Genomic DNA, 72,089 nt, shown 5'->3' on the forward strand with positions numbered 1-72,089 from the left:
CTAAAATGTCTTTAGTGAGCTATAACTTGATTAGCAAACAGATACCTTGGTCTTTTCAAGTGATCTTAGCAAAAAAAAATAAGTGACAGAAAAGGAAAGCATAAATCCAGTTACATCAGAAAACACTGCAAATATATGACATACAAAATGTAATTGGTGAATTATGGATAAAATATAAGTTTTGTGAAATTTTTCCATATCCACAAACAGAAGTAAACACAGGAATTTTTAAATGTCTTTTTGGACTAACACTTTAATTTTGGAGGATGTGAGCTTTACAAGTTATTCCCAAATATTAAAAGAATCATAATGATTTCATACATTTTAGCTATTTTTTTAATTCTGTGATTTTACATTAACACCAAAAATAAGCATTAATACTTAGTGAAGAGTGACAATGCATTAGGAATAGTATAAGCCCTTTACATTTTGCATGTGTTATGTAATTGAATCTTATACTAACCTTATGAGACTGTTACTAATGCCTTCATTTCGCAAATGAGAACAATTATTTTCAGTCATGAAAATGATAGATAAGATTTCTATTGAAAATTTTTCTGGCTGGCACAGTGGCTCCCACCTGTAACCCCAGCACTTTGGGAGGCTTAGGTGGGTGGATCAGGAAGTCAGGAGCTGGAGACCAGCCTGGCTAACATAGTGAAACCCAGTCTCTACTAAAAATACAAAATTAGCATGGCAGGGGGCGCCTGTAATCCCAGCTACTCAGGAGGATGAGGCAGGAAAATTGCTTGAACCTGGATGGTGGAGGTTGCAATGAGCCATTGTACTCTAGTCTGGGCAACAGAGTGAGACTCGATCTCAAAAAAAAAAACAATTCTAAGGGTGTATTTAAAAGACCAATTTTTATTTATTTTTGAGATTAATAAAATATCTAATTATTATATAATATGCCATATATGATTTGAAAATTATATATTAATAGAAGTGGTTTTTCATTACACAATCCTAAAACATTTAGCAGTTTTAAAAAATTTAACTATAAAATGTTTATCTCAAAGTTTTTCATATTTTCCAGTGCTACTTCTTATGTTTAATGATGATTACCAGGGATTTTGTTCATCACTCACAAATACTGATTTTTAGCTTTCTACAGTTCTATAGGTTTCTATAATCCTGAGCACAAAAATTGTATACAGTTTGATGTAGTGGGAAAGTGGAATGTCCTCGATACACAAATACCTTATTTATCCACATATTTTGAGGAAATTATATTCTATTTCTAGGGTAGTTTTATGCAAAAATATGCAAAATCACATACATAAACACACACTCTAAACCCCCATAGCGGGAAAGTCAGTAAAATGTAGTTATTCACGTTTATTATCCAAAAAGGGCTGTACAAAAAAGTTAGTTTGTAAAAATTAGATTAGCATATTTTTCTTTTAGTTAAACAATTTTAGTCATAGGCAAGAAAAAGAAAAAATTAAAGTTTTCAGAATGAGTTATAAAGGATGAATGCATAGTACAGTATTCAAGATATTACTCTATGATGCACCACCCAGAACACCCTTCAGAAATTAAGAACTTATTTTCCAAGTGCTGGAAGTGCTGTTACCTTTGAGGCTTGCCTCAACTCAGCGCCACCTTACAGGAGGTCAAATTCTCATAGCAGGGCAGCTGCAAGCAATGCCTGCCAATGTGGGGGTATCAAAGGCAACCCCCTTCTTTACAGGGGAAAACTCTGAATGAATATCCTAGCCTCAACCTCCATTGAGATCTCATCAAACTTCAGCTTCTCCCTTGAACCAGTCTTGCTTCTGTCACTTCCCTTCCATAGGTGTTGCTCTGTAACGCTTCCTCGTTGACCTCTTGCACGTTAATCTCAGCCTCAGAGTCAGCTTTCTGGGGAACACAGTCTGGGAAAATACTCCTAGTTTTGTTTTGTTTTACTTGAGTAACTTCACCATCAAAAGCATTCCAGGGACAGCAATGATAATAACCAATGTAAGGGAACAATTAAATCAACAAGAAGATTCAGAATTAAGTGGCCAGCTTTGTATGTCAGTCTGACAGGGCAAGCTGCCAAGAAGGTACAGCCCATTCGGTGCTGCTCTGAAGAAAGTGAAATGGTAAAATAGGCCAGAACACCAGGAGAATTTTAAGGCTCTATCTCTTATAAAAAGGCTTGGCCTGTTTTGAAAATAGTTATAATTCATTTTTATAATGTGTATTTGAATAGTGAAAATAATCTGACAAATTTAGCATCTGTTAAAGTGAGAATCAAATTATTCCCTACCAATACATGATTTTTTTTTGGTAAAATACTCCAATGTATATTTTAAAATTCTAATTTTGAAGAAAAATTGCCAAAATGTTACAAATGTAATTGCCACTGTAAATGGAACTAATCCAATACAACACAAGACTAATGGTTTTGACTAAAATTAAATTTATCTTAGAATCAAACATCAAAATAAAACTTTAATAAGCGTAATTTCTTACTAATCTGAAGATGTCAGGTTTTTTTTTAATGTAAATCTACAAATTTTAAGAGACATATCGTCCCCGTCAGGTTGAAGTAGGAAGATTTGGGTGTCATTCCAGCTAATTTAGTGCAGGCTCATGTGGCATCTTAGTAATTCAAATAATAAATCCTTCTTATATAATTAAGATTGCAACTCTAGTTTCAAAATTTGAAAAAAAAAAAAAAAAGCCATGTAAACCTTATTGCTCTATTGAAAATGGCTGGACCCAGTTGCCTCATAGAACCAGTGTTTCTGAAACATTGCTTTTAAGTAAAAGTACACATAAAATATATTACAGGGTATTAAATTGAATTACTTTGGCTTCATGTTTTGCTTATAAAGCAAAATTTCTTACCCTGCCTTCTCATAACGTGTACTTAAGGAACAAAACTTTTCACAATGATTCTCTATGTTTTGAAATCAAAGATGAGTTGTTTTTAAAATTTATTTAATAAATATTTCTTAAGGTTTTCGTAATGTCTCACCACAGAACAGAGTTGATAATAATTTTCCCAAGGAATGTGCTCAAGAACTGACTCTTTCGCTCTTATTTAATCCCAATCAATCTTTACATTTTCCATGCTTTGTTTCATGCAGCCATAAATCCTCTGCATGCAGGCCAGTACACCAACAAATCAGTTTAAGGAGTTTGGCCCAATTTTTTAATGGGTCTTTAGGGAAAATTCTCTAGGTCCTTACGAAATCACATAAGACACTGAAGAATTTTGGGAATACAATTTTAAAGTAACCACACAGTTAAGAAAAGACAACAAAAATTATTTTTTATAAATTTTGAATGAAAACTTGTAATTGGCTTTAGAAATACATTTTGATTAATATTTTAGCTAATGACAAAGGTAGCAGTTATAAATTTTTCTTAAAAATATGCAATGCTACCAAATATCACACTGTTCTCCATAAAATGTTTTGTTGAAAGAAACAAAATACACCATCTTTTTTTTAAGCTACTTGCTGCTAACCATTGTGAAAAAGAAAGGGAAAAAAAATCAGCCCTATACTGGGAAATAAATCTGATACTCACAAGTAAGCATCAATGTTATTACATATTTATCTGGTGCTTGCAGCTAAATGATGTTGTACTCCCGTTAGACAAATAATCTCACAAAACACCTACTTCATACAAGGTCACTGAGCAACCCATAAAATGGTAAACATTTCTCTCACACATTTACCCATTACATCTTTACATTTAGTCTATCTTTTCTGTAGCTGAAATCTATCCATACATCCAATAACAAGCTTGCCTCTGATTGCTGATAATACCCAATCTATAGCAAATCTACCCTTACTCATTGTTCCCTTTGTGAACGTTTTGCCTCCCTGCAACCAGGATAAACCCAACTCATTAAACTAAAAGTGTGGTCCTCGCAGTTTTTGGCTGAAAGGAACTGGCAGTGGCAAGATATATAAGATATTCATAGATCATTAGTGTTTGTTTTAAAGGAAGGGTCTTATAAGCAACTTACAAATGGTCCTATCTTCAAATTAATTTTTAAACACCTCTGTCGAATAAGCATAAAGTGTTTTCTAATTTTCAAAATTAGGAAATGATTTTATTTGTAAAAGCTAATGAAGCTGTGCTCTAATGTGTAGACTTTCTTGCTTAAAGATAAACAATGGTTTATTAATTGTAATGCATTACATCTTGTTTGAAGACATTTATTAAAGCTTTCCCAATTTCTTTTCTGTAGTCTCAATAAAAGTAATTTTTAAAGTTTTTCTTTGAATCATCTTTTTAATTTTTGTGCCCATTAACCAATACTTTTAACATTTTAATGGATCTCTTTTGGCAAATTTTAGTTACCCAAGAGGTATTAATTATATCAGGACCCTTTGAACTGACCACAAATGTTAAAGGGATTATCTCACCATAATGTCTTCCAGTTCCATCCATTATGTTACAAATGACAGAATTTCATTTTCCTAGTGACAATAATATTCCACTGTATATTTTGCCACATAAGTCAGACACAGAAAGACAAATCATGCATGTTCTCATTCATATATGGCAGCTAAAAAGGTTGATCCCTTCAAGATAGAGAGTAGAATGATGGTCACCAGAGGATGGAAAAAGTAGTAGGAAGAGGGGATAAAGAAAGGTTGCTTAATGGCTACAAAAATACGGTTAGAAGGAATAAGATCTAGTGTTCAATAGTACAATAAGATGACTATAGTTCATAATAATTTTGTGTAATTTAAAACAAATAGAAAAGTATAATTGGAATGGCCTTAATACAAAAAAATAATAAACATTTAAGGAGATTAATATTTCAGTAATTCTAATTTGATCATTATATAGCATATGCTTGTATGGAAATGTAACCCACATGTACCCACAAGTACCCTATAAATATGTATAGCTATTATGTATCCATAAAAATTAAAAATAGAAAGTTTAAAAATGTAGGAAAATCAAATTTTAATTATATTTATCTTGTTTTTTCATTTTTAATATACTTAATGCTTAGATCTGTATTTATATTAATACAATACTGTTAAGAATAGAGGGCAATATTCGGTTTTTAAATACATGAATTTATCAAATGTACAAATAGATTTAGTTACTTGAATACAGAGAAATCAAACTTTTTCATTATTTCTTATACATAAAATTAATTCTCAATCCCTGCCCCTGTTGCCAAAGTTGGTTTGTAGAAGGTTTCCTGAGGAAGTTTTGTTGATGACAAACTAACTGATAGTCTTAAGCCGTGATCAAACTCTTTATGTTTATGCTGTCCTTGGGAGAAGGAGATGATTACTTATGATCTATATTAATGTGACCTTGGAGTTTCCACCCAAAAAATATCCAAATCAACTTTTAAGAGCAGAGATAAGTGACTCTTTATTTATTATCTTCCTGCCATATGTTGTAGTCTCACCATTAAGAGACTTCAAGAAGCTACGAAGACTTTACAGTTTTCACTTTGGTAACCTACCATAAATGAAAAATCTAAAATTATAGCACTATTTATAATACGATACAAAAATTTAGAACAAAAAGGCAATTTATTACTATAGAGTAACAATTAAGGAAAGATTGAGTGTTTTACAATTTTAGGTATGAAGAGTTAACAAGGTTTCCTACAATCATAAGTACATTAAACCAAAGAATATGAATAGAAAAAAATGGAAGAAAATGCAGAAACATATTTACAATTACTTTTTTTTGGTACACCAAGTGTTCATCATATTTTCTTAATAGTTTTATTTATCTTGTAAACCACCTATATCCTTTTTACTTTTACAAGTTATATGATTTTAAAATAAAGCATTTATTTTAATTTCAAAATATGACTATACGTGTTTTTGTGCATACAGAATGCAAAGTAGTCAAAATTAATTATCATTTTTTAAATTTTTAAACAACTTTAAAGTACATAAACCTGGTTATATAACCTAGAAATATCTTTACTTAAAATGCAGTTCCAAATATGATTAATTTACAGCTGAACAATGGTTCACATACATGGGAAACTGGAATAAAACATGTATGCGCAAATAGACGTTACTATGTCTGCCTTTGGTCTTATTTCTTTTTTTTTTTTTTGAGATGAAGTCTCTGTCGCCCAAGCTGGAGTGCAGTGACATGATCTTGCCTCACTGCAACCTCTACTTCACTGCAACCTCTAACTCCTGCCTCAGTCTCCCAAGTAGCTGGGACTACAGGTGCGTGCCACCACACCCAGCTAATTTTTTGTGTTTTTAGTAGAGACAGGGTCTCCCCATGTTAGCCAAGATGGCCTTGATCTCCTGACTTCAGGATCTGCCTGCCTCAGCTTCCCAAAATGGTGGGATGGTCCTATTTCTATGTATGCTATTCTAAAGTATATGTTATTTATAAATTATTTTCATTTTTCTTAACAAATCATTGTTAAAGTTTTAAAAGAAGATTATAACACATAGGGATGCTATATGAAAGAACAGTAACTGACTGGCTTAATTTAGAAAAAAAAAAAATTCAAACGATCTTGGATATGTGATAGAATAAATATTGCCTAGTCAATGGGTTCAAACATTGCCCAAGTCTTTTCTTTAAGCTTCTAAGACTTCATTTTGACTAAGTAACAGGAAGTAATGCCAGAATCACATCACAGGAGCCATTGCATGAGAACACTGCCACTGTTACTACCACTGGGGTTATGATGTCACCACCAGGACTTTGATCCCTCCTTGCTGGAAGTTCCAAGACTAGTCCAGGCCCTTTCAGCTTGCAAAGGCCAGCTACTGGAGACTTACACCTTACTTGGTTTATCTTCAGACATCTGAGTGTTCAGATGCTTTCTAGCTACAAAAGTGAAAGGTGCACTGCAATGTTATATTTTTGTACTATCAAAACTGCTTTAGCATCTACATCTTAGTTGAGTGAGCAGCATATTCCTAGTCACTCACAGTAAAAACCTGGAATTCAGCCTTAAATATTTACTCCTTGCCCTGCTTATTCACTGTATTACCAAGTTTTATCAGTTTAAAATATTTCAACATCAATGTCCTACTTTTATTCTAATGATCTCTGCCTTAATAAATGGCTTTCTTAATATTACCAGAACTGCTGGAGTCATATTGTTTATTTCTTTTTATGGGAGATGTTAAAAATATGTATCAGCCTCAAACTGTGATTCAACTAACAATATATCTTTGAAATATATACACGTATATTAGAAAATTAAAGAAATAGAAGGAAAATGTGATAAATGATTCGTCAAATCAGCTTTAGAAATTGACAGACAGGGGTGAAAACAATAAATAATAATATAGAAGAGGTAAATACGTTTATCAACAAGCTTGATTTAAAAGATATTTTATCCATTTTCTTTTGCTACTCTAATATGTTATCACAAACCTAGTGGTGGAATCAATATAAATTTATTATTATAATAGCTTTATTGGTCAGGAGTTTGACACATGTCTCACCAAGCTAAAATCAAGGAGTCAGTGAGGCTGCCTTTCTTTCTTCAGGCTCCAAGGACAAATCTTTTTTTCTTGCTTTTCTCACCTGCTAGAGAAAACTCACAACCCTAGGCTCATGGGTCCTGTGTTCCATCTTCAAGGCTGGCAAAATAAAATCTTTTTCAAACTGTTCTCATTTGTCACATTTCTCTCACTTAACAAAGCTGGGACCATTTCATGGTCCTTAACCTTAATCATTTTTGCATAACTGCTTTTATCGTGTAAAGTAACATATTCATGGGTTCCAAAAATTAGGACACGGACATCATTTAAGGGCTATTATTCTACCTGGAACAAAAATAATTGATCTGTAAACCTCCAAAAGAAAGGATGTCCATTGTTCTCAAACCTATGCTTGAAACTCTCCAAAAATGAACATAAAGGCAATATTGACAACCAAAAATTCAGAAATAATGTAGGTCATTTTGCCTGACTACAATTAAAAATATAGATATTATAAAAATAGCTAAAATGTGTAAAGATCAGTAAATTTATAAGCCTGATAATAAAATGAAATTCATGTGGAATAAAAGGAAAATTAAATGACAACCTACCATAAATACATAATGTTAAGAGCATAGTGCATCAAAAGCTTGGAGGTGGAGCTAAAGTGATCCTCAAAGGAATCATAGATAACGGTTAGGCTCACTATCATCAAATGAGAAGATCAAAAATAAACAAGATTATTCTTTGGAAGATCTAAACAGAGGACAAAAAAGTCACACAAATAAAAATACAGATACAAGTCTAAGAGGAAAACTAAATAACTAATAAAGGCAATGATTTATGGCAAGATTCAAGTAGACAATACTTTCATATTTATGACTCAGAAAGAGAGAGTGAAAGAGAGAGGGATTCTGACTGCCTATTTTCTTTCTGACCTAATTTCTCAGAGACCGTCCCCTAACATACTACCACCGCCCCCAAAACACTGTTTCTTTGTTGTTCCTGAAAAATGACAGATATGTTCTGTCTCAGGAAATTATACCTACTTTTACACTGTGCCTGGAATTCTTTCACCATGTACATATCCTCAATATAATCTTTTGTTCTTTCTTTCCATTATGCTCTCTACTGATGGCATTATTTAACATTGAAACCATCTCTCCTAACCCTATTTAATTATTTTCTTTCCTTTTTGAAAGTTTTCTTCTGTAACTACTATCATCATCAGAGATACTATAATCTATAGTCCACAGAACTCAGTAAGGTTAGGAATTTAGTTTTGTTTGTTCCTTGTAACTAAATGACAGAAAAGTGAATGTTTAATACAAGATATGTGGCTGTAAATAAATACAGGAATTGATGAAAGTAAAGGGATAAACATGAAAAACAACTGTAGACATATAGAAAATAAAACTAACAAAAAATACAACTTTCTGGAAATAGGATTCCAAATCTATATGAAATCTGATTATTTGGGAAAATTTAGACATTGTATTTTTAACATGTATAGAATAACAGCAAATAATCTTTATATTCAGTAGATGCAAGAAAAAGAATTCATCTTAATATTTTAAGTACAGGCATAGACTTTAATTTTTGAAATAAAAATATATCTTTAATTGTATATTATTCTTTCTGAGTATCCTTTGCTTAAGGAGGTTGCTTGGAACTTGATTTGGGCCATAAGGATTAAAATGATAAGAGTGAGGACAAAGTATTAAGATACGATATATAGATAAATTCATTTATTGTGACTTTTCTTGTTTTCTGCACATAATACACAAATTTAAATTATGAGAATAAAGTACTTGTGTAAGGCATTAAGTTTGAGTTTATAATAATCAAGGAAATAACAATTATATACGAAAACAAAGTAGTTTTATTATGTAGAGTCCCATTTTATAGTCGTTCTTACTTGTGGAATTGCTCTCTATACCCATATTTATTATTACATAGAATAATCATTGCTTTTTTATTAACCATATGTACTAGCCCATTCTCACACTGCTATGGAGAAACACACAAGAGTGGGTAATTTATTTAAAAAAGAGATTTATGCAGGATGGGTGTGGTGGCTCACATCTCTAAATCCCAGACTTTGGGAGATGGAGGTGGGTGGGTCACCTGAGGTCAGGAGTTTGAGACCAGCTTGGCCAAGATGGTGAAACCCCGTCTCTACTAAAAATACAAAAATACACAGTGGCTCATGCCTGTAATCTCAATACTTTGGGAGGCCAAGGCAGGTGGATCACCTGAGGTCAGCAGTTTGAGACCAACCTGACTGACATGGTAAAACCTGTCTCTAATCAAAATACAAAAAAAATAATAGCCAGGTGTGGTGGCACATGCCTGTAATCCCAACTATTTGGAAGGCTGAGGTAGGAGAATCACTTGAACCTAGGAGATGGAGGTTGCAGTGAGCCAAGATGTCACCATTGCACAACAGCCTTCACAACAAGAGCAAAAATTGAAAGAAAGAGAGAAAGAGAAGGAAGAAGGAAGGAAGGAAGGAAGGAAGGAAGGAAGGAAGGAAGGAAGGAAAGAAGGAAGGAGGGTGGGAGGGTGGGAGGGAGGGATGGAAGAGGGAAGGAAGGAACAAAGGAAGGAAGGAAAAAGGTTTAGTTGACTCACAATTCTGCATGGCTGGGGAGGCCTCAGGAAATTTATATTCATTGTGGCACCTCTTTACAGTGTGGCAGGAGAGAAAATGAGTGCCAGAAGGGAAAATGCCATACACTTATAAAACCATTTGATCTCCTGAGACTTACTCATTATCAGGAGAACAGTAGGGGGGAAACCACCCTCATGATTCAGTTACCACCACCTGGTCCCACCCTTGACATGTAGGGATAATTACAATTCAAGGTGAGATTTGGGTGGGGACAGAGTGCCAAACCATATCACCAGCTATCCCTCTTTTTCTAACAGAATCCAGGTTTTCTTTTTGATAACCAGCCTTCCTCCAATTTTATCATATATTTTTATGGTCTTCAACCCACAGCAAGTTCCACTGATAGATCCTCAGTGTCATCTAATCAACATAATCCTGTCACATTGCTGAAGATTTGTTGTGATATGAGGAGTAGCCTCAATAAATAAGACCAAACTCAGGGGATTATTTGATTGTGGTCAGGGTTCACGTTCTCTATCTTCACTGTGAATTAGAGCATTTGTAGCCCTGGTTGCTAGTGGCTGCCATTCAGTAAGCTAAGTAAAAATCCCTGAGGCCTAAACCAGGTAAGAAAGAGCATTGCTGAGAGAGTCAGAGAAAAACTGAGCTAGAGTCCTGATTGGACCATGCCTGCCATCAGAATTATCTCTTTATCTCTAGCTTTTTAGTTACATAAATTCAGAAATCTTTCCATTGTTGAAGTGGTTTTTATTTATAAAGACATAAGAGTGTGTGTGTGTAAGTGTGTGTTGTGTTGTATTGTGTAAGATTTGGATTTTAAGAAAACGCTTTTTTTGATTTTGTCATTTTTTAACTGAGATTCTAATTGCTATATATAAAGTTCTTCCCGCTAGCACCGCCTAAAACTGTTCTTTGTATCCAATTAAATATCTCAGCAGTTTTGCTTCCCTAACTGTAGTTTTGTCCCCTGAACCTTAAAATAAATTTTAATATGAACATGTAGACACTTCTTCAGTGCATTATTGCAGATTGAAATAATTGGCTCTGTAATTATATTGTTTCTCTTTAGAAAAATAGAATCAGAGCACTAATACTGCAATTTGTACATTGATCCCTTTATATCATTCTGTCAGACTTCTGGCCTTCAAAGATTTCCTGAATATATTATAATATAGCATAATTCATTCATTTTGCCATCCACACCATTTGTGAGAATGATCTCATTAATTACTTTCAATTTCAACCATTATGCCCTAATCTGAAACTATGTCCTTTTCTTCAATATTTTTGTCATGATATTTTAAACTCTTTCTTCAGGAAAAAATAATAATCCCAGCCCTTTGTGAAGACATGATAAATTATTTCCATGAAGGCTCATTTACAAAAAACAACAAAGAGTTCTTACAAGAAACAAGGGAACAATCAATTCAGATGAAAAAGATGTGACCTATGCCTACCCAAACCCAAATGAACCTTTTCCATGGTTCAAAAATTTGGTTAGCTTATTTCTGTTTGTTTTCTTTTTCATTTTCATGCTTCTATGCATTTCCAGCTGGACTGACTCTGGAAGGAGCAATATATTACAAGAAAGCTTGTTCTTGTATTTCTAATCTGATTTCAACCTTTCATGAGAAAGGATAGGATAATCACAAGAACGCTGAATTTCTTATCTGAACCTCATCTCTCAACCTTAAAAGACTTACCCATCACTAGTTCTTAATTTCCAGTGTTCCCTTCTGGGCTAGAATATTTGTTATGATTAATGTATCTCTGATCTTTCTCTGCGTCTCTGTCTCATTCTTTTTCTTCCCCTGTCTTCCAAAGATAACATCTTTCCGGTGTTTCTCTCACATTTACTTGTTTATTTTCAGCTCTTTCATCTCTTAAAAGGTTAACTTTGGAATCATGGCTAGAGATTCCTAGTGGACTGGAAAGTCCACGAGAAAAATATGTTAGAGATTGTGAGTTAACTTTATAATCTTTTCTCTATTAAAAACAATAGTTCCAACATTGAGTTACTTGTCTGGATTGTACAATTAAGGTAATATTAAACATATAATATTTGTCACTATCAGGCAATTATTGATTGTATAACGGATATAATTTTTAAATTCATTCTCATATACATATTCTTAAATGCAATAATTAAAAGCATTACTTGCAAAATGCACTATTTTATTAGAGCAAGAAATTGAAGCCGTTATTGACTTTATTTCAGTATCTTGATCTGTGAACATAGTAACAAGAGAGAATAAAGCCAGGAACACTGAAGTATTATGAGCTTAATTTACCATTTTGCCAAGAAGTCTGAGATTGGGAGAAAGGCCTACATGGAAGTTAGATTAAATTGAGAGCCAGCAAAAAGTATATTGGAGAAATAAAAATAATAGCCTTGCTACCTAAGAAAAAGTGCAAACGAGAGTGGACAAAGAACACAGAGGAATAGAAATAAGGAACAGATGAAAACATATTATTTTAAGGCACAACCCATAATTCTTTGGCTAAAAAGAGTTCCATAAGCTAGTCAATATGAACCAAATCCCTTCTTAGTAACAGTAGTAATGTTACTTTTTAAACATCTGCTAATTATTTTTTAAAACTAAACTACATATTTGAAAAGAATAAGCAAATGAAGTATTTTTTAAAAACACTTCAATATAATTTTGATGCATACAGTCATAGCAAGCTAGTTTTGTCATAAAATCTTTAATTAGAGGAAAAGTGGGAAAATCAGTGAACGAATAAAGAACTTCTGATTATACTCCACAACACTTTTATTCTCCACAGCTTTGCTTTTCTCATGACATGATGGCATATAACACTTAATTGAAGGAGTTCTATTCTAGATCATTTATTACCAGAGATATTTTATAAGGCATAACAAAACCTGTGAAACTATTATATAGGCTTTTTATTTAATCCAATCACAATTGTTGTTTCTGCTACAGATGCTGTATCTAGAGCATTTCTGAACAGCCAGCTGCGGGAGTGGCTCAGTTTATGGAAAAAGAAATCAGATATTGATAGAGATTGAAATCTGTAGTTCTCATTAACCACCTAGCTCAGAGCAAGTAAATTAAGTCCGAAGCTTTAGGAGTTAGTTAGTTAGTTACTATTTTTCTTTTTATTCTGATTTTCTGATAAGGATAAAAATAAACAAAATATCTCTTTCATATAATTATTATAAAAAATAAGTCTAATAGAGGTGGAAAACTATAGAAGAGAAATACTATAAAGTTAGAGATTATAAGAGAACAACAATGGGATTCTAGTAGATTGGACTTTGGAGTCAGGCATACCTGAGTCCATATCAGAACTTTTCTGCTTTCAAGCTGATGACTTTATGCAAATTCCAACTTCCTGTAGCCCCAGTTTCCTTACCTGTAAAAATTGTGATACCTGTCTTATTGAGTGGTTTCGAGAATTAAGAAGATAATGTTTAGCAGAGCTCTTCAAAGGAAGTAACTAATAGTCAGTGGAACTAAAAATAATAATATGTGTTAATAAGATGGTGCTTTCTAAGTGTTTTGAAGTCATAAAACTGACCAGGTAAGATATAACCTGCTGAAAGTGAGATTAATCTTTTTGAAATTTATGCTAAAGGATGGTGAGCTGAAATTCTGTTCCCATCACATTGGATAACTTAAATGCACGTTTTCATATATATTAAATAATGAGAATAATTTTAAACACATAAACCATTTTGATAAAAACTTTGTTTTTTTCAAAATTCCGCAAGGACTTTTTAAACTCCCTTAAGGTTATTGTCAATATGATGCTGTTTATTTCAACCTATGGAGCTGCTGTCTCCTTGATTTTTTCCTCGTCACATCTACCAGCTTTAACTGGTGTCAACTCTTTGTGACCTCTAGCGAGGCAAATGGCTGAAGCGTCTGGCAGGTTCATTTGCACAGTAATGAGTTCTGTCTACTAGTCTGCTAGAGACTGATGGGGAAAAGGAGATTACCTTCCACCACTGCCTATTAAATGTGATTGACATCCCTGTATGATATCTGTCTTCCTTAACAGCCCTCTCTCCTCCCCTAGAAACATTTCATGAGCACAAAGAGTTGTACTTAAATGAGGTCTGAAGCATTGCTCTTCTCCTTCCACATGTTTTCATTTCAATTGGTACATTATAAAAAGAATTTTTTAGCAAAAAGAAAAAATGATATAATACTGTGCATAACTGGTAAGAGAAAAAAATCTTTTCAGTGTTTAAAAATTTTTAAAAATACTTTATTGAGTCTCCTTCAGCAAAATAAACATAGAGAAAGAGTAGAAACTATATTCTAACTCATTATGTTTTCTTTAGCATCTTTAATTGTGCCATTTTGCTTAATATTTTAAAACTTTGATATTTATCATAGCTTTTATGTCTACATTTATTTTCTAATCTTCTGTTTTATTTTTTCTTTTAGTTCCATATTATCTATTTTAATACAACTTTTGTTTTATGGTGCAATTCCTATAAACTTCTTTAAAAAGAAGTATCTTAATAGCTCAGTAACTCAAAAAATTGCAACAAACACAATAAGTATTTTATTTTATACTTCTCAATAATGCATTTCACAGAAAACATTTTTAAAATCCTCAACATAAGAGATATATTTTAATTCTTGTAAAATTTATTTTTTCTATTATACTTTACCTTCAGCATAAAAGGCCATAAAATCATGTACATTTTATTTTAAGGTCCTATTCCCAGGGTCCATTTTTAAACAAAATGAAAGGCTAAATTCTATTTAATTGCAACAAATCATGGGTAAGTCATATCGAAATCCTTTCCATGCAGTAAAAATGTGACTAGCAGTTTCCATTGTTAGATGTTTACATTCCTGTGTATGCTTATGACCTGTGTTTCATGTCAAACTTCCAGTTGGTCGAATTTTTAAATGTACCTAATCATAATATTATTTATGCTAAGATCTGATGACTTAATAGCTTAAATAACTGCCCACCAACTTTGAACTACATTTATTACATTCCTGCATAAGCATCTGTCTACATAAGGTAACCATGAAGTTCTGTCTGTTGGTTTAAGTTTGGGTACAGCTCCAATTGGAGCTATTTGAGGCATGAAATACACCTCAGCATAATTTAGAATTTCTGTATGTGTAAATCAACTATTTGACAAGAGCAATGTAGCCATGAAAGTGAGGGTAGAGCAGAAATGTGTTTACATTCACTCTACATTCATTTTCATTGAATGAGAAAGCAAAGGCAGGCAGCTGCAGAAGAAAAAGTCAAATGCTGCTGTTAGGAGTCACTAAACAATTTTACCACATCAATTGTTTATGAGATATTTCTCACAGTTTTGCTGTTACAGAACAGTAAAAAACTAAAGAATAGATGTCATCTGTCAACTATAGCAAAACAGTGTTCTTACAGTCTCTTTGCAATAAAATAATGCTTCTTCTACATTAACAATTACTTCATTAAAGTATGGAGGAGTTATTTGGGACCTTTCTGGTATTAGTATTGTAATTTAATTTAACTCAGAGCAGAGGAGGAAATTTAATCATTGTTATATGCTCATGCGATTAAAAATCATGAAAAGTAATTACGTCACCCATTGTAGAGTCCAAAAGAGTTATGATTGATATAGCACAAGAAATGCATTAGAGTTGAAAAGACAATTCTGAAAAAAATAACAGGAAGACATATTGATTTGTTTTTAAACACACAGACACTTTTTTGAATAATGTATTAAAAGCAAAATAATCAAGAGGCACAAGTATTTACTGGCATAACTTGAAGATATTGCAGGCTTGATTCCAGACCACTGCAAAAGCAAGTGACACAATTTTTTTTGTTTCCCAGTGCATATAAAGGTTACATTTACACTACACTGTAGTCTATTACGTGTGGAATAACGTTATATCTACAGAAGCAATGTATTACATTGGTGCAAAGGTAATTACGATTTTTGTAATTATTTTCAATGGAGAAAACTTTGATTGCTTTTGCACCAATTGAATACAAACCTTAACTAAAAATACTGTATGTCAGAAAAAATGCTGATGATCATCTGGACCTTCAGTAGTCATAATATTTTGCTGGTAGAAGAGAGTCTTCATGCTGACGCTCCTCACTGATAAAAGTGGTGGCTGTTGAAGTTTGGGGTCGCTGTGGCAATTTTTAAAATAAGGCAACAGTGAAGCTTGTCACAGCAATTGACTCTTCCTTTCACAAAAGACTTCTCTAGCATGCAGTGCTGTTTGGCAGCATTTTAGCCACACTAGAACTCCCTTCAAAATTGGAGTCAATCCTTTCAAATCTTGCTGTTGTTTTGTCAGCTAAATTTATGTAGCGTTCCAATTCCTCTGTTGTCATTCCAACAATGTTCACAGCATCTTCACTTGGTGTAGATTTCATCTGAAGGAGCCACTTTCTTGCCTCATCCATAAAAAGTAACTCCTTATTCATTCAAATTTTGTCATAAGATTGAAGCTATTCAGTCACATCTTCAAGATCTAATTATTTTGCTATTTTTAATATATCTGCAGTTACTTCCTCCACTGAAGGCATGGATTCCTCAAAGTCATCCATGAGGGTTGGATTCAACTTCTTTCAAACTTCTGCTAATGTTGCTATTTTTACCTCCTCCCATGAATCACAAGTGTTTTTAATGGTATCTAAAATGGTGACTCCCTGCCAGAAGGTTTCAATTTACTTTCCCCAGATTCATGAGGGGAATCACTATCTGTGGCAGCTACAGCCAGCCTTATGAAATGTATTTCTTAAATACAAATACTTGAAAGTTGAACTTATTACTTGATCCCTGGGCTGCAAAATGGATGTTGTGTTAGCAGATATGAAAACATTAATCTCTTTGTACATCTTTATCAGGGCTCTTGGGTGACTAATTGCATTGTCAGTGAGCAGTAGATTTTTTGAAAGCAGTAGATTTTTTTCAAAGCAGTAGTTTTCAACAGTGAGCTTAAAATACTCAGTAAACCATGCTGTAAGCAGATGTGCTATCATCCAGGCTTTGCGCTTTCATTTATAGAGCACTGGCAGAGCAGATTTAGCATAAATCTTAAGAGCTCTAAGATTTTGAGGATGGTAAATGAGCATTGGTTTCAACTTAAAGTCACCAGCTACATTAGCCTCAGCCTGTCCTCTGAAGGTAGATTTTGGCTTTTCCTCTGTCATTATGAAATTTCTAGATGGCATCTTCTTTCAATAGAAAGCTGTTGTGTCTACATTAAAAACCTAATAATTGGCATGGTCACTTTCATCAGTAATCTTAGCTAGATCTTCTAGATATCTTATTGCAGCTTCTACATCAACACTTGCTGCCTCTCCTTACACTCTACTGTTATAAAGATGACTTCAGCTCTTAAATGTTAAGTTTTCTAGTTTCAAATTCTTTTTCTGTAGCTTTCTTACCTCTCAGTCTTCACAGAGTTGAAGAAAGGTAGGACCTAGTTCTGGATTAGGCTTTGACTCACTTAAGGGAATGTTGTGGCTTCTCTGATCTTCTACTGAGATCACTAAAGCTTTCTCTGTATTAGTAATAAGTCTGTTTCACTTTTTTATTCGTGTGTTCAATTGTATAGTACTTCCAATTTTTTTCAAGAGCTTTGTTTTTGCATCCACAACTTCACCAAATGTTGGCTTAAGGGGCCTAGGTTTGGCATATCTCAGCTTTCGACATGCCTTCCACAGTAAGTTTAATCGTTTGTAGCTTTTGATTTAAAATGAGAGTAGTGTTGCTTTTCTTTTCACTTGAACACTTCAAGCCCATCATAGGATTATTAATTGGCCTAACTTGAATATTGTGTCTTAGGGAATAAGTAGGAAGAGAGAACGAGAAACAGCCAATCGGTGAAGCAGTTAGACAGCTCACCGTCTGACTCACATTTATCAATTAAGTTTGCCTCTTATATGGGCACAGCTCTTGAAAAACAATTACAATAGTAACATCAAGATCACCAATCACATAACCATTACAGATATAATGATGAAAAAAGTCTGAGATACTGCGGGAGTTAGCAAAGAAACATGAAGTGAGCACATGCTGTTGGAAAATGGAACCAATAGGCTTGTTCAATAAAGATTGCCACAAACCTTCAACCTGTTAAAAAAAAAAAAAGGGGGGGAATCTGTGAACTGCAATAGAGCAAAGCACGTTAATGAGGTATGCTTGTATAATCCTTAAATTATGTTATATTTGTGATGATCTGGTGATCTAAGTCAATATAAGCAACATCTAAAAATTATTTTAATAAGAAGTATTACATGTAATGGAACAACAAATCTAACAGAACACACAAGGATGAAGTGTTAAAGAAAATCCAGAATTTTTCTTCAATATCAGGAATGAAGAAAAATAATTCACTTTTAGTTTTAAATTTCCAGAAAGGTTTAGGCACTATTTAAGAAATTAAATACAACTGGTGGAATCTAACAATACAAGATGGAATCTTATATAGATTTCACACTACTATTAAAGCTATTTTCCTAAAAGAATTCCTTTTAATATAAAGGCTGGGTATTTTACTTTAGAGGCCTAACAGTAAAAACTAAATATTCTTCAACCTTAGAAAACAAATCTTTTTACGTATCTTTTCTAAGCAAACTTTGTTCTGACAGGCATCTTCTCGAATAGCTCAAGAGGGCAATGCATATGACCAATTTTTTCACACCGTTATATTTTCATTCAGTAAATTTTCTGAGGGCCATAGGTTTATCCCTGAGCATTGCATATAGTTATACAGGTGCTCAACAAGTGTATGTTAAAAAATTGAATACTCAACATCAACATTGTCTTGGAGAAAGTGTTAATTATTGAATTTTTAATATTTCCAATCTGCATAGAAAATTATTTGAAACAGAAAAAATTATTAAAATATGAGGCTTTGTGGTAAATGATTTCAGCTATTTTATCTCTTAATACATTTAGAAATGCAGAGGCAAATCACCTTTCAAGTAATGATTTTTCTGCTATTTATACCAAAACCATGCTCAGAAAAAAAAATCTATAAAAATAAATAAACTTTTCATTTCTCTATGTGTCTACCCATATGGAAACATTCTTTATATGTATTGACTTCTGAGATTTGTTGTCCATGAAAACAGGAATTTCTGATTTTGCATTAGCTTCCCATAAACTATTATTATATTCAATAATGTTAATAAATTATATTTATTGAATATATATTCTGTTTATTATTTAAATACATGTATGAATTCATTTAATCCTCAGAACAACTCCCTGAGGTAGAACTTATTATTTTACATGCATTTTAACGATGAAGTAAGAAGGAATGGTGATATTAAGTATCTTCCCATAGGTAACAAACCCAATAAATGGTAGGATAAGAATTTGAACAAAAGAAGCTGACTTCACAGCCAGCCTTCCTAGCCACTTTGATATTATTTCTGGCTCCAACCATCAACACCATTGTTAGTTTGCCTTCCAAAGAAATTCATGAATTGTCTTACAGGATATTAATCTTATTAACAGAGCACCTTTTCAGAATTCACATATAATATATTACTTAACCAGACACAAAAATAATCTCTTTCTTTAAGGATAATGTGCTTAGTATATTAGTAAAGGAAAAAGAAAACATTAATCTCTATGACTTACTATTGCAAAAGTGATGGTCTGTTTTTATCACTTCAGATATTATAAATTGATAGAGATTTAACATAAACACCCAGGATGCACATATGACACTACTAGAACAAATTCAACCATGGAAGAAAGTTTTGAATTTTAATCAAAGCACCTAAAATTAAATTAAATTTGTGTTGCCTATTTATAGGAATGCTTTAACCCAATATGAATCAAAACACTATCTACAGCGTGCGAAGTCGCTTTTTAAACTCTGGCTTCCTAATGATCATATTTAAGTGTTGCTGTAAGAATTTGTCATAAATCTCTAATAGTCATTCAATAAGTTAGTACCTGAATCAAAAATAACCAAACTAAATAATTAAAACACATACTATTCATTTTAAAACAAGATAGTTATAGCATATAGGCAACTAATATTAAAATAAAGGTTTATTTCCAAAGTATAAATAGTCCAAAACTGAAATAAAATTTTTAAAATAGGCATTTGTAGAGATGATCTTGATTCTTAGATTGTGTTCATTTTTGCCCTTAGAAATGAAGACGCATATGTCACATACACATCTATCATATATCTAACATGCATATATGCATATAAATACATATACATATATGTATATATTAAATGTTTTGAATCAGCATTTATATTTCATGTTTAATATAAGATTTACCTAGTTTATTCTAAAGCCATTTATAACAAATTGCTTATACTTTATTCACTCTGTCTCACTTAATGAAAACCTTATTTTCCCTTTCCTGATTTCCAGAATGTTTAGGATTCACTTTGTCCTCTTCTTATTCATTCAAAATCTCCTTCTTTTCTGAGGGTAAAGATATATGTTTATGAATCATTCAGCAGGTCAACCACATGTGGATTCTACATTGCTACAAGCATATGTTATTTGTACCCTGCTTTCTGATTTTGTGATTGACAGCATGAGTTTAAGGGTGACTGTGTTTATTTTCTGCAGTTTAAGATTGATCGAAGATCAGCAAAGCATATTCACTGATACCTAATATTGCTCCCCTGATGACAGTAGGAATGAAAATTGACACATGAACTCTTTGAACTTCAGGAAAAGAAAAACTGTAGCAGATTGTGGGCTAATGCAAATAGTGACACAAATTAACTTTGAAAATATTGAGAATACAATAGGAAGAAAGAAATTTGAAAATGAGCCAATAATAATGTCAAGAAATTATAGACTCTTCAACAACTTTTCACTTTCTAAGTTGTAAACATGAGCATTATTCTTTTTACAAGGCAGGTATTATATATTTTACTAATTTGCCTTCAAAAAGGAATTCAATTATATAATGCAAAATTAAATAAGGAATACATTATACCAAGGGCTCTGTGCTGACAAGCAGTTAGTAAATTGTTGCTATAAAACCAGAACAAAAACTACGAATATGTCACCATTGCTGAAGCCAACACTGCCATACAAGTTTAAGAAGAGAAAGTACTTCAAATTCTGATTTATTTTAACATCAGCTATTATGGCTCAAGTTTACATAGCAAAGAAATAATATAAATTAATAACATTAATATAAAACATTTATAACACTAGTATAAATTATAACAATTATATATTATATATTACATTGTATAATAATATAAATTGTAACATTAATATAAATTTATAACACTAATACATAAAAACAATGTTTTTTCCCATAGTTTTTAGTTAAGATTTTGAAATTGGTAGTTGAAGGTTCAATTCTTTTAATCAGGCTAGTCTCTTTTTAGTCTTCAAATAAGCCATGCTTTTGCATAGGTCCTTAATGTTTCTGATGCCTGGAACTCTACAAATACTTGCAGTGGAATTTCTATCTATATTTTGGCTCTCAGTGTAGATATGACTTCCTGTAAAAAAAGACCATCAGTAGGAGTTACATATTTCCTTCAAACGTTCACACGGTTTTCATTTTCTCAGTCTGAGATTTTATCATGCATACTGCAGTTGCCTGCTTACTTGTCTTTATTCTTCATAAAATGTAAATTACATGAGGACAGAAACCAAATCTACTAGCAATGTCTAATAACAATTATATCAGCAATAAATAGTTGTAGTATCAAACAAATGAGTTAAATAGCACATCCTAAACAAAAATTATGAGTATGTCTGTATCCACATGCAACTGTCTTTTTCGTTGGAGACAGTGTCACTCTGTCACCCAGGCTGGAGTGCAGCGGCAGGATCTCAGCTCACTGCAGCCTCTATCTCCCAGGTTCAAGCAATTCTCCTGTGTCAGCCTCCTGAGTACCTGGGATTACAGGTGCCTGCAACCATGCCTGGCTAATTTTTGCATTTTTAGTAAAGATGGGGTTTCACCACGTTGGCCAGACTGGTCTTGAACTCCTGGCCTCAAGTGATCTGCCCACTTCAGCCTCCCAAATTGCTGGGAGTATAGGCATGAGCTACCATGCCCAGCTTACAAATATCACTTTTTATGGGAAAAAATAGTATTGTCTTATTAAATTTCTTACCTCCAATGCCTAACACAAGGCCAATAATACAATATACATATTTTATACATATTTTATTAAATAATGGCATGTTCATACAGACATTAAAGAGGCACATCTGAATGAAGAAAAAATCCTCAAATGTACAAACTCCAAAACTTATTTTTACCAAAGGGGAAAAAAAAATAATTCTTCCTTATGTAACACAGCATTGTTTACTAATTAGCAGACTTAGCAAAGACTTTTTATCTATAATAAGCCCTGATATCATAAGCTAATGTAAGACCTCTTTTCTGCCTCACATCCCAGTTATTACCTAAAGTGGATCTTTCATATTCCCCTCAAATAGGCAAAATGTTTCTCTGGGGTGAAAAAAAAGATACAATATATATTAGAGGTGAAAACAGGCATATGCTTAGAGTACAGAATTTAAAATTAAAATATTATGAGCCTGGGAAACATAGAAAAACCTCATCTCTATAAAACATTAAAAAAAAAAAATTAGCAGAGCATGGTGGAACATGCCAGCTCCCAGCTACTAAGAAGACAGAGGGGAGAGGATCCTTTGAGCCCATGAGGTCGAGGCTGCAGGGAGCTGAGATTGTGCCATCATACTCCATCCTGGGCAACAGAATGAGACTCTGTCTTAAAAAATTTAAAAAATAATAAAAGATATATATTTTTTCTTCTTCAGACATCAATGTGAGTGGCATTTACTGCTTGCCATGTGTGGAATTGAGTTTCACACACTAAGCTGTGTGTGAAAACTCATATTTCAGGGTGACAAAAACATAGTCTGGAAAATCAGAAAAACCTAGGGTGGCTGATTCCTGGCTCAGCTACAGACTAAGGGTAGAATGTTGGGAAAATCACTTAAGCACTTTAAGTATCAATGCCTTCAATAAGATGAAGAAATTAGATGAAGAAAATACTACCTAATTTATGGAACTTGAAAAGATTAAATGTGCAATCCTGTCAGATTCTCTTTTCTTTTGTTCCTCACAAACTAGCTCTATAGTGTTCCCTTGAAAGACTGGAGGTCTACTATACCAAAACTGTCATTTTCTCAGGTGCTCTGATTTCCCGACTGCTTCATAGTTACCAATGATGACGTCTGTGATGCTTGGCGGTAAACATCAATAACTGAATTGTTCTTTTCCTAGTCCAGGTACCATTCATGGGTAATTTTGCTTAAAGCAAACTCATTTTCAAGTCTGCAAGAATGTTTAACATGTTTTCATGGCTCTGGTTTAAAATTCAAATCATATAATCAAAGGATGGAGAAATTACCAGTTTTTCTCTAGTCAAGACTCTTTATTTAATTTTTTTCTTATCTGATTTGTGATACTAACTAAACTCATTTCCCTGGGTTTTCTAACATTCATAGTCTCTTGACACTCAGCACATATTTCTCTCTCAAAAATGTCACAACTCTGCAATTCTTCTTTTTAGAGGTATTGCTTATCCTATGGGCTTTAAAAGGGGTTTAATTTGAAATACTAAACTAAGCACTAATGTCTTTGTTCTTGCCTATATTTCTTTATGCCAACGCAAATGCGGCACTTTCAAAGCTGTTTAAGTATTGCCAAAAAGTCAAAGGTTGCCAAAAATCTCTGAAAGATGAATTATCAACAAGTATCTAGAAGTATTATTTGCCACAAAGATTTGTACAAAATACCAAACCAGGGAATTTTAAAAAGACCTTCTTATCAAATTTGACAACAAATCAACAAATGGTGCTATACTCCATTACCTTCCCAAACTTCTGGATTTCTTCTAAGCTCACAATATAGTTTACCACTAGCAATAATATTCATATTAAACATTTCACATTTATAAAAACACCTGGCATATACTAAGTCTTCAGTAAATGGTGGCTAATATTTTAACCAAGTATGACAGCTTCTAATAGAAAAAGCTGCAGATTTTTTTCTTCATTTGTATTGGGACCATTAGTATCTCGTATAATTTTGTAAAGAGACTTTGGTTAAATTATGCTTGAGTAAGGCACAATAATATTTACTACCAGCTGCATTAATCTTTCTTTTTAAATATCAGGCTATGTATCCTAATATGAGTTATTTTACAGTTGACATCATCTTCTATTTGGTTTATCTGTAAAAACTGTAGCAAATTTATAAATTTATTTTGAATGTTCCTCTATGACTTTCATGTATTAGCTTTATATCTTCATGTTTGTATTTGCTGATTTATAATTTTCATGGGATTATGCCCATGGGCAGAGATTAAGTATTAACTAAGAAGCTCTTGGCTGGGTGCAGTGGCTCATGCTTGTAATACTAGCACTTTGGGAGGCCCAGGTGGGCAGATCACCTGAGGTCAAGAGTTTGAGAACAGCCTGACCAACATGGAGAAACCCCATCTCTACTAAAAAAAATACAAAATTAACTGGGCATGGTGGTGCATGCCCGTAATCCCAGCTACTCAGGAGGCTGAGGCAGGAGAATTGCTTGAACCCAAGAGACGGAGGTTGCCATGAGCCAAGATCACACCATTGCACTCCAGCCCGGGCAACGAGAGTGAGACTCCATCTCAAAAAAAAAAAAAAAAGAAGAAGCAGCTCTTAAATCTCTTAAACTATTAATTTGAATTCATTTCTGGACAGTTATTAAAACATCATTTTAAGACCATTTGATTAAAACTTTTTATTTTGTAGTGTTTAAGTTAACAATGAAAACACATTTATAATAAAATATTAAGCATTTGTGACTAATCAGAACAAGTTATCTGAAATAATAGTAAGGTAACACAAAATTAATAATTATCATACTCTCTGTAGACATGGAACTTTCTGCACTATAGAGACCATTGTGGGGAAAAAATTCAGCAAAATATATTTCCATTCTGTTTCACAGGTGTGTTGGAGGAACATTTTGGGCAGTTTCCAAGTTTTCAAACCTGGTTTTAGGGATCATGTAATGCCCTTCACTGTGTCCTGTTACCTATAAGTAATAAAATTAAATTTCTATGGCTATTGTTTACAAATGGCTAAGACAACCTCATGTTCTTTCCCTTTGTTAAAGCAATTTCGATCCTTACAAGCTCTCTTTTTATTTTACATTGTTATTATGTCTCAGGAACATCTCTCTTTTAAAACATTTTTTTTTTTTTAAGGAACATTTGAAGGTGCTTGGCTGGTGGTAGGTATCTAAGAATTCAGAGAAATTTGAAATAAGAGTTTATGCTTACTCCTGACATGGTTCAATTAGGTAGGAAAACAGTTATAAGATTTACAAGGATCTCAGTACTAGATACAGTGGAGTGAGAGTGGCTAAGCTCAGCAGGCTACCTGCATTTTCACAAGAGCTTTTCATCTGTGCCTCTTTTTCTGCCAGAGCAAACAAGCAGAATTTGATAACCAGTTGCCCTGGACACTGTTGGAGCAAGAGACCTTGAGTCATTGTTGTTGCTATATTTTTGTCTTTCCCCTAAGTTTTAGCTTCCCTTGGGGGCTTTGGGGCAGGAGTGTTAAAGACTGAAAGAGTGGTTGCATTACTGACTGTGAGAGCTTCCGGTACAGCTGTATTAGTTCTAGCTAGTAAACTCACTGTTTATACTAGAAATCTATGCCAGCCATATTTCCTAAACACTGGAAAGTAGATTTTGCTTAGCTGTTCTATTATTTCTAATGCATAGAAACTATCTGTATTATCATTTTATCACAATTTTATAATTTTAATAAACACCGTCATTTGATAATATATGACAAAAACACCATTTATTAAAACAAATGTGCCTTGGCAGACAGCTTTAGATAAACACATGGCTACAAGCAGAGGGGAGGAGTGGTCACACAGAGGAAGAGTTGGCATCTGCCAGCAAAAAGTAAAAAAAAAAAAAAATGTCCACTACATTTTTTTCCATAAGAAAAATGTGTAGTCTATTAAATTCCAAGCACTATATATCAAATCCTATAGAAAAAAATTGTGTATGTGTGCACTTACTTCCGTTAAAATAATTGAGTGTCATGAGGTGAAAGGCATAGGAAAGATCACTGAGCTATTGTCCTGTATCTCAACGTTTTAAAAAATCCAAAAAGCTCAATCTAATTATACGAAGCCATATTTAGGAATATTACAGTTTTTTACTAAAGCCGTCGTGTCTTTTGAAGCAACACTAATGGAACTGGGGGCCATTATCTTAAGAGAAATAATTCAGAAACAGAAAGTCAAGTACTACATTTTCTCACTTAAAAGTAGGAGCTAAATAATGGGCACATATGGACATGCAGAGTAGAATACAGAGACTGCAGAAGGTAGGAGGAAGGAGGAGCTGAGGGTTGAAAAATTATCCGGGCTTCTCTCTGACCTCAGCTCTCCCGTCCTGTATCATAGAAGCAGTCACCTGGGTAGGCCCTCCAGACCTCCTGCACCCCACCCTAAGTCCCTGGTCCACTTCAGGTCACTGCAATTCCCTTGGGTCACATGAAATAGATGAGGAGTTTGATGCTTGCTGGGTGGCATAATACAATAAGCCAGATAGAGATGCCTGGGAATTGCATAAAGAAATGAACACATTTATTAGCTATGATCTGGTTGAGAGCCCAAAATTATTAATCCTGCTTATAGGCAGTTAAATGCTTTGGCTACTGAAGTTCACATCCTAGAGACTGTTAAAGGCAAAGCAGGACCTGATAAGGAAATCTACCCCTATGTCATCCAGAACTAATACAAATTTTAAATTTGTTGGGCATATCCACTCCAGAGGAACTGGGACTTGAGAGAATAGAAACCCCACGATGTACTTCCCAAGGATTTGCTAGAATTGCTACTTGATTGTGGTCACCTGGAAATACTAATGGTAACATATTACCTTATTTGAACAAGTTTTCCTTTATTGAGTACCAAGCCATGTAATGGGAACTTGGTCTTTAAAAAAGGGAAATTAATTTGAACTGAAAAAAAAAAAAAAAAAAAAAGGAAATCTGTACCTGTATCTCTTAAATATAAAAATACTAACAAAATTAAAAAAAAAAAAAACTATTTCATTGATTAGTTGATTGATTCTCTTATTTAATACAAGTTATAAATTTTAACTCTATACTTAGAATTGGAAAGGAAAGAACAACTTATAGAATTCCGAGGATAAAGGAACCAGGTACAAATCTAGAACAGAAAGTGTTAAGTATGGTGTTCTAAGAGTTAGAGCACAACAGTAGAGAGACATCGGCAGCCATATGTGAAATCAATGCAAGCAAAGAATTATTTTCCATAGATAGCATGGCCCTGAGCATGAGGCAGGGTTCCCAGAGAGGGCCTCCAGTTTTCAAAAGAAGGCAATCACTCCCAAAAGCAAGATAGGAAGCATAATTAGCCAATTTGAATTAAATTTTTAACTCACTTTTTCATTAAGTTATTCATTTTTAAAAAGTATTGGGTTTTTTTTTTGTGACTATCATTGTTATCTTAGGTCCAAGAGATAACAAGTTTAATGAAACAGGATATTTACCTTCAAAAACTCATTTCTGCAATATGCAAAAACTACTTGATGGGTTGCATTCACATGGTATTTAGAATATAGCAAGTAAGTACATATTTCATAAAATAAATAAGAAGTATTGGCAATGACAATTTGTGGAATAAAGTAACTCTGGCATAGCATACAAAAACAAGGCTTCATGTATTTGAATTGGACATCTTCTATTTTCTCTGCCCAACATCTTTTCTCTTCCTAGGAATTAATAAAGAAAGATCCTTCTCTTTTAAGATATGTGAATCTGAGAATAGATAAATTCAAAAACTGTTCTTGGCCATATTTTGCCTGCAGGCCAAGAAGCAGGAAAAGGTAGTTGGGAATGAGAGAAAAGAATAATGCAGATATATAGAAGGAAGTAAAAGAAAGCATGAGGTAGGGTGTGGGGATATGGGGGTGGGGCGAGAGGGGAAGCATTGCAAAGTAGGGAGAGCAGTGAGATGGCGGTAGAGAGAGAAAATGTCCTATAGGTCCTGTGATTTCCAGTACAACTTTTTCTTGTCTGTGTCTCTTTTGACACCTCCTAGACCTTGAATTCCCAGAGATATCACAGCACTTTTCCAATGAATGAATATTTTTTTTCACTCTAGCCAAACAATAGAAAAACCTATCTGGAAAATAATGTCAGGTTTAGTAACAGACTAGGAGAAAGGATAATAAGATAAAGTGGCATCTGTTTTGGAGAAGAAATTGGATGCAAAATTGTATACGTAGGTGAAATTTTACACTAGATCTGTTTTTCTTTCTTTTATAAACTTTATTTGAATGTCTCTTGTTTTCCTTCACATTAAAATGTTAATCAGTGTAGACACGTGATACACTCCTCTAAACCCAGCACTTTGGGAGGGCAAGGTAAGAGGATCTCTTGATCCTAGGGGTTTGAGGCTACAATGAGCTATGATGGTGCAACTGTATTCCAGCCTGAATGACAGACCAAGATCCTGTCCTCTCCTCCTAAAAACAATAAGTATTTGTCATCTGAATCTATCCCTTACATGTTCTAGTCCAAGTTCTTTTGGTCATAAGTAATGTAACTTGGTCACTCTAGCTCACATAAAAATGCCAGGGAATCATGAAAGGAAATAAAATACAGTTAGATTTTCAGAATCTGGAATAAAGAATTAGGAAGGTGCCAGTTTCTAAAGAAGTCACTGTCTGTGTATTTCCTTTCTTCTAGGATTTCTGTGGTCTCTTCCCTGTGAGGATCTATAAAATTTCTCTCTCTGAAGACTGTCATTCTCAGCTTCCTCAAGGTTTCTGCAAATCCTGTTAACTTGGGCTTGAACTTGGCTTGGGCCGGCCATTGTGCTAACTTTGCTCTATATTTTATCTTAGTCTCCTACTGGAAACTTACTAACTAATCCCAGTGTCTTTTAGAATTTAAGAAAAGAAAAGAGAATCTATTTTGTTGCTTGATGACTGCTCATAAATTGGACTTAATTCTTTTAAACAATCAAGGCAAGAAACTTTGGACTGAAGTGAAAAATTAATTTATTAATAACAATTAATAAGATGTTCTAATAGATTTCCTCTGCTTCAGATTTATTTTAGCTCTGATATATTAAAATTGAATCTATATTACAGAAATTAAAACAAACTTATCATATCGGTAACATATTATACAAACTGCAAAGGACATCATCTTGTTCCTTTTTATGTCTGCATAGTATTCTATGGTACATATATACCACATTTTCTTTATCCAGTTTATCACTGATGGGCATTTAGGTTGATTCCATTAATATGGTTCTGCCCAATTCTCAACCCAGATGTCTCTTACAAGATGGTACATAAATAAATAAATAGCTTTTGTCATTGACTTATTTTCTGAGAAGATCCTAAAGCTCTTTCTCAGGTTAATACATGTGACACTAGGCCCTCTAGTTTGATCAGTTCATAATTTAAGTTTAGATGGTTCCTGGATGGTGGACATCTCCATTGCCTTAATGCTTCCCATAACAAGAAGTCCATGTCATACAGCCCAGCCTTCCCATGTGCTCCATCATCTCTGGATCCATCCCTTCTGATGTCCTGTTACCATTCCACAGTGACACTGTGCTGCTGAACTCAGGTTCTGCTGTAAGGAATTAACTAACATACCCTTCTCAGTTTCAGAATGTTTCCATTTTCCTCCACTTCACCTCAAAGTAAGGTACTTGGCAAATAGATGTGATGCTGAGTGTCTTTCCTCTGTACCCTCTGACTTTTGTAATGAAGTTCTGAAGGTCTGGATCTCTTGTAAATTTCCTTCAAAGAACCTGTATGAATTTAATCTTGGTTTCTTTTTCCTATTATTTGACACAGCAGGCTAAAAATGCTGAAATATGTTGGTTTTTTATTTAAGATCTACCCTTGTTTTGTTAACAACATACACAGTTTATCATTAGCAAAAAAGTTTTTAAATTGTTGGTTTGATTTGTAAATATTTCAGTTCACCGAAATCTAAATGAAGAGAGGTAGTCTTATAACAGAATTTTCAAGGGGAGAGTAAACCAAGCCTATTAACCTGAGACTTCAATCTTACTGACAGATGACAGTAATACTTTGACCTCACTTACAGCAGACAATATTAATAGTATGTACTGCACATTATTGAACATGAGCAAAGTTAAAAGAAATCTAATAAATTATCTTACTTCCTTTCTCATTAAATTTCAAATTGGCCAATTTCCACATGAATAACATTTGTGCTAGATGAAAGGAAATACTGTTCATTATTTATAGTAAGTGTCTGACATCACAGATCAAATAATTAAATCATGAAATTGCCAATGCTGACCTGACATTTAGTAATAATAGAGAACAAAGAAAACTGATATTTTAAAAAATAGCTGTTTCCTGAAGTACTTACATGAAAAACTCTTACAACAACGAATTATGAAATAGAACTGAATTATTTTTAAGGCTAAAAAATGTGTGCATAGAATGATAGAAATAATATTTAGAGCACTCACACAGCAGCTTAAAATAAGTAGAAATATAGTACAATCAAAAAAAAACCCTCAAATCCTATATATTTACAACATCAATAAACTGAATATATCACAATTATAAGATGTCATGTTAAGGTAGATAAAAGATCTAGAAGTTTTATCCTTTGCAAACAAAAAAAGTTAGGAAAAAAAAAAGCCATTTTAAAACATGTGTTGCCACTGCCACAGAAGAGTTACATTCATTTTAAGTATCCCCTGAAATGGGTAGACAAAATATTAAATTTTATGCTTGACAACCTACAGAGTTCCATGAACCTGATTAAAATCTATCCAGATCAATTTCAACGTGCAGGAAGTTACGTAAAGTAAGACACTTGGCAAATAGATGTCATTCTGAGTGTCTCAACTTTTAGAAAGAATGTAGGACATCAAGCCTTAAAAGTAGTCAAAATCAGATGTTTCTTAGAAGAACAAATATGAACATGTTTTAAGAAAATTAAAACAATGTATTCTTTTACATTTATAGTCCCTAGCTTTATCTTGGCACTCCCCTCTGCAGTCCCTCCCTAGTCCCACTACACATTAAAAATACTTGTGTAATTAGAGGAAACATTTTTACCAATTTTTCATTATTTCCATTCAACTTGCATATTCATAGAGCATACATTTTCTTGTCCTGCTATATATTAGCTTTCAATATCTTTGTAAATTTGTTCTTAAAAAGAACTAATTTTAAGCAAAACATTTATTTTAGACTGTACCTCTAAATGCCAGTGCATTCACATTAGGTTTATTTTATGTCAACTTCATGCTTGACATAATATTCAGGATATGGTAGATAGAATTCTACGATGACACCAGACGATCCCAACCTCCTGGCATTCATAGCCTTGTGGAATTCCCCTCTTCTGAATAACTTGTTACTCAGATTGTCCCTAACCAAGGGACAATCGCAACACTGAGAAGAAATACTTTCATGATTAGGTTACTATGTGGTTTCTGTCTTGCTAGCAGATTCTCTCTGTAGGTAGCTGTGATGAAGTAAGATATTATGTGGAAAGGCCCATGAGTTAAGGAACTCAGGGAAAACTCCAGTAAGGAACAGTAAGGAACAGGGGGCCTCAGTTCAACAGCCTGGCCCACAGAAACTGAACCCTGTCAACAACTCCTGAGAGCTGTATGTAGATCCTCCCCAAGTTGGGCCTTCAGATAAGACCCAGCCCTGGTTGATACTTGGATTGCAGCTCTGTGAATGGTCCTGAATTACAGGATCTGCTAAGCCATGTCCAGACTCCTGACCAACCATGAAAAAAACAAATATGAATAGTTTTAAGTTGCTAAATTTGTGATAATTTGTCAGGCAGTAATTGATAATGAATACACAGAATAATATACACATAAAATAAATCAAAAAAGAAAAATTTCAAATGTCAGGAACTGTCAATATTAAGAGTTTACCTGCACCGTAAAGTGATTTATATTTTCTGAGATATTCCCTGTATTACTTTGAGTGGACCTAGCATTAAAAATAACAAAGTACCATCATCCACTCTGTTGCTTATATCATGATTCTTTTATTCTTAGCCCCAGCGTCCATTTAATCACTAAGACCAAATGCTTCACACACAAAAATTTATCACACCCGGTCACTTCTATCCTTCTTCACAGTTTTCACCATCACCTGGCCTCTGAAACTCTACATCCAGCCCTCTCTACTCACTTGGCAGGCCCTCCTTCCCCTTCCGATCCATCTTGTTAAGATAATCCAGAGTGAATTTTCAGAATCCATGTCTGATCATGTTTCTCTTTTTTATGTCTTTTGTAGAATAAAGTAGCAAATCTTTAATGGAGTGCACCTGCATAAACATGATCTGGCACCTACCGGCCTCTCCAGGTTTCATATGATAAATTGCCCTCTATACTGTAGATATACTGACATTTTGTTTTCACATCCTCACATGGGCCATATTCTGTTCCTCCACATGCTGCTTCCTCTGTCTGGAGTGTTCTTTTCATCCATACCAGTACCCATACAAGATCTCCCTTAATTAGCCTATTCATCTGAAAAACTAATCTCAGCTTACAATAACTTCTTCAAGGGAAACATTTTTCTGATCCCTAGTTTAGGTTAAATTTCTGTTTTACATATTTTGATGGTACCCTATACTTCATAGCACTTTTTTGGTTGTCATGACTGGGCAGTGAGGTAAGAAGACAATGCTGCTGGCATTTGGCAGGTAAAGACCAAGGATGCTGCCATGCATCCTATACTTCACAGGATACCCCCCAAAAGAAGCGTCTAGCCCAAGATGGCAATACAGCCAATAATGAGAAATTCTGCTCTACATGTTAATGCTTATAGGATTAATAATTTAGATAACTAATGAATACACTGAGTTTTATTAGGAAGAAATGCAAGATAAGAGAACGTGAATAAACAAAAGCTTTATTTCTACTAGAATATTATTTTCCTTCACAGTTCTTTAACAGAGATGAATTTATTCATTCACTCATTTATTACATATTTATTGACTCTTAGACATTATGCTTGGTAGTCTTAGGTATTCTGTGGTAAATTTGGATCCTGTATTCAAGGATCTTTCATACCAGAGGAAGAAAAAAGATGATAAACTAATGAACAAATAATTGCATTGTGATAAGTGTTAGCAAAGAATTAAACAGAGTAATATAACAGAAACTGGCATTGGAGAGAAAAGTTGGCAGCACATTAGCAAGGATATAGAAGTTGCCAGACATGCAAAGAACTGGAGAAAGAATATTCCAGGTGTAGAAACAGTGGATGCAAACACCACTAGACAGGAAAGACCCTTGTGTAATCAGAAAACTGAAAGGATTCCTGTAGGATTGGATCATGCACATTTGAAATGAATTCAAACTGTGATGGAAATTTATGGTTAAGATATCCATGAGTAATTCAATAAGTTGTAATAGACCAAGGTCTGTTGACTATGGCTCATGGACCAAATATGGTCCACTGCTTGTTTTTATAAATAAAGTTTTATTTGAACACAAAAACTCCCATTTATTTACATTTTATCTCTGGCTGTTTTCATGCTTAAAAGCAGAGTTGCAATGAGGGGCATATAGTCTGCAAATCCTAGATAGGAAACACACTGCTGGGTCTTTTACAAAGTTTGCTGACTCTATTATAAATATTTATTTTATTCAATGATGCATCCTAAACACCAAAAAGATGTCTGGCACTTTATAAGTGCTTAATAAATATGGATTGAAGGAATGAATGTCAAATGGACAGTTAGGCTTATACATTTGGAGATCAAAGGATACATCTTAAATTTAGATACACATTTTGAGAGCAATAATTTAGTCATCATTTGAAGTCATAGGATTATATAAAATTGCATTAAAACACCATTGTAATGAAAGGAAAGAGAGAAATGGGAATAGTAAAAGAAGTAAAGGGAAGAAGATCCAGAATGAAATCTCAGAAGTGTGTTAAAATGTAGACAGCTGGTAACAAAACACAGAATTAAGGAGAAGCCTGTAAGAGAAAGAACGAACATTATACTGAAATGGGATTGAAGAACGAAACGAGGATAATTTGTGGCAATTTGAAAAACAGAATTTCTAGTTAAGGTAGTAATGATGAGAACCAGATTCATGTTCTGAAAAAAGGAGTAAGTAGTTAGTAACAGTACAGACAATGCCCGTATTTTTTTGCTCTGCCACTGGCAGAGGAATGTAATGGTATTTGAGAGGATGATGTGAGGACAAAGAAAGGTTTTGTTTTAGGTGACTGGTCTTTCAGCTAGGAGACACTTTAAGCCAAGAGTTTCTTTAAGCTGGGAGATTTTAGTAACAGGAATTCTAGAGATGAAAAAAATTGTAGCTGAGTTAGGAAATAACTGAAGAACTTGAAAAGTTGAGAAGAAGGTGAATCAAAAAAGAAATAAGGGATATGTTGTTTTGCAAAAGGGACATCAATTGGGTTATAACAGATATTATGATGAAGAAGATAGAAGCAGAAAAATGATTTTAAGATTTGCCAATGGGATTATCGTATCTTCAGTTACAAAAAAACAGAAAATACAATTCAATGTGCGTGAGTTAGTTTTACGTGAGTTAGTTTTTAAGTTAGTCAACTTGACTGAAACAGAGCATTCCCAAGTATCTGGCTAAACATTATTTCTGGGCATGTCTAAAAGTATGTTTCTGGATGAGATTAGGATTAAATGAGAATAGCATTTGAATCCAGTGGCATCTATAAAGTAGATTGCCTTCCTGGGGTAGGCATCACCTCAACCACTGAGGCAGGAGAAGGAACTCATACATTTTCTTCCTGTCTGTCTGCCTGAGCTGGAACACGGACCTTCTTCTGCCCTAAGACTAGATTTTATACCATCGTTCTCCCCTGGTTCTCAGTCCTCTGGACTCAGAAACGAATTATACCATCTGCATTCCTGGGTCTCCAAATTGTATATGGCAGATGATGGGAATGCCATAATTCTGTATGCCAATTATCATTACACCCAAAAACAATATATCCTATTGGTTCTGTTTCTTTGAAGAACCCCAACTAAGACAGTGTGTTTAAGTAAAAGAGTAAGATTTGTTATCTTACCTAAGTTGAAAGTCCAGGAGAAGAACTAGTTTCAGGAGTCTTTGAACTGGTCACTCAAATGTTGTAATTATACCCTGTTGCTTCCTGTTAACTACGCCTCCAGTCTGTGCATTAGTTCTCTGTGAATTGCATTAATGGCAGCAGCTTCAAATCACATCTTTGTACCAACATATGCGAAAGAAGGTGCAAGCTTCCCTTTCTCAGTACTATAAGAAAGATCTCCTTTCATTTTTTATTGGAATATCTTTATTTCAAGGTAGAGTATAAACTAGTTGATTTCAGTCAATTACATTTTTCCCCTAGAATTAAATTCTGATCAACCTCACCCACCTATATTGCTAAGTGTTGAGGTGGTAATTAGGAAATCCAGTGAAACTCTGGAGTACAGTAATGAAAAGAATGGTGAATAATTGCTGATGAGTTAAAACAATATAAAGCATAATCCTAGCACTTTGTGAGGCTGAGACGGGTGGATCATTTGAGGTCAGGAGTTCGAGACCAGCCTGGCTAACATGGTGAAACTCCGTCTCTACTAAAAATACAAAAAAATAGCCAGATGTAGTGGCACACTCCTGTAATTCCAGCTACTGAAGAGGCTGAGGTAGGAGAATTGCTTGAACCCTGGACGAGGTGGAGGTTACAGTGAGCCAACATCGCACCAGCCAACACTGCACTCCAGCCTGGATGACAGAATGAGACTTTGTCTCAAAAAAATAAAAATAAAGTTAACTTTATAAGAGTGATGTGAATTTTGTAAAAAATCACTTAAGCCAGGCACAGTGGCTCACACCTGTAATCCCAGCACTTTGGGAGGCTGAGGTGAGTGTTAAAAACATTAGGCTGGGCAAAGCGGCTCATGCCTGTAATCCCAGCACTTTGGGAAGCTGAGGTGAGCAGATCACTTGAGGCTGGGACTTTAAGACTGAGCTAGCCAATATGGTGAAACCAGGTCTCTACTAAAAAATTAAAAGCCAGGTGTGGTCACAGCTACTTGGGAGGCTGAGGCATGAGAATTGCTTGAACGCAGGAGGCAGAGGTTGCAGTGAGCCGAGATTGCATCACTGCACTCCAGCCTAGGTGATACAGCAAGACTCCATTGTAAAAAAAAAAAAAAAAATTAATTAATCTTACTTTGTGTGCACATTCTGAAATTTTGCAAATTCATCAGTTTTAAAATATAGAATTTTAATAATTTCAAATCTCAAAGAGGAAGTGAACTGTAATCTATATGTATTATATTTTGACACTGTGTAATCACTTTAACTGAGGCTAGAAGTTACAGCGTCTTCATTTCTGTTGTTTGTATGATTAGCACTTCTGTGAAGGATTTGTTTATTCTTGGGCTATTACTTCTATATTATTACGTAACTTAAAATGTTGTCTTATAACAATGTCATACAAAGGCCAGGTGGGTGGTGGCTCATGCCTGTAATCCCGGCACTTTGAGAGGCCACGGTGGGTGGATCACTAGAGGTCAGGGGTTCAAGACCAGCCTGACCAATGTGGTGAAACACCATCTCTACTAAAAATGCAAAAATTAGACAGGCATGGTGGCCTGTGCCTGTAATCCCAGCTATTCAGGAGGCCGAGGCAGGAGCCGAGATGGTGCCACTGCACTCCAGCCTGGTAACAGAGGGAGATTCTGTCTAAAAAGAAAAGAAAAACTCACATGAATCCTCATTAATTTTTAAGACTGGTACTAAAAATGTGCTTAATCTGCAATATCATTAGGGAGAAAGTTAAAGGTGATCAAAGCTATTGAAAATTGACAAAGGCATCATTATACATCATGCAGTTAATTTAGAGAAGAGCAAATGCAGATTATAAGAAATAATGCTGCACAAATAAAAATCAACATTAAAGGGGGAAATCATAATGCTTCTAAATTTATTTGCTCCTGGAATGAACATATGCACATGCACACACACATACATACTCATTCTTTGCATCCAAATAGAAAATTAAGTCTTGAATTGAATTATGCAGTCTTTGAGTTACAAAATGTCATCAGCAATGCGTCCATTATATAAAATGTGACCACATTTTGTGTCCACTACAGAACGTAAAAATTGTTCCCCTTTTTAAAAATTGAGTTTTCTAAATGAAATATGATCATGAAGTAAGAATGAAAACATGAAATAATTATAAGGTAGTTTCAACAGAGGTCATTTAGTACTATAGCAAATACAAGTCATAGGCCACAAACTCACTTTTTATAAAAATTTGCATCTCTTTATGTTCTATTATACAATTTAATTCATTACTAAAAATCCCCTTCCCTGAGCTAATGAGAATTTAAACTTGGACCTCCCAGGCATTTATTTTCTTTTGGTGGAGAAATAGTTTCAAATACAGGAAGTAAAGTAATTTTATCCAGTTACAAATACCCTATGAAAATATAGTTTTAAATAATTCTTGAATATTCACCTGGAGTTTTTGATAATGGAGCAGGTGCAAATGTGATGAATATATGGGTGAATTCAGGGGAGAAGTTTTATCAGTTGGGCACAGTAGAAACAGAGTATGTCAAGGAAGTTAAGGATATTGCCAAGGATTATTGGCAATTATATAATTGCAATTATTATATGGGCTTTATTAGGTTCAATTATGTATTGATAGCTGTGTTATGATATTGACATTGTTTACATGGTAAGCAGTTAAATATTTTAGTGGTGCAATATAGTGAAAGAAAAATGAGCTTCAGTCTCCAACAGAACAGAATATTTATACTTTTAAAAAATAGCATTAAAGTCTTCAGAGTCAATGTATGAAGCTAACAGCATGTAAATTCATAGCTCAAATAAGATTGGCTCATACTAGAGACTGAATCTTGTTTTCTGTTTTTAGGGTTAATATCTTTCTGTTTTTAAAATATATACATGTGTATATTCAGCATCAATTTATATATTTATGTAAACATATACATGCAGATATAGATATATGTATACATATTAGCTGCATAAACTATGGAATGCAGTTATGAATATGTAGTCATGCATCACTCAACAAGAAGGATAAGTTATGCAAATTCTTAAGTGATTTCTGCATTGTATGAACATCATAGAGAGTACCTACACCAACCTATATGGTATAGTCTACTACATATCTATGCTACATGGCATTGCTTATTGTTGCTAAGCTACAAACCCATAGAGCATATTACTGTACTGAATACTGTTGGCAACTACAACACAATTGTAAGTATTTGTGTACTAAACACAGAAAAGATAATGTACTGTGCTATGAAGTTAGAACAACTATGATGGCACTAGGTGATAGTAACTTTTAGCTTTATTATAATATTATACCACTTTTGTACATGCTGCCTATCATTGACTGAAACATTCTTATATAGTACATGACTGTAATTATGGAATAACAAAAAGAGGTATTTTGACAGTGTTTAAGAAGAAAATGAATTCAATATAAGAAAACAAATGATCTTTGGGAATTTATCTCAACATCATAACTACATGATTCCTCCTCAAATCTCCTGGAAACTTGGTAAAATCTAGATTACAGTGCAATCTGTTCAATGTCCCTAGTGTGGAAATGTGAACACACACATACACACACATACACAACTTGAGCAAGAGGTAGTTTTTAAAAAATCATACTATTGGAGTAATTTGTTTTTAATTCTAAAGAAATCATCTAAATTCTGCTAGAGAGGAAAAAAAAGATAAACAGATTTTACTCCTGGTGCTTTATTTAACACTAAGGAAATATTGAATGATACAAGGACTCTTGAAATACATTGATGGATGCAGCAAATATTGAATATCCAAATTCTGGAGTCAGTATTTACCTTAAGCAACAATGTATCATAATACTTCTTCAAACAAGAAACCAACATAACATACATCTATTACCTCATGTATCAGTATGTATATGTTGTAGGTTATATAGCCATTAAAATTTTTGGAAAGTTATCCTAGCAGTTTCCACATGGAAATTTCTCTATTACAAATACATTATGTAATACTTTAATTTGTTTTATGTTTAAAAAGATTATCAAACAAGTTCTGATTTTTAGCTGTTCAGAGTTTACTTGTATAATCTACTAGTAATTAATATATCCTAATGATTGATTTTCAGTTTCCCCTTTAGACATGTTATGAACTTTATATGAATCTACTCCCTTACGATTTCACAGAAGTACAGTTTCTACAAAAATGCTGAGAGATTTAGGCATTAAAATTACTTTCTATACAGAAAGTGACTATAACGCAGATCCACAGGTGCAAATGAAACAGGATGAATACATTAGAAGAAAAATCAGAAATTCTATGGTAAATTGTATTTTTTTTTCCTAGAGCTATTATAACAAATTACCAGAAAGTTTTAACAAAAATGTATTAACAAGATAAATTAAAATAACAAAAATTTATTCTCTCATGGTTCTGGAAGCTAGAAGTCTGAAATTAAGGTTGATTCTCTTGAAGGTGCCAAGGAAGAATCCACTCCATCTTCCTAGTTTTTAGTAGTGGCACACAATCCCTGGGAATCCTTGGCATGTAGATGCAAGACTCTAGTCTCTGTCTCTGCTGTCACACTGCATGCTTGCTGTGTGTGTCTGTCTCTGTGGTTCTTCAACTTTTATAAAAACACTAGACATATTAAATATAGGGCCCTCCTTAATATATGTGATCTCTTAAGTAAATTATATGACCTCATTGCAAAGACCTTATTTCCAAATAATGTCACATTCACAAGTTACAGGAGCACTATTCAAAGCAGAATGATATATAATTAGGCTTATTAGGTGAAAGGTCCCTATGCACTCATTACAAAACTAGCTATATTTGTCTGTCCATATTAAATTTAAATAATTTGTCTAAGCACTTCTGGTTTATGCAAATATGATAGACATGATAACTGGAGAAATACATTCAAAATTAAAAAACTAAAAATACTGCACATAATATGTATTAATTATCTTTAAATTTATAGCTGAACTAGCAATAAAGAGAAGAAAATACCTAGATAACAATATTATAAGAAAACATGACTCTGGAGGAGCCATCAAAAACTAAAGCCAACAGCTGTCTGCAAGACATCTGCCATTCCTTGTCTACAGTTCTCTGTTTTAAAAGACCACATAAGTGTGTGATGGAGAGCAAAATGTACAGCCTGTGCAAAAAACAGAATTTGGATGGATGCCTTCATAAAATACCTTGACCCAAAAGGAGATGCTATGAAGATTGACTGTCTCAGCCTTGGTTCTGGACAGGTACAGGGGAAAAATACCGTCCCCTAAGAATTTCTAATTACAAATCAGAATCAAATTTAAAGTAGTTCCAGATTGGTAGTGTCCCAGATGCCTGGCAGAAGGAAATATAAGTTCTCACTGAAAGAAATCGCCTTCAGCCCAGAGCTCAAAGTCTTATCATAGGTAAATTCCTATAGAAATTGAGCCCAAAGTAAAAGTCATAAAATAAACAATGAAACAAGCCAGCAGGAGCAGTAGAAATAATAACAAACAGAAACACATCCATAAAGACTACAGTTTTCAGTATTATATAAGCTAGAATATGAAATAAGAAGTTAATATATTTAAAATTAAAAGAAAGGATTAAAATATAACAAAGAAACAAAAGACTTGAAAACCAAAAAATGAAAACAAAAAAAAAAGACCCTGGGGAGTTAAAAAAAACAACAATAAATAGATCTTCAAGAAATGAAAAAAAAAGTGACAGTTAAAACGAAAAAATTGTTTATGTACTAAATATTGAACACAGCTGAAGTAAGAATTTGTGAACTAGAAAATGTATTTGAAGATTTTTCCCATAATGCCAAAAGATTAAGACATGAGAAAGATAGAATGAAGAGTTTCAGAGAAAGAAAATAAAGTGGGGATGAGAGACAATTCAAAGATCTACTGGATGAGGTTTCCAGTACTGACCAAAAATACACATCATCAGATTTAGGGAAGCAAAAAAAAGGCCTTTCTATGATCAATAGGAAGAAATTAATTTGCATCAAAGACATAATATGAATCTTCAGGTGAATGAAGATAAAGAGACTATCTCAAAAGAAGCCACATTAAAAAAAATGTACTGCATACAAAAATTAAATAAATTTTAATCAGATAGTTGATAATTTCAAGTGCCACAATGAAAATCAGAATATACTCAAATAAATGGAAAGAAATGACAAGGTCCAATCATGTATCTGTTATTTAATAATAAGACTCTATTAAAAGCATTTTTAGGCAAACTAAAAACTAAGATGATACAACCCAAAGAGATTTTTTTTTCACTTATACAGCAAAAATTAGTGAAAGGAAAAGTATAAGATGCAAAAATAATGATGAGTAAATAAAATCTGAAATGTAGATAAATCTAAACAAATGTACTTTCTGGGATTATGCTAGATACAATTAAAATAATGAACAACCTTATAAATTAGGGGGAGTTCTCATTGAAATTATGTCTTAAAAGATCTTTACACTGTTGAGGCAGAAGGTGAAAAATAATCAACAGAAAGTAGTAAAGGAGATTGGGGAGATGGATTAAAAAAAAAATAGGACAATGAGAAAACACATAATAAAATAGTAGAAATCAATCCAAATTGTCTTGGTACCCTTATGCAAATAAAACCCTACCCTGGTTATGTTATTTTACAAAGACATGTCAAAATATAAGCATAAATAAAGATTGAAAGCAAAATGTGGAAAAATATATAGCTACATTCAAATCAAAGAAAAGTTAGAGTAGGCATAGTATTTTGAAGTGACACTGTTTGCCTAGGGTAATGCCTGAGGTTTGCTGCCTCATGCCAAGGAAATCAAGGACTCAGACACACAAGAAATGAGGTGAAGAGTGGAGGTTTAATAGGCTAAAGAAACAAAAAGTTCTTTCCTGAAGAGACAGGCGCCCCAGAGAAAGTCAGTTCCATGGTAACATGAACAGTGTTTCCTAGGTGAGCTTGAGGAGGTGGTGTCTGATTTACAAAGGAAACGAAAGATTGTTTGAAACAGGTGTGCCATTTACATAGCTCAGGAAGAAGCTGGTTGCCTCACCCTAATCTTTTTTTCTTTTTCTTTTCCTTTTTTTTTAAGATTCAGTCTCACTCTTGTCCACCAGGCTGGAGTGCAATGGCAGGATCTCGGCTCACTGCAACCTCCGCCTCCTGGGTTCAAGCTATTCTCCTGCCGCAGCCTCCTGAGTACCTGGGATTACAGGCATGTGCCACCACGCCCGGCTGATTTTTGTATTTTTCATAGAGATGGGGTTTCACTACGTTGGCCAGCCTGGTATCTACCTCCCGAGCTCGGCTTTCCAAAGTGCTGAGATTACAGGCCTGAGCCAACGCCCCCTGCCCGCCCTAATCTTTTATTATGCATATAAATTACTCACATGGCCAACACCATGTTGTCCGCCTCTTTAATGTACACGTGGAGACAAGGAAGAGGGAAGATGGAGCCTCCATGTTGAACATATCTGGCTTCCCGGTAGCCCTTTTCTATTGGCTTAGCCACTGGCATTCACCCATGTAAGCTTCCAGCTTGCTTATCTATATTTGCAGCTCAATTTTTCAGGCTGCTGTTTATTAGAAAAGAAATTATTTGAGGGCTGTTTTTTGTTCAAAGGGAAATCTTGCCGAGGACTCTGTTGCCCTTACTATCTGCCTAAATATTTTCTTTTTAGGTCCCCTATTAATTTCAGACCAAAAGATTTTTGGCAATAAATGTTATTGGAGAAAAAGAGCTACACATTATATAAACATAAGACACATGATTTAAAAATCAATCACAAAAAGAAAACAATTAGAATAACTAGCTTAAGCCCAGAAACCTCTACTAGTTTTGTATAAGTTTAGAGGTTCTAAAGTTTCCTTGAGAATAGGTAGATACCTTGGTGGCTTAGTTCTCAGAAATAGCAGGCTTTTTTTCAGGTACCTAATGCCGTGTGCAAAGTGTTAGAAATTGTTTTCTTAGGGCATAGTTTGGACTTGAGTAGTGAGTTCCAGACTTTAGTGCATATGGCAAGATAAACATAAAATGGCAATGCTGTTAATGTTAGGAGAATGGAGAGACTTCACTGAAAACTTTGGAATACATTGCAAGCAAACTTCATGAAGAAAATGCATTAAGTCCAAGAGAAAAAGAATCACCTAAAAAGAGCACTGTAAACTAGATTATTGGATTAGGAATGGGGAGTGCAAACTACACCATAGGGGAATATATGGTTTTCTCTGCTGCACACTGAACCTTATCATATTTAATCCAAGATAATTATTACATCAAAATTTTAGGAAAAGCTCATTTTAGAATTTTGATTACAAAATCATTATAAAGGTTTATTTTATGAAGTTATAGGTGAGTTGCAAAACAGACCTGTTTCTAGTGGACAGTCTTTGTGAAAAGTCTTCTCTATTATTTGTAACTTCATTGTTAAAGTCTACATTTATAAAAATCATCTAGCAATATTTCTTAGCTTAAACTCAAGCTCTGATGAAAATCATAGGAGAGTTATTTATATTTACATAAGGATTATGCCATCTGTTCTCATTTTTTTACACCATCAACATTCAGGATTTTCTAAGCTTAAATTGCTCAGAGAAGTAATGTTGGTTTGCCTCTAACTTGTTTCCTACTGCATAAGTAAGGTGTGAAGTGAATAAGAGCTTTAAAACCTGCTGAGTATAAATATCCAAGAATGAGGCTAAACTTTTCCAAGTATAAACCCAAGGCTTGATTTTTTTTTCTTATATAATTTGATGTCATTTTTTTCATTTTAAAGAAAATATTGGAGCTTCTAAAAACAGTGTATGTTCTGGAGTCACAACTACACAGAAACGGAAATGTAAATGTTTTGCTCTGTCTGACTGGTAACCATATAAATGTAGTTAAAAAGACGTATTGGGTCATTTCCTGTTCTTGTTCAGTAAGATCATTCCTTATTTGTTTCTAATGGGACTAATTTGCATCATGTTATTTAACATTTTGGCTTCTTTTCTCTAAATAGGAAAAGAGTGCTAGATAAAGCTTTAGAATTCATTATAAAACTTTCACTGAAATGCCTTAGGCAGGCTATCAGTGTAAAGGGTATAGGTAATCTTAATAAACTTCTTTGAATCTTAAGAAACATATTTCTCTACAGAGATTTTTCCGTTACTTTCTTCAGGGAGTACACAACTGCTATGCCCACGCATATCTGAAGCACTGCCCTTTTTCAAATTGAGTACATATGTATTTATGTCTATATATACCCATTTTGATAGTAATAAATCAAAAGAAGCATTTCAAGAAATCGTCTGGTCTATCCTCCCATCTCCAGGCATAATTGCCTTGGAAAAAGCCCAGAAAGGGAATAATTTGACTTTTCACTAATAATATCACAGAAAATTATTCCACACCTAAGCATAATAATTTTCTCTAGCATTCCAAACTTTTGAAAGAGTCCGTTTCTACCCATTTTAACTTAAACACTTTAGTCATTTTACAAACCCATTAATTTTGGGGTTCTGCTCTCCTGATCACTCTTTTCAACTACATAAAACTAGCAAAATAATTTTGCCTTGTGCTCTTTCTTCCCCAAATCCTTCTGCTTCTTTTCACCAAATTTTAAAACCAATAAAACACTCTTCAGGATCTCATGCTTATTTTGTTATAATTTAGAGACATTTTCTAATGTGTTTAAAACATGTATGGGGAAAAAACGTGAAGACTGAGCCAAATAGGACTCTGAGTTGGAGAATTTTTAAATTGGCAAGCAAGTCAAGGAGGAAAGGAAGATCATAGCAGTTATTTTCCTTAGATTTCTTACAAAACACTGACAGAATGTCTCACTATTATGGGTCTATTATAGTTCCAGAGTTTGTGTGTGTGTGTGTGTGTGTGTGTGTGTGTGAGAGAGAGAGAGAGAGAGAGAGAGAGAGAGACTCTATTTTACTTTCTTAAGTACTGAGAATGGGCCCAGATTTCTTGTAACATATACCTATTGAGGTAGATACATAGATAGGTAGACATATCTTTTGATTCGAATCTATCAGATGTGTTGCATATTACCCATATTTCATCTGTTTACAATCAAAAATCCAGTAATAAAGCATAAAAATGAACTATGGTAATTATTATAAATTGAAATAATGAAAATTGGATAATGTAAATTACATTTGTTTTTAGATTTTTAATTTACTTTTTCAAAAGCAAACGTCTTCTCCTGAAATATATCTTTGGTATTTTTCTTAAACTGTTAGCCTTATACTTACTACATATACCCTTTCTCTCTGATTTACATTTCTCAATTTTCACTCTGTTAACACTCATTTATCAAACTTAGAACCCACCAATTTAATAGAGTACAATAAAACATAAAAAACAAAATTGTTTGCTATAGGGAAAGCACTGTGTTGAGAACCATTTGAATTGAAAACGCATAAGCAACCACTGTATTAAGGAAATTCTCTGGAGAGGCTCCATGGCTCACGTTTGTAACCTCAGCAATTTGGGAGGTTGAGAGGGGTGGATCACTTCAGGTCAGGAGTTTGAGACCACCTGTCCAACATGGTGAAACCCCGTCTTTACCCAAAATACAAAAATTAGCCAGGCCTGGTGGCGCATACCTGTAATCCCAGTTATTCAGGAGACTGAGACAGGAGAATCTCTTGAAACTTAGGAGGCAGAGGTTGCAGTGAGCCAAGATCCCACCACTGCGCTCCAGCCTGGGCGACAGAGTGAGACTTCAGTGTCAAAAAAAAAGAACTTCTCTGTTTGAACAATGTTTTTAAAAGCTATATATAAATGTATTAATTTGTTTGTAAATAACAGTGGCAGGAACCAAATGAAATTGCATTAGTGCAAGAATCGGAGCTTGTTGGCTCAAACTACTAAAATGTCAGGCTGCCACATCACACAATTCCTGGAGCTGTCATTCATATGGAATAAAAATCAATAATACTTTCTGTATGTGACAGAGCATGTCTGAATTCAGTGTGTTAAGAATTTTTCATCAGAATTTGACCTGTCTTCACCTCCCATGTCTTTTCAACTCATTTTCTCTGTGTACTGACTTGATTCTCAAGCAGATCCCCTTCGTGTGCTCAGCAGATTCAGGCTTTAATTCTGTCACTTTAGGGAACCCAATAGAAAGGGAATACCTCTTTCTTCATCATTTCAACAAAAGCTCAGGAGTTGATGCTCAGATTTTCTGTCTTGCTTACTTGTGTCATGAAACAAGTAATGGTCATGGAAATGGAGACAAATCTATTTAACCTGAGTGGTCCCTAATTTAAACTAGTCTACCATGAACAGAAACATGTGAAATGAATGCTGAACAGACAAACTATATATCAAGTAAAATAAATAAATATGATTAAGAAAAAAGTATACAAGTACCATGAGGAAGGTTCAAAGATATTTCACAAAAGTGGAAAATGAAACCCATCTTCAGATGGGGAAACTCATGATGAGCCAAGGATGCCTGGAATATTGACCTTTAGAAATGGAAATAATGATATTACAAGGTGAGTGAAATAAAAACACGAGAAAAAACACTGAGACAAGAAATAATGGAGTAAATACAGTGAACCACCTGTTATATAATTTTCAAACTGTGATGAAAAAAAGGAGTCAGATAAGAAAGATAGATTGGAAGCTGATAATGAAGGGCTTTGAATGCCAGGATAAAAAATTGGGACTAAATGGACTATAAATAATGATGAGTCAGTAATGACTTTTGAGCCAGGGAGTAATTTGTTCAAATTTGAGCTTTGACAAAATTCACATTGCAGCTGTGCATAAGAGGCATGGCGCCAAGGAAGAACCATTTAGGAGACTATGGCTGTAGCCCAAGTAAAATATAATGAGGCTGCGAGCCTGGAAAGCAGTGGTGAAAAGAGGAGTGAAATTTACACATCTTTTTCATGAAACTGTTCCTTAACTCCTGTCCTTGCTTATTTCTATTACGTGAAATATGCACATAAAATATTAGTATCCTAATGAAAAATCCACTGGCCTTTCTGAATCCTCATCTTCTTTGATTTCTTTTCATGATTTGTCACTGTGAATGAATAACTCCTTTTAGAAACCATTGGTGGGAGTGTAAGTTAGTTCAACCACTGTGGAAGACAGTGTGACGATTCCTCAAGGACCTAGAAATAGAAATTCCATTTGACCTTGCAATCCCATCACTGGGTATATATCCAAAGGATTATAAATCGATCTATTATAAGGACACGTGCACACAAATGTTCATTGCAGCACTGTTTACAATAGCAAAGACTTAGAACCAACCCAAATGCCCATCGATGATAGACTGGACAGGGAAAATGTGGCACATATACACCATGGAATACTATGCAACCAAAGAAAACGATGAGTTCGTGTCCTTTGTAGCGATATGGATGAACCTGGAAATCATCATTCTCAGCAAACTAACACAAGAACAGAAAATCAAACACTGCATGTTCTCACTCATAGGCAGGTATTGAACAATGAGAACACAGGGACACATGGAGGGGAGCATCATACACTGGGGTCTGTAGGAGGGAGCTAGAGGAGGGTCAGCAGAGTGTAGGGACTTGGGGAGGGATAACAAGGGGAGAAATGCCAGATGTAGGTGATGGGGAGGAAGGCAACAAGCCACATGGCCATGTATGTACCTATGCAACAATCCTGCATGTTCTTCACATGTACCCCAAAACCTAAAATGCAATAAAAAATATATTTTTTATATTTCTTTATATAAATAAATATATATATTTATATATATATATATATGTGTGTATATATATATTTATATATATGTATGTGTGTATATATATATATATATATATATATATATAAAGAAATCATTTTTTTTACCCTTGGCTCTTATGGCACTATGCCACAGTAGAGAAAGATGGATCCATATGTGTAGCCCTCACTTCTTCAAACATTACGTTTTTCAATTTCTCTTCCCCACTCTCTTTTCTTACCCAACTTTTCTTCCTCTCTCAATATGTTTCTTTTACCACTGAGTAGCTGCTTCCTCATTTGATATCACCAGTGCTGGCCTTTCCCTTGAGCTGCAGAATCACGTTTGTAATAGTCTGCTTAATATTTCACCATAAATGCCATATCTTTTAAAGCCTAATTTGTACAGAAACCAAATCTATCACCTTCTCCTCTAACACCATTCATCCCTCTCCAATTGTACCATTATTTTTCAATAATCTTTTCATTAAATTAGATCCAGTTCAAATGCTACCTCATCCATGAAAAGCCGTCTGACATGTCTATGTAAGTTATTTTCTTCTCTGCATTGGCAACATACCTGATGAACTCCTGTCGTGTCACATTTATCCATTAATTTATTTGTCAGTTCAATAAGCATTTATTAAGCCTTGAGTATTCAGGCTCTAGTCTAATAATTTAAAAATACAATATTGAGCAAACCATCAAGATTAATTCCTTGCTTGCATGGAATATTTATATTAGATTGCAGTGTCCTTATATGTAGACTGTATATAGACATCTCTATATAGTAAAGGGTATATAATAGAGGATTTTTTGGAATAAAATTTGTTCGATGAATTAATGAGTGGATGAATCGTTAGAACTTTATCTTTTTTAATATCAAAATATTCTGGATGATGCTGAGGATAAAATCATGGTATAAGTTTCTGAAAACCGGGTTACATCTTACATTTTTTTCTATTACTCATGATACTCAACTCACAATATTTTTTGTATATTCCTTGGGTTTTTGTAGTACTTGTTGACCATTTAACTAAAATGTTCTAACACGTGTCATATTGACAATATATGTAACAGACAACAAGTGACCACATAAATCATTCTTATGTACACAGATTTCTAAAGGATAAACCACACTGAAAACATGAAAAAAAAACATATTCAAATATGCATGAAGAAATTCCAAGGGATTAACTATATTTTCTAATCAGAAATATCAAAATTTTTTATCATGTACTAGGGTTCTCTGATAAATTAGCCCAATACAAATTATTAGACTAGGAATTTGCATAATGTCTTAATGCAGGGCTAAGATGCATAAGATAAGAGAATAATGAAAATGCCTTTTTAAAAACTGTTTGAAAAACTGTGCTTAATTGTATAGCTTTTGTTCCTAATTATTTTTCTGTAGTAATTAATTTACCATACTACACATATGGCATACTGCTGCTGTTAGATATTTATGCAGAAGACAGATTCTATAGAACTCTTCAAATGGTCTTTGTGATGGCAGTAACAAGATTATCTTTACCTTTACAGGGTTTCTCAACCTTGGTACTTTTGACATTTTGTGCCAGATGATTTTTTGTTATGAGGGCTGTCCTGTGTGTTGGACATATAGCATACATGTCTTCCACTTGCTAAATGCCAGTAACACCTCCAGAAGTGAAAATCAAAACTGGGTCTAGACATTGCTGAATATCCCCATGGTAGACGGGTGAGAGTTCTCCCTGCTTGAGAACCACTGACCTTAGTAATGTTGAATTATCCTAAACGTGCTGCAACTGAAAAAAAAAAAAAAAGAATAATTTTTTTAAAATCCTGAGAAGCTGAAAATGTGTTTTTAATGGACTATTTTATCTGATTTGTGTGACTATTGCATATTTTAGAAATATACAATCTCCTCCTCCCATTCTCAGTGAAGATAACCCTGCTCCTTGCTCTTCATCTTTGGACTGAAGTTGGAAATGATTGCCATTTCCTGGTTCTATTTGGAGAGGACTGAATGCAATTTCGCATTTCTCATCTAACTGAACCCTGCCCCATGAAAAATAAAATCACCATATGTAATGTGAAAATACAAGAACATTAGGCAAAAAAATCTGTTTTAATTTTTCCTCAAATCATAATAAATACCATACAGTCAAAAAGTTTTGTAACTACAATGTGATTATTCTTAAGAAGTAGGTTATGCTAATGTTGTTTTGGCTTTCTCTGAGATAAAAACTAAAAGGCTTTCTGAGAAAACAAAATGGATATAAGTACATTGTGACATAAAAATATCAAATGCAATCCAGACACTTTTGAGCTTTCATTTTAATGAAGAAACAAAAATATTTTGTATTAGATACCACTGCTTTATAAAAAGAAAAAAAAAGAAACAGAATAAATGGAAATGTAGAAACATTTACTAGCAAATGTAGCTTCAAAGGTAGCAAATTGGGATTTTTTTAAATCACATTTATATGTCTTCTTGATTGTTTTCTCATAGCGGATTTAAAGAGCTTTCAAATAACAATCCCCTGGGCAGAGTAATTTCGCATGTGCAGCTAAGTCTTGTGTAATGGAGAAAACAGAACTAAAGGATGATGTTCCTATCATTTAAAGCCATTTTCTTTCACCTAAATAAAATAAGAAAAAAAAAATTCTAGTCTATAAGGTAAAAAAAAGAAGGAGGAAATTGCAATGTGTTGAGCAACTGTGATATCGTGGCATATGGGTTACCATATTTTCTATATTTAGGAGCAAATGTAAAATAAATGGGATTCCGGGAAAGCCTGAATAATGACCAGTGAGCCTTATTCCACTGTGGGTTTCCACACAAAGTTTTCATTAAATGCCATTAAATTGTTTGCATCTGGTTTGGGCTTTGTAAAACAAGCACAGGTTAGAAATGGGGACAATATTATGTGTTGTCATTTAGAAGCTATAATTTCCAAACTGAAATATCTTTATTTAGTCCAGCAAGAACTATGTTCTCAGGGCCATTTTAAACAGATGTTCAAACAGCTTTCATTCATCTCCCAGTGAATCAATTTAGATATTTGGTACAGTACATTTTTCTTCTTGTGAAAAATTGTCCTAGTTTTATGTGCCATTAGTTGGATTTTTAAAAAACACTAAATTTTAATCAAACAGTGGAACTGCTATAACTGTACATGTAAAAAGGCATCTAAAACATAAACAAAAAAATAGCTACTACTATTTATGATTCTTTGCATATCTAGGGCATTCCTTCCGTCATCAAAACAAATTCACTGGAACCTTTAAAACATCTATTTTTCAAAATATTGTTACAGGATTTATTTTCTTTGTCATTTAACAGTTATTTTATATTATGTAATAACAACTACGGTAAGTCACCAAATGGTGAAACAAGCTTAATATACCAGAAATTAATTCAGAAATATATACCAGAAATTAATTCAGCATCCCTTATTAAAAGTCATATAACTTTATATTCATTCAATAACACCAAAAAAGTAAATTTTAACAAAACATTATAATATGATTCAAAGTTATCATGTATTTAGAACTTCAAAGTATTTCCTCATGTAACATAAATTTTGTTAATTTATTATTTGCATCCTCTATCTAAAATGTAAATCCATGAGGTTCCAGAATTTTGTTTGTGTCACTGCTTTAGGCTTTGCATGTAGCTAAATATCTGGTGTATACCTATGACACAGTAAGTATTTACTGAATGACTAAGGGAGTGAATGAAACCTACTCAAATATCATTCTAGAAAAATAATAATAGTTTGCCTTCATTTTTTAAAATGTTAAATGCCAAGTTCTCACATGAAAAAATTGCTATGAATCTAAACTTTTAAAGGACAATAGGTTCTTATATTGGGAATAATCTGCATATAAATCTTCGTTTCTACCAAATTACAGGCTTTCTGTAACTTCAAGCAAGTAGTTTAGTTTCTCTGAGTTTGTATTTTCTTTTTTACAAAATAAAAAAACCTACAAAACTATCTGACAAAAAGTAGATGCTCCAATAAAAAAATTGTGACTTTTTAAAATAAATTTTGGGAAATCACTTCTTAAATGGAACTAAACTACTAGTAAATGCTAAGTGGAAACATAATGTTGCTTCATGGTGCCTCTTTTTAATACTTATACCATTGAAGTTTCTGAAAAGCTATGTATTTGTAGGCCCTATGAATAATAATAAGCTATTATCTTCTCAAATCAACCTATTCCTGTGTAGTCTTGCAAATAATAGACCTGCTATTTGATGCAGTTTAGCTTTGGACTTTGTGCCTTGCATAATTATAGTATTAAGAACATTATGCCTGCTGTCAGAGAATATGAATCCATTCTTACACCAAGGTGGGAAGAGGGCTTTCAGAAAATCTTTCTTAAGCTAAAATAAAGACCTGGAGTCACATAACACTCTACTTTCTCTTTTCCATTGCTGAAGGTTTGTGTTTTTGTTTTTGTTTTTGTTTGTTGTTGTTCTGTTTTGTTTTTAGACAGGCTCTCTGTAACCCAGGCTGGAGTGCCGTGGCCGAATCACAGCCCACAGCGGTCTCGACTTCCTGGGCCCAAGTTGTACTCCCACTCCCACCTCCTGTGTAGCCAGGCCAGAGGAGCAGGCCACCACACATGGCTAATTTGTGTGTGTGTGTGTGTGTGTGTGTGTGTGTGTGTGTGTGTGTGTGATGGTTAATACTGAATGTCACCTTGATTGGACTGAGGGATAGAAAGTAATATTGTTCCTGGGTATGTCTGTGAGAGTGTTGCCAACGGAGATTAACATTTGAGTCAGTGGGCCAGGGAAGGCAGACCTACCCTTAATCTGGTGGTCACAATCTAATCAGCTGCCAGCAAATATAAAGCAGGCAGAAAAATATGAAAAGGCAAGACTGGCCTAGCCTCCCAGCCTACATCTTTTTGCCGGGCTGGATGCTTCCCACCACCAACCGTCAGGCTCCAGGTTATTCAGTTTGGAGACTTGGACTGGCTCTGCTTGCTCCTCAAGCTTGCAGACAGCCTACTGTGGGACTTGCAATTGTGTAAGTTAATAGCTAATAAACTTTTATATATATAGGAGTTTATATACATATAACTCCTATATAATTAATAAACTCCTGTATACATATATGTGTGTGTATATATATGTATGTATACATATATGTACACAGGGGTTTATTTTGTGTGTGTGTGTGTATACACACACACACACACACACACATATATATATATCCTATTAATTTTGTAGTTCTGTCCCTCTAGGGAACCCTAACTAATACAATGTGTGTGTGTGTGTGTGTGTGCATGCACGTGTGTGTGCATGCACAAGTGTGTGCGTGTAAGGACAGGTTTTCCCTTTGTTACCCAGGCTGGCCTCAAACTCCTGGGCTTAAGCAATCTTCTTGAGTCTCCTGCTTCGACCTCTCAAAGTGCTGGAATTACAGGTATGATCCACTGTGCCCAGCCTTGAAGTTCGTAATTAAATTAAAAACAGCTAGGTAGAAGATAAATCATGCAGAAAGAAAAATAAAACTATGATTATGCTTTTCTGATGCCAAGATATCTATAATGAAAGCAACAAGATCAGTTAGCCATATAGATGGATTTGTCTTTTGAATCAAATCCATCTAAATGGATTCTTGGCGATGACTGTCAATGTTAAGAAGCAGCCACTTTGTAGAAAGAACAAAGTTGATGGAGTCTGTCAAATTGTACTCTTACCTAAAATTTACTATATAATAGCTGGACCACATTAAGCAAGTTACTTAAGTTCAACCTTCCCAAATCTCAATATCTTAATGTGAGATAGTCCTTTCAAGACAGTGTACTTTGTTTCACTAAATTTGCCCTTAAATACTGTATGTTAAAAATCAGTGATAAATTGTATTTTATATTTAATAAATAATAGTGATTATTATCTACCCAAAACATATGCCTTAACTACACCTAATATGTCTAATATATCAAAGAACTCTACAACTAAAATCCAAAAGTAAGAAACTAAGGACTTTGGAGACTCCATGGTAACAATTGCCAATAACCTAGTTAGTTCTCATGCTCCTTCTTTATTCTGACTTTGATAAAACTCCTGGCCCTTAGATTATCCTCTTTTTTGCTGCCTTATTGCCCATTGCACTTATAGTCTGATTCTTCTCTTACTGGCTTGATTTCTAACACTTAGTAATATTTATGGTTTAGAAATTTCTACTAAGGATTCTGGTTAAGAATAATCTGCTTTCAACCCACAGTATTACATCTCTTCTTACCTAAAACCTTTCCAGAGTCAAAAAGGTGTGCAGTAATCCATCACACTGATTTACATTGGGTAATCTGATTCTGTATGAGAGAAGACTCCCAAAAGTGTAAAGGCTTCTTTTTAGATAGAGTTTCGCTCTCTTGCTAAGGCTTGGAATGCAGTGGCGCCATCTTGACTCACTGCAACATCTGCCTTCCAGTTTCAAGTGATCCTCCTGCCTCAGCCTCCCAAGTAGCTGATATTAAAGGCATGTGCCTGGCTAATTTTTGTATTTTTAGTAGACACGAGGTTTCACCATATTGTCCAGGTTGGTCTCAAACTCCTGACCTCAAGTAATCCACCCACGTTGTCCTCCTGAAGTACTGGGATTACAGGCATGAGCCATGGTGCCCTGCTGTAATGGCTTTAAACAATGGAATTTTATTTTGTTGTTGTTGTTTATTATAATTTTTTATTTTCTTGATTAATGTTTCTTTTCCATGTGATGATTCAGGAATGCAGCTTTTTTGCCATCTTATGGCTCTAACATTCCCTAAGTCTTACTTGCAATTCATGTAAAGACAGCCAGAAGGAAAGAGAGTCTTGGGCTAGACAGAACAAATCTCACTTCTGCTTGCTTTCACTCAGTTGTATGGCCCCTTCTTACCACAAGAGCTGCTGGGAAACATAATCTAGTGATGTAAACATAAAGAAAAAAATAACAAGGATTTTGGTGAGTAGGATACAACCTCTGCCACACCTGTTAAATCTTGCTTTTAATAATCTATCATCTATTCATCTCTCTCACTTAGCGGTTTCCTTTTGCTGTAGCCTCGATAAGCTTCCTTCTTTTCCTTAAACATTTTTATGGCATTGAATTTGCTGCTTCATCTTGCCTGGAATTTTCTACCTCCAGATTACTCATTTCTGTGTCTTTCTGGTCCCTCCAATTTCTGCTCAAATGTCACCACTGGGAACCATTTTCTCAATTTCTCATTCTAAATTCAAACTCCCAGACATCTCATTTCATATCACTTTGTGTCACTGCCATGAAAAACACCTTTCTGCAATGACTTCTGAGGCTAATTCCTCAGAGTAAGGCTACACTTCACAGGTTAAAGGCACAATCCTCCAGAAGAATGCCATCACTTTAGACACCAGCCTCAAGTTTGGGGCTTCCCAGGCCACCTGCAATTTCAGACCAATTGGCAACTGATTCAGGGGTTCCTACTCCTACTCCAAGTTTGATAATCCACTAGAACCAATTACAGAAACTCAAAAGAGTGCTGTATTTGCACGTACAGTTTTGTTATAGTAAAAAGGATACGACTAAGAACCAGCCAAAAGAAGAAATGCATTAGATGAGATATCAGAAGGCCCCAAATGAAAAGGAAAAAACAAAACAAAATTGTTGGTTTCCTCTCCCCATGACCTCAAGATGAGTCACCCTTTCTGCACATCAATGTATATTACCAACTAAAGAAGCTCACCCAGGTTTGGTGTCCAGTTTTCACTGGGGTTTTATTACATTTTTTGAGGATTCATTAATAGTGTCTTTGGCCTTAACTACACCTAATATGTCTGAATTCAATCTTTAGCCTTTCTTCACTTCCCAGAGGTCAGTAGACATCATATGGCTCAAAGTCCAACACTTTAATCATCTCATTAGACTTTCTGTCGTGGGCAGGTCCATCTTGAGTCTTCTCACTGGTGCAGTTATCCTATAGGGTCCCATAAACTATTGGGACCCACCAGGACTAGATCAGGCCTTCCTATTACCTGGGAAATTCCAAGGATTTAGCAGTTACCTCCCAGGAGATAGGGCAAAGGCCAGCCAAATTCTTTATTATACAACACTTTCTCTAAAATGACCTCATGCATTTTCAGCATCTGCACTTCCTAAATATTAGCTTCACAGGGCCAAAAACTTCTCTGCTTTGGTAGTGCAGAAGACTGAAGAGTAAACAGTAGGTGCTAAATAAATATTTACAGAATAAATTAAGTAAGAATTACAAATTCTGCCCTGGACAGTTCAATTAGGATCTGTTGGTAGACAGTTGATTCTTGATGTCCATAAAGCTGTGTGTGAGCCCTAAAATAATAGCTTAATTGAATTAATTATGGAAAAAATACATCACTGCCCATTTTATCTGCTGCTGAATCCCAGCTCTACTACTTACATCCTGTGTGAGTTGTTGCGTGCTTCATGTTCCAATTTAAGCACAGTAATAACTTTCTCTACTTCATAAAGTTCTTGTGAGAATTAAATAAGATGCCTGAAAACCTGTTTGGAACGGAGACTATAATGGTAAAATCTTTAGTAATTATTGTTTATTATTGAGGATATTGTGATTATGTTATTGAAATGTGGAAGGCTATTGAAATGGGAGAGTTACTGAAATAAATCAACGTCATTACTAACTTTTTTTTTTTTTTTTTTTTTTTTTTTTTTTTGAGACAGAGTCTTGCTTCGTTGCTCAGGCTGTGGAGTGGAGTGGTGTGATTGAGGATCACTGCAACCTCTGCCTCCTGGGTTTATGCGATTTTCCTGTCTCAGCTTCCTGAGTAGCTGGGACTACAGGTGCCTGCCACCAAACCCAGCTAATTTTTGTATTTTTAGTAGAGAAGGGGTTTCACCACGTTGGCCAGGCTAGTCTCAAACTCCTGCCCTCAGCTGATCCACCTGCCTTGGCCTCCCAAAGTGCTGGGATTATAGGCTTAAGCTATCACACCTGGCCCATCATTACTAATTTTACAAATCATACATTCTGGCCAACAGCATTCTCTGGTCACACAGTGTCCCTCATTAATAATTAATTTAATTTAATTTGAAATTCACTATGCTAGATGTGTTGTGGGAAATTCAGCTTGCCTACACCTTAATATACAAAATACTTATGGGGGAAAAATATCTATGTCAAAAAAAAATATCCCAGAATGTCCTTGAAGTCAGAAATTATATTGTTCAGGTATACCTTTCTTCCTAGGGTATCACATGCTACCCAATAATTAGAGATAACAAAATGAAGTAAATTTAGGAGATAAGATAAATTAAGTATAGTTGTATGTTAGATATAAAAATGTGTGCGTATATGTATAATGTATTTATTAGGTTATAAACATTTCTAAAATTATTACCATAATAATGTTTCCCACATTAAAAAAAGATTAGAAATTCAGTATTGGGCCTTTTCTTTTTAAACTTTCAACTTTTGACTATATCAATATTAAATTATAATTTATAAAAAACATATACAAATTTTTAAGTACAGTTTCAAAAATACATTTTTAAATATGTTATTACTTTCATAATTTGAAAAGGCTAAGAATAAAAAGTTGAACAATAACTCTTCCTTTTGTTTACATCGTACATGAAATTGCCTGATGAATTGATTTGTATTTCTCATAAAACTAAAACTGTTTAATCACATTTAGGAAAACCATATTTTCTCCTCTCTGTAGCTAGCATTTTATACTGAATTTTATTTTAAAGCAAAGAGGACTCACATTTTGGGTGTTATGAGGAGGTTCAATAGACTTCTTAATTTGTACTGGAGGTATTTATTGAGTGCCTACCTCGTGACAGGTCCTCTACTAAATGCTGAGATAAGCGTTGAACAACATAAAAAAATCCAGTCCTCATGGAGCCTTCATTCAAGTCATGATGCTGACCACTTTGGTGAAAATATTCCGTAACTTAATCAGCATAAAGCCAGATATTAATTATACATCATCATTCTATACTCAGTATTCCTTCAGTATTAGGGCACATATTTATTTTATGCCTCCTAATTGTAAGATATGTGCTTAATCCTGAGAATATATTGAAATGGGCATAGGTGATCTGTGTCATGATGAAGCAAAGAAAATATAGAACAGAATTTCAGAAATAACATTTTAAAATAGCAATACAAATAATGGTTTGATTAAAATTGTAATTACAGGGAGAAATATGAGTTTATACTTTCTTATATATATATAAAAAAAAGCTTTTTTAGGAAAGACCTTGTCCTCATTTAAACAGAAAGAAACTGAATTTATAAAAGATTACATTATTTGTTTCAGTTAAAGATGTAAGCAAAATAAAGCACATCTCCTGAGATCAAAGTAAAATTCTCTGTACCATAACACCCTCCTTTCATTTCTGCCTAAAAACACAAGCTCCACAACATGTTTGGAAAGATTCACACCATGGTATCTTGGTGTCTGAAAAAGGTTGAGAAGATTATTCAGCTTATTTTTCACATTGATTTTTTTTTTAATTTTGTGAATATGGAGTTTGGGGGACAAGAGTGGAAGAAAATGGAGCTCATGCCCCACTTAATGAGTCTGGAATTTTAAGCTTCTAAAAACACTACAAAAGTAAAGCAGTCTGGACACCATTGTCAGTATCCAACTGCAGCTGAGAGGACTAGAACTCTAAATAAACTGGAAAGAATGTGGCTTTCTCTCAGCATCCCAAACTACTGACCTTTCATATTTTCAGGTTGAAACTGAATTATAATGAGGTTTTTATTTTCTCTTTAAAGTAGGCTTGTCAGATAAAATGCAGGATGCTCAGTCAAATTTATATTTCAGATAAATAATGTTTAGTGTTTTATATATAGAGAGAGAGAGAGACATATATATATTATATAATGTTCCATTAAATATTTTTATTTGCTACAATTGGCAATCCTAATGTGGAAAAAAGAAATTGCAATTGCCCTAGTCAGTGAAAGAATGGCTCAAAAAAAAAAAATATTACAACAGAAAGAGAATTCCATAGTTAAAAAAAATTGTGAAATGCAAACTATTGAGATGTGGCTGTTAGTTATTTTATACCTGATTCAGGCCTTTGGTACCAAGACATCTATAAATACATGGGTTAGCTTCATTGTGATGTGCCATATGAATCCTGTATACATCAGAACTATCACTTTGACTGTTTACCACTAACTATTAAGATTTCCTCAGTACTTTCTCAAGTAGCTGTTGCTTTACCTAGTGTTGATTTTGTATCTACATTTTAAGGTGAATCAAGTTGAACTGCAGTTTTCCACAATTTCCCCATTTATAGTTCCACATTGACTAGATCTGACCATAAACGGTGATAATTCGTTCTCCACTATCACTTCTTCGCTGAATTCTGTCTGGGATAGTGAATAGTGAATGGCTTTACAATGAATAACTCATAGGAAACTTTTTTTTAAAGTCCTCTTGTCCATAGTTAGTTTTCTTTATCAACAGCACAGTCACTCTTGATTATTTTAAAAATAAAAAGAAATATGGCCTGTAGAATATTGACTCTGCTAATTCAAATATAAATATTATAATACTTTAAAAGCTTAACAAATTTAGAATGGAAATTATATCTTCTGATGCTTATTTAATTCAAAAGCATATACCTGAAGAGGTAAAAATGTACTTCTTAATCACTATGCTTATTTATTTTTCAGAGTAAACAAACCTGTATCTTTAAGCATAAATTACTGAACTCTAAAAGTGAATGTTTACTTGTAACTTCTTTAACGAATTAAAGTTAGAAGCTACTATATTTCTATGAGTATAATTTTAAATTGTATCTTCATGAAAAACCCATAAAACTGGAAATATTGTTACTGATAGGTTCAAAAAGAGTAATATTTAAAATATATTTATAAAAGTAAAATAAATGTTAAGAGGTCTCAGATTTATCTTGACTACAACTGCTAGCACTGATGGTTGCCATTTTTCCCTAAATTACGAACTTATGATAGCAGGAAAATCTTACAACTGTTATGGCATGAAACAGAAGGATGAGCGATGAGAGATGTGTGCAAGGATTATCAGCAAGATTAAGTAATCATAGAAAAGATCAAGACTCCTGTCATTATGGAGAACTGCTTTCCAGTCTAGGAAAAAGAAATTCTGCAGACAGCAGGGAACATGAGCCTACATTCATTCATTGGCTAAATTAGATAAGAAAGTAATGTTTACACAATTGGAAATTTCCCAATTGCACTCCAGGTAAGGGTGAAAATCTTGACACCTCTCTCTGAAGAGCATTATAACTCATAAATTATTGATCACACAACATGTTTAAGTTGCCTCCTGGAGCTCTAAAAGGAATAAATCTTTAAAATCTATCCCAAATAGCTTAACTCTCAGGCTCTTCTAGCGGAGATAAAAGGACTGCCTTGAAAAGTGAGTAAATAAAATATATGTCAAAGATGAAACACTCCCAAATCTGTAGATCGAAAACATGTTTTGTTTGTCTCTTCTGGTTAAAAGGTATGTGATTTGCTTAAAAATTAATCACAGTGGAATTATCCGCTAAAGGAATAGGCAGTAGGGATAAGAAGCAGGGAACAAACAAGGTAAAATATACTGAAATCGTACCCCATTTTATTTGAGTGTGTTGTCAAATAAAAGATATTCTTTCTAACCAAGAATAATGTGTGTAACAGAGAAACCCTAGACGTGTTAGCATATAGCTTTAAAAATAGCCCTGAAAAATAGATATTCCAATTTCATTTTGATAGACATTTTATTTCAACAAGTACATTGTGAGTGTGCTACATACCAAATAGTGTATTCAGAACCACAACAACCACAAATAGGGTAATTCATAGAATGTGTTCATAGAAAACCTATGATAGTACATATATAAAACAATAATAGCAATATGCAATTCCACTACCCCAGAAAATCTACTTTAGGACAAGCCCAGTAAAATATTCATCTGAAGACTCATTGAGGATACTGCTTGGAAAATTCAATAAATAACTGTTTATGAGTGCATAAAATCTAAGAGATCCCGGAAGAGAGAGTAATTAATTCTGCATGGGAAAGTCTGTAAAGGTTTCAAAGAGAAGTTGACATTTGAACTGGATCTTGAAAGGTAAGAATATTAACAAGCAGTCAGATAGAGCAGCATATCCAAGCCAGGAGCAATAATATGCAAAATAAGTGCAAGGTTTCCTGTTATAATCAGGAAATCATTTTTGGTGTAGTTTCCTTTAATGGTCAGTTATATATGGATATTGAGAGGTTCATGATAGAGATGATGGGAAAACGTAAATGAAAGTAATTATAATTAGTGATCTGCATTTATGTCAGTTTTAGTTTACATAGTAATGCAAATTCATACAACTTAAACTTTCTGGGCTTAATTGCTTGATTTTTTTTTTCACCTTCATGTTCATTCATTTAGCGTGTATTGATCAAGTCTTGCCAGGCGGCAAACACTGGTCTAACCACTGGAATACAACCTTAAAAACAAACAAAAAACAGAGAAAAGCCTATTCTTACATGGAAAACGTAGCCTATTGAGGATTATGCATAGTTAGAAAGACAGAATCAAGCAAGTGTACCAAAATTCTATAATATTTATTTAACAAATATTTATTGACTACTTCTGTGTGCCAATCACCATTTAAAACAGACAAAAGTCCTTGCATTGTAGATTTGTATTAGAGATAATAATGGTTAAGATAAAAAGAAAAGCAGAATATGGGGCTTGAGAGTCACTAAAGGGGCATCAAGAAAGCCCTCTCCCTAAGAGAAGAGGACATCTGAGTAGAAACCTTAAAAACATGAGGGGTCAAACTAACACAGTGAAAGAAATCTAGGATTGGAGTATCTTTGTTGTCGTCAAGAAGAGACTACAGACTGTGAGTAATGTGGCTGGAGTAAATCAAACGGAGGTGAGAGAGTCAGGGACCCAAGATCAGAGAATTACTCAGAACTTAGATTATCAATTGCTGGATCAATGGAGTAAAATGGAGATACACTGGGTGGTTTTGAGCACGGAAGTGATTTGCTTTGATTTGATTTATTGAAAATAGATAAGAGAGAGAAACGTAGAAAGAGAGAAAAAAGTTCGATGTGATTGCAATAATGTTGGGAGGAATTGATGGTGGCATTGTCACATTCTACATAGCTTCAGTCAGCAGGATTTGCGATAAATGCGATGTGAAGAAATTAAAAATGGGTCCATCAAGGGTGCCCTAAGTAAATGAAAAATGAATTTGCCATATACACAGGAATGAGCATTTTTTGAGGAAAGGAGAAGTTTATTTTATGTATAATAACATTAGGAGTTTCTATTAATATTTCAAGTAAAAATTATTAGACAGTTGAAGTATTTCAATCTAGAGTTCAGGAAAGTGAATGCAGCTGAAGCTGTAAATTCAATATCATCTTATTAAGCTAGTGTTTAAATATACAGTTCATATAATATTGAAATAAATTAATTGTAGATAAAGAGGATAAATGCAGGGATGTAACCTTGTAGACCTGCAGTATTTAAAAGTCAGGAAAAGGAGAAGAAATCTACAAAGAAAAAAAAATTAATAATGTAAGATAACCAATTGTGATTGATATCCCATATTCAAGTGATTAAAAAGGTTCTAAGTAGTGGTGTTAGCCGTGTTAAGGGCTGCTTAATGGACAAACAAGATGTGGAATGAGAATTGATGCTTGGATTTCACAATGTAAAGATTACTGGTCAGCTCAATGAGAGTGGTTTTAGTGGAATGTGGTGACAGATAAATATCGAAATGGATTGTATGAGAATAGGAGGAGAGGAAATAGAAGTACTGAAATGCTTTTGGTAAGTGAAAAGAATTGAGGTGTTAGATGAGGGAGTGTGGGCTTAAGGAAAAATATTTTAAGAAGAGAGCTAACATAATATGTTTGTTTGCAGCTGGGAAAGAGACAGTAGAAAGGAAAAATCAATGATATAAGAGAAAACAAAAAGAAATCAGAAGTGACATTTTTTTGAGGAGTTGAGTGAGGATAGGATGGATGGACAAGTGGAAGAGTTGGCCCACGGGCAGGAATGGCTCATTCGCTGAAATTGAAGGGAAGAAAAAATATGTGAGTACAGACCCAAGCAGAATGGCAGGATTTTTTAAAATGCTATTCTCATTGCATCTCTTATCTCAGCGAATTAGAAGCATTACCAGCTGAGAGTGAGGGAGGAAAACATGTAAAACAGCTATGTTTAAAAGTTGGAAAGTATATTGACTAGGGAAACAGTAAAATTGCCTGGCAGTACAAAGGACCCACTTGAAATCTCTGCTCATGAATTTAAAGGGAGATCAGGCAGGATAGCATGGTTTTTTATTTTTTATAGCTATAGTCATGAAAGCTGCTGTCATGAAAGAGAGGAGTAGGTGGCAAATGAGTTAAAGAAGTATTGCAATTGTTGTAATAGTTGCCGAGGTTGCTATTCAACTAACCAAATATATATAAACAAACTTTGAAAGCTGTAAACTGCTGTAGAGATATACCTCATCATTGGATCCAGTACTGCAAGGTTCCACATAGATGCTTTTCTTATGAATGAAAGTCACAGTGCCATTTATTAGTGACAGCCTTTAAAGAAGATCAGAGTCTTGAAGGCTGTACCTGACAGAAGTAAATTAAATATTACCTTACTACCTAAGAAGAACTGAAAGGATCTGGCTAAGAAAGTACATATATAACTGAGCAGAGGGCTGTGGCATTTTCATTTTTCAGGATGCTTGCAAACTCCCTTGAAGCCAGTATTATTGTGAGACTGTAATGGACAGGTTTTGCTTTAGGATTTAAAATGTCCATGCTTTCTCTTATATTTCATGTTAATAATTTCCTTTCCATGAAAAAAAGGAGAGTTTTGTCAGTTATTTCCCTGAGGATTCCTCTATGAAACAAGTGTTTCACTCCAAGAAATTTTTTTTTCATATTGAAAGAATAGATCAATTTCATTTATTACCATCACCCTTGGCTATCCCTACAGGACTTTTTTGGAATAATTGAATAATTCAGCAAATTCAACAATTGCTTTAGCTTTCCCATAACTGAAGAGTGATTCCTTACAAATTTTATTTTCCACTCAAAGCTTTAGGAAGGGAATTGCTAGTTCTAAAGTCAGGGAAGAATATACATTTGACTGAATGAATTTTCAATATTTGGCTTGAAAATAAGGTCTTTCTAGTAAGGTTACATTTTCACATTTTTTATAAATCAGTTTTCTTTCAAGTGTCCCATATCACCTCTTAGTTTCATATATTCTTTTATATTTAAACACACATTCTTTCTCATATAATTATGTTTATCTTATGATTATGTTAAAATTGGTGCTTAGTTCAGGAAATATTTAATTTTAAAATACTATAAAAATAAATGTAATTTGAGAATAGTCATGATCAAAACAATTCTGAAAATTGCTTTAACTTGAAGATGCACTATTAATTATCAATGCTAAATATAGTTTGTTTAAATATAAATTTCCAAGCTCTTGCTTCAATCAACAAGAGCTCAAAGAAACTAACTACTAGGACTTATGTTCATATGATAGATGCAGGACAAGTAGTTAAATACGTGATGATTCCAAACTTAAATTTGTGGATAAGATACGATGAATAGTTAAGCACATTATTTACTTTAGTGCAAATGTCAATATTTAGATACCATTTTAAATAATTAATATTTTTTAACTTTTATTTTAAGATCAGGGATACATGTGCAGGTTTGCTATATAGGTAGACTTGTGGCATGGGGATTTGCTGTGGAGATTATATTACTACCCAGGTATTAAGCCTAGAACCCATTAGTTATTTTTCTTGATCCTCTCCCTCCTCCCACCCCACCCCTCCTAAAGGCCCCAATATGTGTTACTTTTCTCTATGTGTCCATGTTTTCTCATCATTTAGCTCCCACTTATAAGTGAGAATCTAGAGTATTTAGTTTTCTGTTTCTGCAATTGTTTCCTAAGGAAAATGGCTGGCAATTCTATCCATGTTCCTGCAAAGGACATGATCTCATAATTTTTTTATTGTTGTGTAGTATCCTATGGTAATATTTAATTTTTAAATGCCACATTTAACATGCAGGACAGGAAGGAAAAAGCTCTGACTAATCCTGTGTAGGAAAATATGACATACAAAAGCCTATGAAAAGATAATTGTGTGGTTTTATCCCAGGTATGGAAATAAACTATCTTTTCAACAAAATATACTAATTCACTGTATATGATTTGTGACCTTAGTTTTTACTTTAAACTTTTGTCTAATTTCTCATTATTTATCATTTTTAAATATAATAGTACATGTAGTATATCTTTCCATGATCATTGCCTACAATTCTAAACCATTAATGTCTGCAAAAGTATTAAATAATGTGGGAGAACTGAAATTTAACTTGCAATATCTACATTTATAGGCTTGGTGTTGCTTCCAATTTTGATCATTGCAAACAATTTTATAGTAAATACTTATGTAAATACGTGTGTGTGTGTGTGTGTGTGTGTGTGTGTGTGTAATTTATGTGAATGTCCTTATATATGCCTAGATGAATATGTATGTATGTAAATGCATATATGTGAATACATGTATATGTATATATAGCTGAATATGTGTGTGTGTGTGTATATATATATATATATCACATATATTACATATATATCTGTATATGTATGTGTGAACATGTGCATTTACCAAGGTGGCCTTAACTTTTTTTTCAGCTTGACTAAGCTTTAAACAGGCTTTTTCTGGGTTCTGTGACCCTAATCTCCCTTGTCTTAAATCATTTACTTTAGAAAAATTTCACTGTAAACTACTTATCTTCCCTTTGTGATATGTGTATATTGTGTGTGTGTGTGTGTGTGTGTGTGTGTGTGTGTGTGTATGCACACATGTGCGTGTGTGTGTGTGTAACAGAGTCTCACTCTATCGCCCAGGCTGGAGTGCAGTGGTGCAATCTTGGCTCACTGCAACTTCTGCCTCCTGGGTTCAAGTGATTCTCCTGCCTCAGTCTCCCAAATAGCTGGGATTACAGGCATGTGCCACAACACCCAACTGATTTTTGTATTTTTAGTAGAGATGGAGTTTCACCATGTTGGCCAGGCTGCTCTCAAACTCCTGACCTCAGGTGATCCGCCCATTTCAGACTTTCAAAATACTGTGATTACAGGCACGAGCTCCTGTGCCTGGCCTGTATGTTTATCTTTTATTAAAGGATTTGGGCCAGTTTTACAGTACAGAATTTTTTTTCTCAAGGACCTGGGAGTCATCCCTTTGAAATGTAGTCATCAAGAATGATGATGCCCCTATGTACTAGTCTCTGTGGGAGAGTAGAAGCCTAACTTTCATGGCTCTCAATTAGCCAACACAGATGGATTAATCACAGAAAAAAATGTTCAAGCCCAGAAATAAATTCTGTGTGGTTGACACAGTCTATTGACCAGCCTCCAGCCTAATGTCATCCTCTGGTACTTTTCTACCAGCTCACTGCTTAACTGCCCCCCTCCCTCCAGCCTTTTGTTTCAGCAGAGTTGAATTCAGGCTGCTCTCTGGTCTCTCTTCTGTTTCAATAGTCTTGAATAAAGTAATAAAGTCTTCCTTGTCTGTTTAATCTTGTCTGGAGCAAGTTTTGCTTTGATAGTATTGTATGGTTAATAAAAATATAAAATGCCTAAGAATATGTATGTAATTCTGATTATTTTAATAAATGTAAACCTAAAAGTATAAAAAATAAGTCAAAGATATTTATCTTTAAAAGTTTATAGATATTAAGAACCAGGATTTTTCAATGGGAATCTTTTTTATTATAATTCTTATATAATCCACCAGGGAAAATATAATTAAAATGTATTTAAAATGAATAAAATATTTAAAAGAAAATAAAAATTTTTAAATTGTTGGTAATAGAGCATAGCATCATACTTCCACCAACCTGCAAGGAACTCATATAGTTGTTCCCTCTTTTGTGTATGAATGAGAATACTGAGGGCCAGCAAAGTTCTCTAGCTAAGTAATAAATTTCTACTATGTCCTCCAAATCTCCTGACTTAAATTCTTACATCCTGTCTTACATATTTTAGTAAGCAATCACATTTTTAAAAATTAAGACAATGAAAAATATAGGTATGTCCAGGGTTGAGGTGAGATGAAAGATACAAATCATTCTCTAAGGACGGAAGAGAATAGAAGTTTTGGGGGCCTATATTTTTATTGGTGAAAATGTTCCCCGTAAGTGTCATAGTATCATGGAGTTGCGAGAAAAAGGTGTTCTCAGATAGAAAAAATAGTCAATTCCTTGCTAGCAAATCTATCCTCAACGAATGGTTAAATTGTATTCTCAAAAGAAAAATGAAGTGATATAACTTCAAAAAGAAATGGAACATATTGGAATTGTTTAAAAATATGAAAATATAGACCACTTGCTTCTCATGAGTCTTAGTCATATTTGGTGATTGAAGAAAATTATCACATTATCTGATGTGGGGTTCAAGAGGTGAATAGGAAATGTTCAGGAAAATTATGCTTAAAAAGTGAGAGAGTAAAGGGACCAAAATGGAAGCAAGTTTTCTGTACTTTACTTCAAGGCTATGCAAAATGTCAACATGAGTGAACTATGATAATTTATGTATATAACCAATAGAGCAACCACTGAGAAAACTAAATGAAGTGACATACTCAAACACACTATAAATAAATCAAGATGAAATCTTAAAGAGTATTCAAATAATCCACCAAGTGATAGGAGAAGAGAAACAGAGGAATGAGAATCATCAGATACAGAAAATGAATAATGAAATAGTGGATTTTAAGCCCTAACATCAATATTAATAATTCAGTAATACCTATAATAACCTTAAATATAAATGATATATATACAGCAATTAAAAGATAGATTATGCTTGTCTTCCTGTACCTGGCTTATCTCACTTAACACACAAACATTGCATGTTCTCACTTATTTGTGGGATGCAAAAATCAAAACAATTGAACTCATGGACAAAGAGTAGAAGGATGGTTACCAAGCTGGGAAGGTAGTGGGTGGCTGGTAGGTAGGCGGGGTTGATTAATGATTATATATATATATATATATATATATATATATAGAGAGAGAGAGAGAGAGAGAGAGAGAGAGAGAAAGACGTACTATTTGATAGTAAAATAAGGTGACTATAGTCAATAACAACTTAATTGTACATTTTAAAATAAAGAGTGTAATTGTTTGTAACACAAAGGATAAATGCTTGAAGAGGTCGATTTTTAAAAGCTTAAAATTGCAACATTTTCCTGATTATATAAAAAAGACAGATTAATGATAGAGTGAATAAAGTGCTTTATCCAAAAGTTACTTTTATAACTCACTCCAAAATATACATTTGCAATATATATATATTGCATATATTAAATGCTGAATAGAAGATATGATGGCCCCAAAACTCATTTTGCCCTACTAGGTGAATAAGTCATTGTATGAGTATTGAATATGTTTACTAAATGACATTCAAATGAAACTTGAACTACACTTTTCCAGAAGTTGGGTATTCCCTATATGTGTACACGTTTACACTGATATTCTTTTCATATTTATTAGCCTCCCTCTTATCTAAATGAATGTAGTTTAATGTCTCCCAGAAACTAAGCACATCTCCTCCAATAAAGCCAGAAAGCTGGCAAACTTTTTACATAAATATACAGATAATAAACGGTTTTGGCTTTGCAAGCTAAGTCGTCTCTGTGACAAACATTTATATATGCCTGTGTAGCATGAAAGGAGTCAAAGGCAATATGTAAGCATATATGAATGATAACATTTTAATAGAACTTTTTTTTTTTTTACAAAAACAGGCATTGAGCCAAAGTTATTGCATGAGTAATAGTTTGCCAACTCTGGGAAAGGAACCTAAAATTGAAGCTTTTATTTTTTTTCTCTAAAAGGACCTGGAGACTTTGCAACAGGTGACTATTTTTGCTATCACGTTGCTCTGATTAACAGCTATTGTTTGGGAAAATGGACATTTATTTAGCATATATAAAATGATGTCAGTACATTACTCATTCTTAAGAGTAAGTGCCTTCCTTTCAGTTATGCTTAGTTTGAAATCTTCATGTGGCTTTCTCTCATGGATAGAGCTATGAGATTTTTCTTATTTATGTAGAGAATGCAATCTTGTGTCACAGGAATGTATGCATTATTCAAACTCATAAAGTTTTTAGTCTCACTTGTATAAACATTAAAAAAGGTAAAAAGCATAAAATCTCAGCCTCTATTTTTATAGAAAATGAAACTGAAAAAGAGATAGATTAAGTAATTTACAAATTAAATTGCTAAACTTTTGTCAGAAGTATGGAATGGTACAGAGGCCTGACCAAAAAGCAATGATATTTTGAAGTTCAAAAATATACATTCATGTCCAAATGATGATTTTCAACAGAGTTGTGAAAGCCATTCAATGAAACCATTTTCAATAAATGGCACTGGAGCAACTGGCCATCTATTAGCAAAAACAAACAAACAAACTCAATATAGATCACAGACATAAATGTAAAATGTAAAACCACAAAAGTTTTAGGGAAAATAAAAGAGGGAAATCCTTGAGATCCACTGCGAGGCAGAGAGAGCTTATAGTTGACAATAGAAGAATAATCCATTAAGGGATAAATTAATAAGTTGAACTTCATCAAAATGTAAAGTTTTCCTTGTAAAATATCTTGTCAAGAGGACGAGTAGGCAAGCTATACAGAAGAAGAAAATATTTGTAAACCACATATCCAAAAACGAACTAGTATATAGACTATATAAAGAACTCTCAAAGGCTGCAGTAAAAAACAGCAAACAATGCAACTAGAAAATGACAAAAGGCATAGACATTTCACAAACAGAATGTACAAATAGCAAGTAAGCACATAAAAATGTTCAAAATCATTAGAAATTCTGAAAATGCAAATTAACACAAGAATCAGCTCATGCCTATAGAATGACTAAAATTTTCTTAAAAATAGCAATAACACAAAATGCTGGCAAGAATGAGGGTTGCAAAAGGGTAAAGCTACTTTGGAAAAATAATTTAAAAGCTTCTTCTAAAACCAAACATGAGATTAAAACAAAACATATAAATTAATCGGAAGATAAAAACTAAACCAATTACCAGAAACTGTACTCTTGGACATTTATCCCCAAAAAATGAAAACTTATGTTACCAAAAAACTTACATTCATCTGTACACGAATCTTCAGAGCAGCTTTAATTGTCATAGCCCAGAAATGGAAACAATCTAGATATCCTTCAGTAGGTAATTATTTATACCATGAGATACTACTCACCAACGAAAAGGAACCAACTATTGACTATTGACCAGCTATTGGAAAATGCTATAATTTGGATGAATCTCCAAGGAATTATGCCTAGTGAAAAAAAAAAGCCAATACCAAAAGATTACATATGATATGATTCAATTTCTTTAATATTCTTGAAGTGAAGAAATTGCAGAAATGAAGAATGAGTTAGTGATTGCCAGGGTTTAGGGCTGGGGTCTGAGAGTGGAAGGGAGGCCAGGTAACAGGGCAACACAAGATATCAATGCTGTAATTGAATTATTATACATTTTGAGTGTGGTGATGGATGCACAAATAGACACTTAAACATTTTTATAGTATAAAATATCAGTACACATACATGCATACACATTGCTGAGTGCATGTAAAACTGGAGAAATTTAAATAATATCAGTGGATTGTATCAATGTCAATTTCTCACATGGGATATTACACTGTAGTTTTACAAGATGATACCATTGTGGGAAACTAGGTCAAGGGTACATGGGATCTGTCTATGTTATTTCTAATAACTGAATTGCATCTACAATTATCTTTAAAAAAAATACATGTGTGTTTGTGTGTTTCTATATTCTATTTTATTGATTTCATTATTCATGTTCCCATTTTACGATGTTGGAAATGAGGATTTTTTTTAACCAGTGACTCTCTGTCATTATTTGGTCTTATATTTTTTAATTACACATAAATTAAAGATGTATTTACTATTTGTGACACCTTAGATTCGGTAAAATTATAAAAATATTCTTTTAGAAAATAGTTTTAAAATCATATATTCAACATTACTGTAGAAAATACCATCAATCACTCTTAAATCACCAGGGAGTCCACATACATGTCTGCATTTTTAGATTTTCAATTAAAAATTTTAATCATTAACATTTTTCTGAAAGATGTTCACATCAGATCTACTGGCTTTAAAGTAGATGATAAAGTGAGTTTTCTCAATGCATTTCAGTAAGTTCTATGTTTTTATACCTTACCTTCAGGAAAACAGTAGAAGCACTTGATTAATAAAAACTCACTTGTCCCATGTCCAGTAGCCTTTCTAACTTTAAAGCTGACAGGAAAAAATTATTTGAGCATAAGAACTCCTGAGAAGTCTATGAAAGCAGTGCTTCAGTTTTCAAAATGTCAGGCAAGAACATTGCTATTTTCTCCTTGTATTCCCAATCCCCGTCACAGTACCTTTGAAAAAATGAATAAATATCTCAATGTAGTTGGAATATTGTATGTAAATCTCCAGATTATAGGGTTTATTTAGGACCACACATTTCCAAACTTCCCAGTGCATTCATTCAAGTAATATTCTGCAAAAGAACTAAGCATTGCATAGAAAATGCAACTAAGCATTGCATTTTCTCACTAAGAGAGTGTAGATTTTATTTTACCATCAATCTCATCACTGTTTTGATCACAGAATTGTGCAAAAGCAATTACAATTCTTTAGAAGTTTCACAGTGAGAGTTTAATTATATGGAGTTATGTTTTTAGAAAATCCTTTGTATTGGCCTCAAAACATTGTGGACAATATATTACAACAACAATGCTCATCTATGTAAATTAAGGTTTACCTAGGTTACAGTCCAAATTCCAAGGAAAGTCACACTTCTTGATAAATGTAATTCTCTCTGGTTAACAATTTAATCAATCATTTACCTCTTGTTTCTACTAGTGCTGACTTTGGTGAAATAAGTGCTTTATTTAGAAAGGAATGATAACAGTAGGTTTGTATGTGTCGCTTTAATTCAAATTGAAACCACAGATTTGAGCAAACAATCCTTGTATTGAAAACAGCATTTATTAGTAGTTCCTTTTTCCCATTATGACATAAAATATTGAATCTACCTTTTATTTTTATTTCTGGAATTCTATGTGAAATTAATAAAGTGAATTTTTATCTCTCAGTTTTTACATGTAATAGATACTATGCATGCCAAGGATTTTTTGAGAAAATGTGCAAAAAATAACACATTTTAGATATCTTA

The sequence above is a fragment of the Cebus imitator genome, unplaced genomic scaffold (assembly GCF_001604975.1).
Source record: "Cebus imitator isolate Cc_AM_T3 unplaced genomic scaffold, Cebus_imitator-1.0 Scaffold362, whole genome shotgun sequence".
NCBI lineage: Eukaryota > Metazoa > Chordata > Mammalia > Primates > Cebidae > Cebus > Cebus imitator.